We start from the raw sequence: 55,543 nt of genomic DNA, 5'->3' as shown, positions 1-55,543 counted from the left end.
TTCAACTATGCATCACTTTTTCTAGCAGTCTTAATTTTTTTTCATCACCCGTTACGTGTGCCCTATTTTTGTGTAGCTGCTGCTATTTTGTCAACATTATTCGAAAGGTTTTTAGCAAATACGTTTTAACTATTTATTTATATATGTAACTAAAATTTCAGCAGCTGTGAGTACCCTTCTCTTGGCTACATCAAATTGCGTTTGGAAATGTACAACTGTAGGTATACATATATGGATGGATAGCTGTTGTCGGTTTTTCCACGAATTCCGCTTCCCAAGGGAAAGGCGATTAGTCGCTGCTACTACGCGATAACCTTTCGAGTATTCTCAGTCTCTTCACCGTATCGGTTATTACTCCACTTGAACGAAGCGGGGTGTAGTTCATTCTAAAGTTCAATAGTCACCCCGCCTCAGTGGTCGTGTTTGAATCGGTCCGTGTCCGCTTAATATCTCGATTAGGTTAGGTTAGCCTGGTTGGCAACAAGCCACGCATAGACCTTTTGGTCCCTAGCGATACCAGATGGAGACCGACCTCTATGAATACCTCAAGTAGACATCATGTAGGATGTCAGCGCTTTTGGCGAATCTAAGCAACGCTGGGAGATCCGCTTTTGAGACGTCTTCCAGACTCTCAAACAATGGGGCTCCTAGGCGTTTTAAACGCGTTTTTGATAATGCCGGACAAATGCACAGAAGGTGTTCTAAAGTTTTCTCAACATGCTTTCTGCATTTGTCCGTGGTAACAATCCCTATCTTGTACGCATGTGCAGCCAATAGATTATGACCTGTTAGCATACCTATGATAGTTCTGCAGTCCTTTCGCGAGACCGTAAGTACGATTGAGTTAGTTTTTTGACTTATGCTGTTTTGCACGTGGTCAGATTAGTCCACCTAGCTTCTACTCGCCTTTTCATGTAGTCGTCCATTTCATTGTATATTGTATTTAGCGGTTTTGTTATGTCGTTCTCTTGTTCAAAAGGTAGTCTAACAGCACTTTTTGCTATCTCATCTACTATTTCGTTCCCCAGAATGCCTTTGTGACCAGGCACCCAATAGATATGCAGCCTACTGCTTGCGGCTAGCCCTTCTATGGCCTCCCTCTGCTCCGTCGAACATTTTTGGACTTAATATGAGCTTATTGCTTTTATTGCTGCTTGACTGTCCACGTATATATTAATTGTTGAGTTCTTCCTTGTTCTAGTGTAGGCTAGCTCCGCGGCTTTCCCCACAGCAAAAACTTCCGCTTGGAAAATACTGCTGTGGTCTGACAGCTTGATAGGCTGCCTTATCACTAGTTTTGAGCAGTAAATACCCGCTCCCACTCCATCTGAAGTTTTAGAGCCGTCTGTATAGATGTGAAAAGTTCTATGGCCAGGTTTCATGCCTTTGTGCCATCCCTCCTCTTCAATTGTAGTGCGAAACCTTCTCTCCCAACTAAAGTAAGGAGTCATGTAGTCTGTGCAACCTGAGCTCCACTTTATTATTGGGCTGTGACCGAAGGTTCTGCAGGTGAATACTCCAGCAGCCACCAACCTCCTCGCGGATTTCACTGCCAGGTTTTCCGCCATAAGGTCAATAGGTGGCATGCTGAGAATCATTTCCAGCGCCGCCGTTGGAGTGGTTTTCATCGCTCCTGTTATGCACAGAGCAGCGAGTCGTTGAATCCTTTCTACTGGCATTAAGTATGTCTGTTTTCTTGTCGCAGTTCACCACACTAAGGCCCCATAGAGCAATATCGGTCTAACTACTGCCGTGTAGCACCAATGCATCAGAGACGGTTATAGACCCCAAGTAACGCCCAGCATTCTTTTACATGCGTACAACGCGTTACTAGCCTTTTTCACCCTTTCCTCAACATTGCGCTTCCCCTATCTCGATTATATAAAGGATATTTCAAGAGACGCACCTAGATGTTTTTTTTTAAATGAAACATGTAAAATTTAGGTTCTTTCAGGTTTCACTATTTCACCTGATTCACCTGTCATGAATACCTAATTGGTGAGAAGGTCGAAATATCGATGTTGAAGGCTGCTCAGCAAGAGTTTGCGCTACAACAGCAATATTCTCAACAGAACGTCAAGTTTTTGATTTACCAGTCATTTTTCTATTCTCGATAGAATCAGTTTCTTGAAGTTTTTTCACCAACTTTTGAATTTTCGACTCATTCGGACGATTATTTCCACTAACAAAATCACAATTTTGCGATATATTGTTCTTAAAGATCGACCATTTTCATAATAAGTTTCAATAATTTTAACGCATGGTTCTATAGTGTAAAATTGGGCATCTGTCTACTTCACAAATGTTAAAGAGGATTTAAAAAAAAAGTTACCGTCTAGGAATTATTCACTACTGACACCTAGGCGTCACTTTTGAAAAACCCTATAGAAGCAACTTCGGCGTGTGTTTTGATAAGCCAGCATATCAAGTCCGGTGCATCCAACAGTCGTTTGTCAAATTGACCCACCATTGCTGCCAGGCTTGCATGCTGGTTTATCTTGCCTCGAAGCGTTCGACTTTAATCTCAAAAAGCTATGCTGCCTTCTACTGCTCCTCTACCAATATATCGATGGGGTACATTCCGGCGACCTCTAATGCTGCATCGTCCAATACTGGTTTGAACGAGCTACATACTCTAAGACCACATCGGTGATACGTTGACTTAATGCAGCGAATTTACCACGAGTGGTGCCTGGCTTTATACCAAACAGGTGCCCCATATAGCATTTCCTTTTTAACAACGCCTGCTAGCAGTTAGCGCCTTCGTTGACTATCATCCTTATATGCATGCATGTGTGGACGGGTGGGTGCATTTTGCAGTCACAACTTGATGACATCTTCGCTTTGTGAGCTTAAATGGTATGACTTTGATAGTCCATACAGTTCTCCTTTTCAATCAAATTGTAAGCTTAAATCAATATGTCATTCAATCAAGCGATAAGCACACAAGTCAATCAAACCACCAACTGAAGGCGCTAGCGAATTCTCAGCATAGGCTCCTTGCCTACCACTTCAGGCTATGCCTTCTAATCAAGTCAACTTGAATTACTTTTGCTGCTCACTCATCAACTTTAGCCACACAAAAAACAATCGAACGGACCAGCAGAATTGCAGAGCAGAAGAAGTAGTTGTGACTCGTTAGTATATACAAATGTCTATAAGTAATATGTACAAGTTGAAGTGAAAATTTTGTCTAATCCATGCGTGTTACATAAAGTGACTAGAACAACTGAGTAACTCGCCGCAGGACACGGATGGAACTTCTTAACGCAACACATGTTCAAATGTGCGATACCGATTCCCAAGTACCGTTTAGTCGCATACACGGCAGCATGCGTTAACAACTCGTAGCGGCAGTTATACACTTTCATAGATAAGTGTGTGCATATGTATATGTAGCCAGCCAGTCAATCCCCACCCACCAGCCGTCACCCACTAGACACCAACAACTAGGCAGCCAGGCAGCACTCAAATCGCTTTGCAAAACTTTACGCACACTAATCACAAACATCCGCAGTTTGCGAAAAGTTTTGCACAAAGTGCGCTTGTAAGTTTATTCATAAAATATTGCATGGCAGTGGCATTCAGTAACCTCCAGCAGTTACATGCCACATGCAAGTAAATACCAGTAGTATGTTCAGCAAGAAGAGGTATGTAATTGGAGGTATGTAAGTGCGATAGCTCACATCTAGCACGTGAATGAGGCGGCGGCCTCTGAAACACCTTTCTGAGTTGAAAAAGTGGTTTGCCACCAAAAGGTGCTAGCTGCCACTCATATGTGCAGGGAATACTTATGTTTTTTAGCCGATTTTTCTATTATTCTTGCGTGACTTGGTGGGTGCGCTGCCAGACTCGGGTTTCTTCATGTTTTTAGTACTTCAAAGAAGTTTTTAAATTAAGACAAATTAGTGAGAAATTGCATGGGTATTAGTTTCTGAAATTAAAAATGCTCACATTCTCAACCGTTCGGCGTCGTTAATTAGATTTTTTAATGCCGATTCAGTACAGTTTCAGTCTGTGCCGCAATTCTTCTTCTGCTGCTCAATCCCTCGTAAGGCATAGGGCATCAACCACGCCAGCGCACCATCTGGCGCGATTCTTGACAATGTGCTTTAATTCGCTCCAGCTCTTCCAGATGCCTCCAACTTCCCCTTCGACTGTGCATCGACTGTTCGCCTCCAAGTTTCCTTCGGTTCACTGGGCTTGCGACCAGCATTTGCAAGAGGATTCCACCCCACTGCCTTTCGAGCAATGCATTTTTCGCCTTTGTGTAGAGTTTGACCAACCCATCTCCATTTTTAGCGTTTTCAGAGCACTTCGACTGGCTCTATTTGCACCTTTTTAAGCAAATCATAATTCAGCAAAATGTTGGTAAAAAAATATACGGGAAATCTCCTCAGACAGTTATTTAAGAAAACCTGGAATCTCGAAGTGATGGATTCGGTCACTTCCTATGTGCAGCAACCGTAAAGAAAAACTGATACCACGTTAGATTTGAAAATTCTCAACCTTCGTGGGAGCGGTAAGGCGGCGCTTGCTAATGCGTGATTTGACATCTTCATTCGTGCCACCACTGAAAATAATTACGCTGCAATAATGCACCAAAATAGTAACGCTTTACGCTAAGGCATTCACAATCAACTGCAAGTAGTCTGGAATTATGGTGCAGGCAAATTTCCATGATGGAGTAACAACAAAATATACAAGCTAGAGCAAAATTAATTGCCCTATAGGTAGATTTATAATTTTTGCAAATGGCGTTGTACGTCAATCATATTTGACACTTCTGAACTAGACAGCTGCAGTATACAGTAGTAACAAACAAGCAGTGGGGCTTGTAAAGGTCAAAACGGAGATTGTCATAACTCAAAATCATTTTAGTTTAGGGTAAGACTCCGTCAGAAAATATGAGATTTGCAAGTGGTCTTTCGATTTCTTTGAAACTTTGGGAAATATTAGTTATAGGTAAGATACATTCGAGCCGAAAAGGATTTTGAAAAATTTTCCAAATTGAGTCATCTACGCCATGTTGAAAATCGGGACCGTGTTTTTTTCAAAAATCAATATTTCTTGAACCGTTGGATGGATTTCAATGCAATTTACAGACAATATAGAAACAAATAAGTAGTTTAAATTAGTATTATGTTAAAAAAAAAATTTCGAAATTTTGACCAAAAAAAAGTAAAAAAAATTGTTTGAATCAATTTTTAGTTGATTTGGCCAGTTTTTTAGATTTTCTGTTATACACGTAACGATTCCTTATGATTTAACCTTTATTTTGAAAAAAAAAATTTTATGGTGTCTATAATAGTTCTCGAGATATTGCGATTTTAGTGGAAGCGCGCACGCACGGTTCGCGTACGCACGCACGGTTCGCGCTGCGTTATGTGTTCCTGTATGAAGTGACTGGAGCAGACTGCTGCAGGTCTGTGCGCGTTTTTCTACTCCCGCGCTGCGTAACCGCGAACTTCACGGTGCGCGCTTCCACTAAAATCGCAATATCTCGAGAACTATTATAGACACCATAAATTTTTTTTTTTTTTCAAAACAAAGGTTAAATCATAAGGAATCGTTACGTGTATAACAGAAAATCTAAAAAACTGGCCAAATCAACTAAAAATTGATTCAAAAAATTTTTTTTACTTTTTTTTGGTCAAAATTTCGAAATTTTTTTTTTAACATAATACTAATTTAAACTACTTATTTGTTTCTATATTGTCTGTAAATTGCATTGAAATCCATCCAACGGTTCAAGAAATATTGATTTTTGAAAAAAACACGGTCCCGATTTTCAACATGGCGTAGATGACTCAATTTTGAAAATTTTTCAAAATCCTTTTAGGCTCGAATGTATCTTACCTATAACTAATATTTCCCAAAGTTTCAAAGAAATCGAAAGACCACTTGCAAATCTCATATTTTCTGACGGAGTCTTACCCTTTAGTAAAAAAGTTATTCAATACAAAATTGGATTGGATGGGAAGATTTGCAAATGTTATGATCTCAAAATGACAGGCCAGCGGTGGAGTGTTGCTATTACAAGTCCAGTGGCACAAGTACAAGAAGGATTTTAAAGCAAGATCTTCATATATGTTCATAAAAGGTGCAGTAGACGCAAAAATTATTGGAAATAGAAAAGTTAATAAATTGGGTTAGCTAAAATAGCATCATCAGAATTGAAGAAGTTGAGATATATCTTTTGATGGACGCTCAAATAACCCCGTGACACGATGATCGGCGGTTTTAATACTTGAGCAGCCGCGCCCAAGATATTTAACTCCACTTAACAACATCGCTCTTGGAAAGGCAAAAGATACAACAAAGAGGGTCCATATATCACCTATTAGTCCATAGATGCCGCTAGGAGTATTTTTAAACCTTCCCAAATGTCTTGTTTTTTCCGTCTGTCATCTGTAAACAATATTCAATTCATTGTTACGTTTCATACAACAATGCATTTTTGTCGCTCTTAGCTCAATACTTGCCTTAAGGGCCAGAATCGTTGATAGGTTGCTCGCATTATATCGGTTCTTCACGGAAAACATCGATTGTGGTATGTTCTGTTTGGCATGGTGCGCCATCCTGCAGAAACCAAAGATCGTCCAAGTCCGTGACCTCAAATTCCGTCCACTGTTAAGCGAAATGGCGTTTCCAGCATTATTTTCAAAGAAAAATGGGACAATGATGCCACCATTCGATCCCTAGAATCAGCAGTTTTCCTTGTTAACATAGCCGTCGAGATGAAAATGAGCTTCGTAAGACTGTACTCATTGTTTGTTCCTCACAATATAGGCTTTGGAAATATGTTTGCAATACTTTTCAACATAATTTCATTTTCTTCGCTGGCGGGAGAGTTGGTACTATCAAAATAACGTATATGATTACATTAAAAACAATATTTAAACCACCCTGTATATTATGGTAATATAAAGGGATTATCGGATTTTAAATTGAAATAAAACAACGAAAATTCGATTTGATTGGGCAAACTTTATTATTTTTGAGCCATTCATGACATTTATTTTTTAAAGATAATCCCTTTCAAATGTTGGCCGCAACTGCGCCGTAATTAGGCCATCCGTAAACATCAATTTTGATTGACTCTTTGGAGGTCTTCGGTCGGTATCTCGAGAAAACCTTCATTAATTTTGGCTTCCAATGCCTTAATCGAAACTGGTTTATGCACAAAGCATTTAGACCTAACATACACTCACAAATAAAAGTTCAAAGATGTGATATCACACGATCTTGGTGGCCACTCCACTGATCCAAGACGAAAGATAAATTGGTCACCAAGACGACGACGCAGTCTTGTTGGAACCAAATATCTCCACAATATTTTCACGACCTTCAATTTTAGGCATCAAAAAGTTGTTTCATCAATTCGTGATAGCGTTCGCCATTCACTGTTACATTAGCTTCGTCTTTGGAGAAATATTGGGCAATGATTTCTCTAGCCCATAGATCACACCAAACTGTGGTTTTCAATGAATGTAATGGCTGATCTTGAATAGCTTTGAGCTGCTTTTCAGCCCATATATGAAAATTTTGCTTTTCGCCATAAATGGGACTCATCGCTGAACAAATTTGTCTGAGCGCGCGATGAACACTTTTCACCGAGCGTAGATTTTCGTAATATAATACAATTCTACGATTCATAAACGTTGTTGAGACGTAAGACTTTGAATGGTGAAATGTCAATGAATACTGAAAAAAAATATGTATTTAGTTTGACGGTAGTCGCGCGTGATATGTCAAAAAAAAATATATATAATTGGCGAGTACACCCTTTCTGGGTGTTTGGCAGAACTCCTCCTCCTATTTGTGGCGTGCGTCTTGATGTTGTTCCACACCTGGTGAGACCTACAGTTTCAAGCCGACTCCGAACGCTAGATATTTCATTTTTTATTTTTATGAGGAGCTTCTTCATGGCTGAAATTCATTCGGCGGTTTGGCATTGCCTGTCGAGGGGTGACCGCTATTAAATAAAACTTTTTCTTAATTTTGGTGTTTTACCGAGATTCGAACCTACGTTCTCTCTGAATTCCGAATGGTAGTCACGCACCAACACATTCAGCTGCGGCGGCGCCCAATGAAAAAAGGTACCCTCAATCTGTTCAATCTTTACGCGAAATGTATGTTTGGAAAGACAATCAAGTCATTTTACTGTATTTTCATCAAGGGGCGCAAAATATAACAGGCTAGAATTTTGTTTTCTCGGTATGCAACGAAAAAGTCAAGTATCTTACAACAAATCTATTAAAGTCTGACCTAATCAATATTAGCACAATATGAATATGCCAAAATGAAGCTTAGGTCTCTAAAATATATTCATTTAATTATTATGCAAATTTCGCATCCGAATGTATGAACTTACTCCACATTTAGATTCAAGGAATAGAAAATTTAAATTATCCGACACAATATTTGAAATGTACAAATGCTCGTAAATATATTATCTTTGTCTTCCCAAATATCCAAACAACCCACATACTATCATATGCGCATTGCCACAACAAACGAACGAAAAACCATTATGACCACAAATGAAGACCAGTAGTAAAGCAGTCCACCAGCCAACCAACCAACCGACCACATTCCAAATTATACACCCCGCGCACAGGTCAGCCCAAAGCAATGCCATGTGTGTCGTGTGACCGGCGTTCTGAGTCATGTGCATGTCACTTTTGCCATGTGCCAGCGCACGCACACCCATACATATGTAGATATGTGCATATTTATTTACATATATTCTTTAAGTTTGTGTGTTAATCTAGACGTGTCATGTGCAAACGTACGACTGTCGCCTGTTCAACACTTAACTATTCTAATTACGAAATTCCGATGTTTTGCATTTAGCCAAGTGGTGTCGTTGGAGTAGGAACTACAAGGAAACAGCAGGCACGGAAAGGAGCCAACGAGACTGCCACAGGACGACCATGTATATATGTGTATATATAAAAGTGGCGACCTGTACAAAGTTTTCACTCAACGAATGTGTTTGCAATAATAATATTTTTTGCAGCTTCATTTTTATCAACTAATGCAAAGCGTATGGAAATGTGTTGGCCGACAGTCAACTACCGGCCGGAGTCGTAGGGTATCGTTGAATACGTAGTACACCTACACTTTACGCAACTTTCAAGCATTGCAGAGAATGGAGCTCTACGAATATATCTCCCTGTGTTTTTTTTTTCGTTTTTTTTTTCGTACAAACTGTGTCCCTTGTGTATATGTATGTGTGTATATGCAGGCAATTAAACTTTGACCGCAATTTTAATGGTAGAAAATGGGAAAAACTTTGCTATGCTTGCTTGGCTATGTATTCATAATTTCTTCCACTCAAATTAGTACTTTTGTTTCATTTGTTGGCTTAAATAGATTTCCACAAAATTTACGACAAGCCAAACTCATAGGAGGGAGCGAATGGTACTTGCCAGTAGCGGAAACTTCGATTGTACGAATACTTAAGAAAACTACAAGTTTAAGTAGAATATTTCTGTAAATATGTATGTATTTGCACAAATCAGTTGGCGAAGTTGAACACGGAAAATTCTATTACATATATAGCTAAAATTGCTCTGCAACATTTATGGCAAACGTATTGCAAGTTCTTTCAACTGTGAAGCTTTAATTAAGCGTTGAAAATGTCATATAGATATCATTAAATATTTATAACAAGGCTTTTGTTTGAAGTTTTTGATTAAAAATAATTGTTATTGGTTTTTACACATTTAAGATATTATAAAGGGTAGGTCACAGAGTGGTTTCTTTTAAACTCTCATTTAATTTTCAGCTATATGGCGGAAAAAATGCAATAAAGGACCTCGACCTTTTTCGAAGTATTTTTTATATATGACTCAACCAAATCAAACCTTTATTCTACCTGCCAGCTGCACATCAATATAGTTTCCGTAGAGTACCACCACAGCACTCACTGCCACAAATACGCAGATTAATTGTCGGCTTAACCAAACTCGCCTCTACGAGGAAACTGTCAAAGAATTTGATACAGTCAGCCAGGCCACGCTACTAGATTATATCCAGAATTCGACCCTTCCGCCGGGACTGAAGAGGCAATCTCCTATCTTCTTTGGAAACCACAACTCAGAACAGAAGAGGATAAGGCAAGGAGCTTCCCCAGTACTAGCAAGCGATTGCTGCTAGGGTGTTACCCCAGGCATCATCCCTGTAGATACTTGCTAGACCCTGAGTCATCTCTCAGGTGAGACAGAAGGCATCCCTTCGACTACGTCGGCAAGATCCAGCACCTAACCCAACTGCAGCTACTGAATCGGATAATACATATACAGACATTCAACGACATTCATCGGGAGACTCGTACCACCTTCCCAAACTCCCGACCCCCGAATACCATTATCGGAATCCAACCGCCACCCATTGCAGACGAAGAGCTTCAGCTGCTTCGTGAAACCCGCATAATTTTGGCTCAATTAAGTTTTAGGTCTTTTAGCAAGTCAAACCCTACTTATCCATAATCGCCCACGACATACTCAATATATGTTCTGTAATCGCCTATTCACATGCCCTCTCAAGCCGGCTTACCTAACACCCCTCTCCCTCTGGACCTAACCCGCCGAAAGAGCACATTTCTTGGATGAGTTAAACGCTGCCGATCGGTGACTACACCGCACTGGCAGTAACTAAACAATACAATGTCAATTTTGCATTTATAGCTGTGGGTACAATGCGATTCAAACCAAATTTTTCATCGCAAATACAATTTGTTAAGAAAGTGTTGTAACAAGTCAAAAAATTGTTTTATAAGTTGTGTTGAAGCTGAACACGAAAATTAGTTTCAGTTATTTTCCCAAAGAAATGTGTCCAAGATATTGGTTGAAAATCAGTTTTCCAGAAAAGTGAGTGAAATTTACTTTTATGGATATCACAATGGCCATCCAGGTCTAAGTGGACCTTCTCTACACCCTAACCACCGTAACCTATATAAGGCATATTCCGATTTGTTGCGTTAATATATATTTTTTGCAACCGGAGAAACGATAAAAAATTAACAAGTATTTGGCACAGTTTCAGCTGAAAGTATGGGTGTGAGAAAAATTTAGGTTGGCCGCTTTTATTTAGATTATCATAAGTTTTACATTTGCCATAGACTTCAAATTGTCTTTCATTTTAGAATTTTTAATTATTTTTCTTGCACAGTCTATAAACTAAAAATTATGCGAAAAAATTTCAGCGATTCAAAACGACTTGAAAATGAAATTTCTTCAATTTAAGCCTCTAAGTTAGCGCCAAAAAGTACTATTCCCAGCGACACAAAAACTATACGAAAGCAAAGAGGCAGAATATATTCTATATATATATTTTTGAATTCATACAATTTTAGTTTCGCTGTTCTGCAGTTTTTGTACTGCATGAAGACCTAGAAACCAAATTTTTCGCCCACATATCGAAAACGCTTCTTTGCAAAAAAAAAACGAAACTCATTTTCGTGTTCAGCGACCGTAAATTTGTCTACAAAACACTTTTTTATCGAAGTACTTTTGTTGTGTCAACTTGTGTAATTGGGGCAGTGTTATTTTTTACGAGATATCATACGATACGAAAATTCCAGTATAATCACACGTTGGTAATTTGTTACTAATCAATAGCAAAACAAAAGCAATACAAAAAATTGCACTGCGCAATTGAGATGGAGAACGAAATATAAATGAGATTAGTAATAAATACTATTTTAAGCATGAGTTTAATTTGAGAAAACCATCAATTCCAATGGGCAAACTATTGGACAAAATCTAAATTGGTATTCTAGACCAGCATTGGGCACATTTTTGAAGCGCAAAGACACGATAACCTGATTGATGCCGGTTGACCAACGGTGGAACTGCCGTCTAGACCAATCACATTAGATTGATCACACTGAGGATGGACTCGACCAATACACAATCATATTGGCGAAGGTAAAGCTAGGTATTGTTCCATTCATAGGCGGGTAATTTCACAAATAAAATAAGCACTTTTTTCGCTGGAAAAAACTCTTCTTGCTTTAGAAACGTGAACAGCTGCGTTGTCAAGCTGGACACTTTTCAACGTTGACACTACTCATTTTTGTGTATGTGCTTAATTTCAGCTGGGAGATTTTATTTATTTATAGCTAATATTACGGCTGATTTTCAGAACATCTGTAGCACTAATTTTGGTTTTCCATAACTTCTCTTGTTAATTACATCCGTACTTTTATTTCAAATGGAAGTAATGCAAAACCAGTTTTCCTTCTTTTTGCATTTTGAAGCGATCTCTCGCATTAGAAGGCCTCTTTCTCTCATAGCTAAAATTTGTCCCTGCAAATTCAGACAAAGCTTTTCCGCGCGGCAATTTTTTGTTTTAAAACCAAAACATAATTTTATCGTGCGGTGTATCACTTGCAAAAAAATTATGCAAAAACGTGCTGCTAGTTTCGGTGTAATGTGTAGGGGTTGAAGTGTTTACTGGAAAAAACCTAAATTTTGCATTGTTAGTGAAAATTTGTTTGCAGTAAGCAAATCACTGTTGAAAACTCCTGTTATAACAATGTCGGCTAAAATTTTCAATAAATACGGTAAAGTTATCATAAGCAATGCGCTTGTCAGGTTTATAAACACATCCGGAGTACTTTTGTATGATTAGACACGAGTTCAACAAAGAGGTATTCAAATGAACTGTAAGGCTCTGACGGACATTTGATTCTACGGGACAAACCAGATTTAACAAGCACGGCTACACCACCACCATGCCCTACTCTATCTAAAGGAAAAGGTTTATATCCGTCAACACAAAACAAATTGTCTCTACGCCACGCAGAGAAGCGAGACCCGGAAACACATGCCACATCAATGTCAGACGATTCAAAAATATTTCTGAACTCATCTATTTTCGATGGTAAGCTTTGGGCGTTAAGGTTATATATTTTGGTAATATACTTCTATTTTTAACCCGTTTCTTTGTCTAACTAGTTTAAACGTGCTGTCATCGTCTTTGGGACGAAAGCGGCTATTTAGATTCAAAACAACAAAAATAAAAATATCGAACACATTGCCCTTTGATGTCAAATAAAAAGGCTCATAAAATGCCAAACAAATTGCAGCACTGCAAAAAAAAAAAGAGAAAGAGAGCGAAAGAAGATAGCAAATGGAAAGTTAGAAATGAAGAGCAGTGTGAGAAACGCTGGAATAGAAACATAAATATAATAATTCAAAACTAAATACTATTTAAAAGAAAAGAAGAAAATTGTTGATAAAAACAAGCGAGTGTTCAGTTTGTGAGTGTATTAAATTATTTTTTTGTTATGCTTTTAAGTATCACGTCAAATTTTTGAGAAAAACAATCTCGGCCTTTCCTCAGCTTTTTTATTAGTAAATTAAAAATATAGTTCAAGCCGTAACATAATAATATGCCGTTGACATAATAAAATGATATACGCATCAAACGAAAGAAGGAAGTCGCGGCAACTAGAGAAAAGCTCTATGTACATTCACAATTTTCTCAGTAAAAATATACAGAAAATTACAGACGAGCCTCAGCTGTATGCTAGTTGACTAAATGACAGTCCAGAGTATTACAGAGAAGCGCCGAGATTAAACGCGAGAAAAGAAAATCAGTAATAGACTCCAACGTAATAGTGTGATTGCATTATATTTGGCTGGAAAATCACAACCAGTGATTGTTCGTGAGCTCGAGCACCTTAAAGCAAAAAAAGTTTTTGTTTATCGCAACATTACTCGTTACAATGATGCCGGTAAAATCGCGAAACATCATGCAAGTGGTCATCAAAAGACTGCAACGTCACGTGAAATGGTTCAAAAAGTGAAGAAGCGACTTGAGCGAAATCCCCGACACCCGACGAAGTGCCTATCAAATGGCGAAAGCACTGAAAATATCTGATCGTAGCATCCGCCACATACTGAAAAATGATCTCAAAGTCAAGCCTTACAAGATTCAAAAGGCGCGAGATCTCACAGCAAAGCAACAACAAGTCAGACTTGAGAGAGCGGAGGAGTTGGTTCGCTTGGCCGAAAGCGATTAATTTCCGAACATTGTGTTTTCTGACCAGCAAATTTTTCAAAATGAGCAATTCATAAACTACCAAAACGATAGGGTTTATCTCGCCGACCGTTCATACGAGAATTTGAGTCATCGTTTGGCCACCAAGAGGCAGCACCCGCCACAGGTAATGGTTTGGGCCGCTGTAACCGCAGATGGACACTCTCCAATCGTTTTCATCGAGCCTGGTGTCAAGGTAAATGCGAAATATTATCTGGAAAGTTTTCTGGAGGTTGCTTAGAAGCCGTGGGCAGGCAAACATTTCGGTGGCAGACCATTCACGCTTCAACAGGACTCGGCACCGTCTCACAAAGCTCGAGTGAACCAAGAATGGCTAAAACACAACGTTCCGAACTTCATAACGGCCACACAATGTCTCTAAATTCACCAGACGCAAATCCGATGGATTTTTCTCTTTGGGCCATTTTGGGGAGCAAGGTCCGATCTAAAAGTATCGAGGCGCTGAAAAAAAGCCATTGTCCGCGAGTGGGCCAAAATGCCTGCAAGTCACATTTGGGCAGTTTGCGATTCGTTTCTGGACCGTCTCAAGTCCATAGTTAAGGCAAAAGGTGGCCATATCGCGCAAAAGTAAAATGATTCTTAATTAATTAAAAATCTACCCAAAGTCGGCTTAACCGTCAAACACCAACAGATCTTGCAAAATCCATGTAATCAATTGTCAACTAATCGTATATGTCATTGTCATTGTTTGTTAACCACTTGTTTTTAAATAATATGTATATTTTTTCTATATGAGCTTGGGGGCATTGGCCCTTCAATATCACTCCCATTCCATCTTTTTGTAAATCAAATTACTTATTGTCTAACGACAAGTGTAATATTTTATGGAAGAAATAAAAAAAAAAACATAAATAAATTTTTTACTTTGACTTGAAGAAAAGTAATTTTTCAAACCAAATTTATGGCCGTTTTAATTGGTACGGAATTTTACATTTTAAAATTTATTCTTGAATATCCTTCAAGAATAACCAAACATTAATATAATATCATAAAAAAATCAGGACGAAAATATTACAGAAAAATTAATTTACAAATTTATCCATAAGTATTCTTGAAAAATAATAGAGACATCTCAAGAAAATTACAGAACATAAAATTTTAAAATTTATTCTTGAGTATCCTAGAAGAATAACCAAATATTTCCGTCAACAAAATATAACGGGTGATTTCTTAGCTATTATCTTTTTAAACAGTTGGTTTAAACAGCTGACGCACGTTTCGAGTTTTGTTTCACTGTCAAACATCTTCAGCTTCGTTTATAATTTAACCATCTTACAAACGAACAACGCTTACGAATCGTGGAATTTTATTATAAAAATGCTTTGCTAAAGGATTTAGGTGTGAAGCCGTTCAAAATACAGCTGGTGCAAGAATTGAAGCCGAACGACCTACCGCAACGCAGAATTTTTGGTAAATGGGCTCTTGGAAAGTTGGCCGAAGATCCAGTTTTTTATCGAAAAATTGTATTCCGCGATGAAGCTCATTTCTGGATCAATGGGTACGTAAATAAGCAGAATGGTCAATTTTGGAGTGAAGATCAGCCAGAAGAATTGCAAGAGCTTCCAATGTATCCAGAAAAGGTCACAGTTTGGTGCGGTTTATGGGCTGGAGGTATCATTGGACCGTACTTCTTCAAAGATGCTGCGAATCGTAACGTAACTCTGAATGGTGAGCGCTACCGTAAAATGATATCCAACTTTTTTTGCCCAAAATGGAAGAACTTGACTTGCATGACATGTGGTTGCAGCAAGACGGTGCCACATGCCACACAGCATGCGTACACATGGGCTTGTTGAGAAGCGAGTTCGGTGAACATTTTATTTCACGTTCGGGACCTGTTAATTGGCCACCCAGATCGTGCGATATAACGTGTTTAGATTATTTTTTGTGGGGCTATGTTAAAGCTCATGTCTATTCAGACAAGCCGGCTTCAATTAACGCATTGGAAGACAACATTAAAGCATTTATATGTGAGATATCGGCCGAAACATTGGAAAGAGTATGACAAAATTGGACTAAGCGGATGGACCATTTGAAGCGCAGTCGCGGTCAACATTTGCATGAAATAATCTTCAAACATTAAATTATATGGACTGTACTACCGATTTAAATAAAAATTGCATGCATTTTTCTGAATTTTGCGTGTGGTTTTTTGAAAAACTTTCCTATAGCTCTTGAAAAATCACCCTTTACATTTTAATAGCTGCCATTTTTTCTATTTAACGTAAACATTTAACATTTTTCCGTGACTTTTTTCACAAATATTTATAATGTTTTGTATGTTCTTTTTTTAATATTGTTCATGCTTTCACCAAAACCATATAAATCAAGCTTTCCCACATTATACATACACGTATAACCAAAACTTCAAAAAATTTGAATCTTAATTTGGAACTGTTTAATCTGAACCTTTAGAAAATATGTGGGCATGCTTATGAGATTTTAGTATAATAAAATAAGTGCAAAACTAAAACGTCCAAAAAATGGTGTTAAATTTTAATTTTTTTTTTTTTTTGCTGACGCTGTTTTTGTTTGGACCTTTACTCCATATAAAAATTAATTTCTTGGTGAAAAAAAAAATTAAAATGTCAACGCCAGTTTTTATAAATTACGTTTTTGATATGAAAAAAAAACAGTAGTAAAAGTGAGTAGGAATGCACGTTATTGTAGAATCATATGAGAAAAAAATTGTATTATACAATCGTACACTAAAAACAAAACGTGCTTATTTTTTAATGAAGGTAATTTGTATTTTAGTACATATGTACGTATTTATTATTGTGTGGGCATATGGTGCAAAAACTGTACAAATAACATGCTTGTTACTCACTGTTTAGCCACACATGCACATGCCCTCATTCTCTTTTGACTATGTATTAGTAAAGTAAACCGAAAAACAAAAAATACGAAAACTGGCACACTTTACTTCTCTTTCATGTTGGTTTTTGGTGCACCCCTCATCAAGCACTGAAACGAGCCAAGTTGGCTGGTAAGTGCAAACTACTCGTGCGAGCCCTGCGCCCGTCACTGCTCTGGATCATACCCCTATCAATGAGTAACTTCGAAGAAAAGTGCTGAATATGGTTTCCGTCTTAAAATTCTTTTTCCCTATTTGCCACTACTTTTCTTAATTATCTCAGCAGTTCTTAAATAGATCAAAATGTAAACACTTCGCTTTAAATCTTTTCAATATTACTTTATGTGCACATTAATTTTTGCAATATTGCAGCAGATTATCAGCTGAGCATCAGCAAACAGAGTAGCAAGCACGCAAGAGAGTTGCAATCTTGTGATAATTATTTTAGTTTGGCGGAAAAAAGAAATCCATTATTTTGCGCAAATGGTTTAAAACTGTTGAATGGTCGATCAAATGATTTAAATGCTGGTCAACTTCCATTACTTCTGTGATGTCAGGGACATTTTCGACATCGACATTTTCTTTAACATCAAAATGTTTGAACGGAATCGACGAGGCCAAAATTGCACATAATTAGCTGTTAGAGTATAGGCGCCATAAACACCATTCACACTTTCAGCTGCCTTGCTTGCATTTTTGCCTTTATCACAGAAAAACTGTAAAATATATCGAATTTTCTCTTTGTTGAAAATGCATTGTTAACACCCTGTAAAGAAAAAATATCTTTGGATTAGTGCAGAGGTGTGTTATATTTTAAAAACATTTTGTTTCATAATAGGAAAGCAGTGCAAACCATTTATGCTCTATTATCGTCATTCAAGTACAAAATTATATACTATACTATACTACAATATATACTATATTTTTATTTAAAAAAAAAGAAGTTGTGTCAAAAATTTCGCAGGTTGGTTTCTTTTAATCGAATACCTGTGGACTTCTACCGAATTCGAGAAATGATGTATTTGGACTTATGGAAGGCTGGAATTGCTTTCTTTTCCTACTGGTTGCCTTTAAAACTTCAGCTCATATTCTTTAACTTTATCGTGGGCATCATCTAGAGTGTATGACTCAAGATTCCGAAAGAAATTTTAAGTTTTCGGAAGCTAAACGTCTCATTTTTATTTCGATGGGCACTAAAGCGGGAATAAAATTACCAAAGAACATATCTTGTTCTCTTAGAAGGAAGTTGATAACTTCCGCGATAGGTTGCATTACTCTTGCATATTTTTCCAAATATTCAATTTCTTCCTCATTAAATGTGAAAATTCCCAGCTTGTGCCATAGTTCAGCTAACCTGTTTTTCCTTCTAGAATTTGGAGAGTGACAAATCAGTGAGTCTGTTGTCACCAAGAAGTCGTGTTTTATTTTTCTAGATTGGCTTCATGACAACGTTTAATTACACCATCTGCACCAAGAAGCATTTATATCAACAAACTAGTTGATAATTAATATCAGGCATAAAATATAAATTCATATGTATTTAGTTGAAGATCATGTTTCACTTTCGTGATAGTGAAAAAAAAAATTAACTATCACTAAAAGTTTACAGATTATGCAATTTCTTTCACTATCACTAAATTTCCAGTAATAATGGATTTTGAACTTTAACTAAGCCAAGGCCAAGCCAACCTCCTACTATTAGACCCACGATACGCTTTCAATGGTTATCTTTGTAGGTATATTAGGTTATGGAAATGAAAATAAAAAAAATATTTTAATAAAGAAATAGCATGTAAAATGTGAGTTCTTCTCTTTAACAGGGTCGCCTTTGCAACGCTACGAGTGATGATCTGTAATTCGATATTTTTATCGAAAAGTTGTGTATAGTATGCCTACATATAATATAATAAAATTTGCTTTTTGAATCGGCTATAAAAAACAAACTAATCAATATTTTTTCAAACTTTTTTTTTATTTTGAAGATTGAACATTGTCATTTATGAATGAAAAATAATATCGTTCAAATGACTGCCACGACTGGCTTAACGGTAGGCCATTCGATCAACCCAATTTTTAAGCCCAAACACTCCAATTTCATGAATGGCAACTTCGATTTCGTGTTTTAAAGCATCAATCGTCTCTGGATGGTTCGCATAGCATTTGTTTTTAACGGCTCCACACAAAAAATAGTCCAACGGGCTTAAATCACAGCTCCGAGGCGGCCAATTGATATCGGAATTCATAAACGGTAGCCAAAAGTTCGAGTGTAACTTTGGCAGTGTGACAAGTTGCACCGTCCTGTTGAAACCAAATATCGTCCATGTCATCCTCTTAAATTTTTGGAAACAAATACTCGTTGAGCATGTCACGGTAACGCTCGCCATTTACTGTAACCGCGGAAGAAGAAGACTAACCACTTTGGAAATAGGTTTTCAATATTTCGCAATTTTGTTCAAGCGTATAGCGTCCCATTTCGTAAATGTCAAACCTTTAAGTAAATTATGAACACATTTGACATGTCATTTGTGTTACCATTCTAAAAAAAATAGGTGGCCCACCCGTTACAAGTAGAACGCTTTCATTTACGAGACATGTTTGTTCTTTTTCAATGAGTTAAAAAATGTATCTCAAAATTAATTCATGGTTCAAAGCAGTTGGTGATATCGTAACAGGCGAAGAATGTTGGGTCTGTGCATATGAGCCGTAGACAAAACAGCAATTGACCGTGAGGGTGCTCCACCACGACCTGAATCCAACAAAAGTGGTTTGCGGAAGAAGTACCTCAAAGCAAATGGTCGCCTATTTATTCGGGAAATCTGGTCAAGTCGCAACTGCACCATTAGAGAAACGTCTGTCAATTCTGCGAGCTACACAATCATTTAAGGAAACCCAACCACCGAAGATTAATCATTCTTCACCAACACAATGCTGTCACGTATCGGTTCACACAACAAAATGTTTGATTTTGCATTTAAAAAATTCCTTTTTTTCCCGAACATCAAAGCGAACATCAAAAATAAAATGCAAAGCCAACGTTTTTCAGAAGAAGCTGTTGAAAGTCTTTAAACACCTCGTTTTGGAGGTATACACTTTTGAGTGCCAAAAGTGCAATTGATTCAAGCGAATGCCGAAGTGTATACAGTTCAAAGGAGAATATTTTGATTATTACTTCACTGCGTTTTCATTACTGGGCGCACAATGTTAAAGGCAACTTTCTTACCATTCTGTCACTTGCTGTAACAGTCGGATTTTGAAAACTCGGTAAGTATTAATCTTAACGCATAGTGCCTTTGAAATGAAGTCGGCCGACTCTCTTCGCGCAAAATAATGAGAGTAAGTTCCGCTCTTTCAACAGCGAAACTTCTTTTGAAATATGTCAAGATTTCCGTTATTACCAGAGCAACGATCCGAAACATAAGTCGGCGATCGTGCAGAGATGACTAATATGGAGCCAATGTATATATGCATACATATGTATATCTACCCCGATTACTTTATATAATAACCCACTCTTATACACTTCAATGTGTACACATTTTCATAAAAGCCAAACGTTTAGAACGCCTGACCTGGGTCAATTTACGAAATGTTAAAGAAATTTCTTGCTACCAAAAAAGTTTAAATAAACCAAATTGTCTTGACAAAACTCTCAACAAGAAATTGACCGCCCACTGTAAATGCGACAAGTTTCTAAAGAAAATTCTCAACTACTTACTTTTTATTTTGTCTGCAACTCATTTATATTTTATCAGCTTCAACGCAACGCATGTGACTAAAATCACGTTTACGCCTCTTGTTGTTATTGTTGCATATGTAGTTTGTGTCAGTTGTTGACAAACAATTCCCAGCCCAAAAACTTAATTAATTGAAATGCCAAATAGACTGGAACCAGTGTCAGCAGCACGTACACGTAATAGGTCCAACTTTCGGTAATATTTTCCATCATCTCTGTAAGGAAGCAGAGAAAAATTAAGTATAAAACTGTAGGTGCATATGTATGGAGGTGTACATATTTGAAGTTACTATTTATTTTGGAGCTACGTATTTAAAAATAAATGTATGTATGTGTGCATGCATACAATGGAGTGTGAGTTCGTATGAAATATTATGTAATTTGTTGCTGACTGAAAAATAAGAAAAACAGTTGGCGAAAAGGATAAAAATTGTGCTAAAGTACTTTTAATTAAATGTAAATGTGTGAGTTTGTGTTTGTGTTTATGTTTGTGTGTATCTGTACCAACGAATGTTTGCAGGGGGAATTGGCGCCTGAAAAGCTCAAAGGCTAAAATGCATGACGAGCCGGAAGCAGGAAAACAAGAAGAAGAAACATAACGGCGTAATGAAAGCGTTTCGCGCACAGCACGAAGAGATAAGATTAAAACATAAATAAAAAGGATAAAAAGGGAAACAACGAATATGCTACACACATACATATATACGTGCATACATGCATAAATACTCTTACAGAGGCCGCCACACAACAGCGGTGGATTTGTGAGGGGATGTTAGTATGCCTGTGTATGCTTGTGTGTGTGCACGATTGGGCGGTATATACAAATTCATTTAATGATGCGCGTGCAAAACATAAAAAGGGAATGCGACAGGTGCAACGCCTAGCGACGAAATTTTTTATATTTTATTCACGGCAATTTTCCACGACATTGCTGGTATAGTGGGTGTAACCGCTTTAAAACGAGTATGCGTGTATTTAACGGTGTATATTAACGGCAGCAAATTATAATAGGAGTATCAACAGACATAAAGTGTGCAATAAACGGTGCAAAAAGTGGTGTTTTTATGTATTTACTTAACAAACAAATGCTACTGATATATCTTTTTTTTTTGTGTTTGCTATTTTTACATCCGACCAACTCGACAGAGAATGGTCAGCCTGCAAACGCCCACCAAAGCGAACAGATCACCAGGGGACACTAAGCGTGAAAGTCTTATGCGGTCCACTCACACACACTTGTACATACAGCTGTGGATATGAAAATAGCAGTATCAATTTTTTGTTTGATTATGACACTCTTGCTCACTTGCTGCGATATGTATCTCTGAAAAACTAAGCTGAATAGTAAAAGGTTGGGACTATGATATGGCCCTAAAATTTTAAACAAACGGCAATACTTGCTAGTCTAGGTATTGTTTAAAAGAACGCCTCATATGTATTATTATTTTTATTAAACAAAGTATAAAATACAACACTTAATGTTTATAATAGAGTAAACGCAGCGTATGGCACCGACTCTAAAAAATGCCGTCTTACTTATAGTTTAATAGTTTCGCTGTACCAGCTAGACGCTGACGAGTATTGTCTTAGAAATGAAAAAACAACCCAATAACTGTTATAAGGCCTTTCATTGAAATAATCTTCAAATTGTTATTTTCTAACTTTTTACCAAAACATAAAAAAAAATATTAATTATTTTTTAACTCATACAATTGAATGCGATCCAATGTATTATGTTATAAGTTTTATTTTTAGAACTAGACGCAAAAGTTTTTTAAGACAGATATTTGTTCAGTCCTAAAATAAAACTAAATAAATGGCAAGTAAGTTATTAGATTCGATTAGATTCCTTATGAAGTTCGCACTTCGACCTCATGGCCCTTTGTACCTTCCGCTCAGCACAGTACCCCATCCAGACCCAGTTCCCTTATTAAACTCTGGATGAAGCTGGGTTGGATCGAGCGTATGTGTCTTTACTCTGATTGCAGTTGGCCAAGATGTCCTCCTCGCTATGGCGCTGCATTCCAGGAGAAGGTGCATTGGAGTCTCCTGGGACTTATTGCAAAAACGGAAAAAGTCCGTAGACCAAATTCTGATCATGTGCAGATGACTTCCCAGTCTGCAGCCAAGATGTCTCAACCTTCTCCGCGCTATGGCGCTGCATTCCAGGAGAAGGTGCATTGGAGTCTCCTGGGATTGGTCGCAAAAACGAAGTTCAATTTAATTAAATTCATTTAATTTACTTAAACATAAATTTACTGTTTAATGTTTAAGTCCAAAATATGTCAAAATTAATTAATTAATTAAAATTAAAGCGAATTTGAATAAAGTTCAAAATATTATTAATTTATTTATACTATTTCGCTAAATTATTAAAAAATTAAAAAATAATAAAAATTTACCTAAATTTTGGTAATTTAACAATATTTTTCAAGTACGTATATACAGTCAACGTCAAAAGAAAGTGTACACCATATATTGGCAAGTTTCCACAAAAGGGTTTTCCAATAACAGGTGTTATTGGTGAATGGATTGCGCTATCGAGAGCTGATTAACGATTTTATATGGCCGGAATTGGATGGTATTGAATTGAGCAAAGTTTATTTTCAACAAGACGGGGCTACGTGCCATACAAGCAACGAAACCATTGATCTTTTACGGTAAAAGTTTCCGGACCGTGTTATCTCCCGAAGAGGTGATCAGAATTGGCCACCGAGATCTTGTGATTTAACACCTTGTAACTTTTTTCTTTGGGGCGACGTGAAAGAGAAGGTCTACGCCAACAGCCCAGGGTTGATTCAAGACCTAAAAGATGGAAGTCGTGAGGCTATCGAGGACATTGGGCAGCCACTTTGCAATTCGGTTATGGAAAATTTCATGAAAAGGATATTGTCCTGTAAGCGTGGTCGTGGTGGTCATTTATTTTCCACTATTAACGGCATACCATTCTCTTTATAATGAAATAAACATCCGATCATTTATATTAAAAAATAGCATTTTTCTTTGAATATCAAAATAACACTCCTGTTTGGAAAATATATTTTTTTTTTTTTTTTTAATTCAATTCTTAAGAATTTCTGTTAAATTTCAGGTATGCAATTTCATAACTCATTAAATTTAAATATAGTGAAGTTCAAGTTTCAAGTAGGCCAACAATTACACGGACAGCAAAAAACTTGTCAAAAATCAACGCGATTTTTGAACTACTTGAAAATTTCACATTATTCAATGATCTATAAAACTACATACTCAAAAAGTTTCTTAAAATTCTAAGTAAAGAGTTTAAAATTCTTATGAAAATTTACGGAATTTTTAGAAATTTTATACAAAGTTCAAAACTTTACTTTAATATAGTTCTTGTTGTAGTACGAACTATACTTTTATAAAAAATTATTGAAACTACAAAAAACAAAAAATAGTCAAAGCTGATCAATTGTTGGGGTTATACTTTCGTTTGGCGCTGACAGTAGGTGCTACAGCTTTCTCATAATGATTTTTTAGTTTAAAATTTTTTAAATAACAGATATTTTCGTTCTTTGAAAAAAGGGAACTTCGTGTGTTCATTTCACACTATAATACAAACTAAACAAAAGCTTTAAAACTATTACAAGGATTCTTCACCAATGAATGGAACTATTCACCTCACAGTTCAATTCAATTCAAATTCAGTTCAATTTCTATGCGGTCGTACCAATAAAAATGAGGCTGAGCGATATAGTATCCCATTTGAGGAAACCAAAAATTATCGATAAAATCCGCGGTCTAATATTGGACGATCAGAAGATGACGCCGTTTCACATCACAACACGCCAAAGACCAAGGAACAGAAAAGTTGAAACAATCGACTTTTTGCTGTGAAAAGAAGCCAAAGAAAGCCAAAGACATAAAATAAATAGCATTGCGAACAAGTGAATGACAACGTGCGAAACTGTCGGATAACGAACAGCTTGGGAAAGTGATCCAACAAGAATGAAATTACAAAGTCAAGGATTATAAAACACAAGATTCGGCCATCTAAAGTAAAATTGTGAGTAACTTCAGCTGTTACTGCGTTGATTTTTTCATACATCACCAACACACTCTCAGTTTTTGCCGCCCTCTTTCGTAACCAAACCTCTGTTACGTTAGCAAATCAGCTGATTCCTCCAATTCGCCCAGAGACGCTTTGATATTGGCCATACCTTTTCATTCAATACATCGTGGATAATGACATTGAAAAAATATTGAGTATTCGTTATATGGAGGAAAACACCCAATACTGTCAGCAGGAAAAATGGTCAGAAAGTCAAAAGTCAATGCAATTTTTAAACCACTTCATTGCACAAAAAAGTCAATGGTCTTCAAAACTGCATGCTTAAAATTTTTCCAGAAATTCTGATTCAAAAGCTTGATATTGCCGAATTTTTATAAGTTTTGTACAAAGCTGAAAACTTTGCGTTATGTGTTTTTTTCGTAGTAGAACTATATTAAAAACAAATAATGGAAATTAAAAAATAAATAGTTAAAACTTGTCAATATGTGGTGTACACTTTCCTTTGACGCTGACTGTATGTAAATAAAGATAAAATTGTGTTAAAAAAACTTATATTAAAAAAAATTATTTTATAAATAATATTAAAAAATATTAAAATAGCGGTAAAAAAAATCTTAAGATAATATTTAAATGCTAAAAACGAATTAAGAATTGATACATTAATTAAAGCGAAAAAACCGTCGCTTTTACAAACAGTCGCTAAAACAGCTAAACTATAATTTTAAAAATATTTTACTCAATTTAAACTAAAAGAAATATGTAATGTTTCTGCTACTACTTCACTGTTATTTTAATAATAGAAGAGTTAACTATTGGTAAATATTGTTTGAATTTAATAATTTTTTTTTGTTTATTTTTTGTTTTTCGTGCAGTTTATCTTAAATGAAAATCTAAACTTTTGAAGACTTGTGTATTTTAAAAAGTAAGTGTGTTTTAAAGAAACTATAAGGCTACTGCTATTTTCTTGTTCGCAACTGTACATACAAACTCGTAACCAAATGTGAGCGCGTATTTTGTAAAGGTAGAAAGAAGGCAGTTAATGACTCCCAACCCAATTGTGTGCGCGCGGGCGCGTTAAACAGATGTTGCATGCAGCTAACAATGTGCAGCTGTTGTTAGATGCGTTGGCTTTTATGTAAATAGCGCTTTGTGCTAGTATGTATCTGCAAGTTAGAGCCCTTTTTACAAAATATGTTAAAGCGAACGAGCGAGTATGCAATGTGGATACAGACAGACATTAAGTACACACTTGTGTACATAGTTCGTTTGTATAGTTGGTTTTAATCGACATAAATACAGAGTAAACGTGCAACATTACTGCTGTAGAGTATTAAACTGCAGCAGCAGCAATTTCATCATAAAGAACATTTTATTTTTCCACTCAGTGGTATACTTATACGTGTATTATACAAATTTACTTTACTAAATACGTATTAGTTTCTGATGTGTGAGTAACAATTTCTAACGGTCGATTGTCATTCAATCAACACATGGTATGAAATTATGTATGTATTGAATGCACAAAAAGTTGATTCGTCAAAAGAAGTTGGTATACTTTTAGGCGTTGCAAAGTAAGATCAATTAACTGTTTAGGCAATCCTACAGACTAAAACGTTTCGACGGCAAGTGATCCACGTTTTTGAGACAATGTCGTAAATTCGTCTGAAAATTGGAGTATTTAAGGGCTTGCGTATGGTAAAACTTAAACTGAAAAAATTAAAAAAAGAGAATTTTGAGGCATTTTATTCAGTGTTGAAGATTTATTCATTCTGAAATATAATTAATTTTTGATATTTTTTTTCAATTTTTGGGACAAAAACAATCTTTAAACATTTTTTTTTAATTTTTGTATTTCTTTTACTATTATTATTATTTTCTTATTTATTATATTTTTGAGGAACAAATTTTTCTACAATATAATTTTTGAAAAACATCCTTCCTCAGATTTTTTTTTTTAATTCTTCATTAATATATGAGAGCCTGCTTAGTAATCCCTGCAAGTTTCATAGAGAGATTCCCATAACTTTACGAGTTATACCCAAAAACGTAGAGCGAAAATCAGTACAAAATCGAGTCATCACATGCACGAACGGACAACTCGTCAATGAAGAATTCATATTTCGTATTATGATATACGTGAACGTACTGCATTTTTCTGGTTTGGAGGAACATTTATAAAAAATATATTTATTTCTTAAAAAATGTCAAAAAAACCAAAGATATTTCAATTTAGAAAACTATAAAAATTAGAAATTTTGTTGTTTTTTTTTGCGCAAAATATTTTGAGCTATATGCCAACCAATAAACAAATTTTCAGAAAAAATTTCACTATACAAAATATTTGGATAACACAAGGAATCGCTCCGTTATTAACGGATAAACAAAATTTTCGGATGTGTCACAACAAAATTATTTTAAGAAACTCCACGTCGCGTTGGTCCCTCGCTCTCTATACCTGACTACAGCTAATTCTGTGGCATTGGAAATCGCAAGTTTATAAAAAGAAACCATCACATCACATTTTAATAATTTTAAATAAACGACTAGATAAATAAGTGAAGCGGTACATAAAATTGTATTTTATTTTAAATTAAGTAGGAAACTTACATGCATTTCCAACCAAGCCAAGTAAATTTCTTAATAAAGCATAATTCAGAGCAGTACACAAAGCAGTGGGAACCAACGCTTGTTTTTTAATAGTGAGCGTTGCGAATTAATTATCTCTATGACCTTGAACCTGAAGTAGCCCTAATTTAATAACCAGAAAAAATAGAAAAAAATTAAAGACGCTGATAAACGTTGAAGTTGAATTTAATCACAATAACACGCACAGTTTATTAAAAGAAAAAGTTAACTTGGCAGCGAAAATTTAGAGCTAAAGCTATAACAAATTCATAACTCGCAGCATTACTAATTAGTTGACTGAAGTTGAACAAAATGAATTTCTAATAAAAAAATATGTTATTAGGTGCCATGAATTTCTAATAAAAAAATATTTTATAAGATGCCAATGCCATTAGAGGACTGATTTTGAACTTTCATTGAACATTGAGACCAATATTTCAGCAAAAGCACTTTCCTTTTTGAGTACTTCAATTTTTCAAACTTGGCACACAATTTTTCATCAAAATTTTCAACTTTTTACATAGAATTTTTAGAATTTGCTGGGTATACCTAGATGTGGTTTTTAATATAATTTATATATATTACGTATGATTTTTTCTTTTTTGTTGTGTTGACGGCGATAGGCTTTTTTACCATAAAAAGTACAAGTTTGAATTATTTGACGATTTTTTTTTTGCGACGGGGTGTATATAGCAAGAAAACGTAGTGGTACAAACTAATAATGGAAATATTTCTTTTTTACATGATTCAAAATATAGGAAATTAAACATTTATGGAAATTTGAAAAAAAAAAAAATTATTTAATTTATTTCCTCGCCTAATTCGAAAAAAATAACTTAAAATTAGTTTAAAGGCATTTTGAGAAAAAGAATCGAATAAGCTACAATACATTTTTTCTTATTCATATGTTTTTTTTTATTAATTGCGCCAAGTTTCAGTCCAAAAACTTATCAACACATTTTTTTTTAATCCTTGAATAGGTTTTTTAGGTTTATTGTACGGCAATCGACGGCGGCAGTCGAATGGGTTGGTGTGTGACTACCATTCGGAATTCAAACAGAACGTAGGTTCGAATCTCAGTGAAACACCAAAATTAAGAAAAATATTTCTCTAATAGCGATCGCCCCTCGGCGGAGAATGGCAAACCTTCGAGTGTATTTCTACCATGAAAAAGTTCCTCGTAAAAAATAGCTGGAGGAGGATCTCGGTCAAACACCCAAAAAGAGTGCACGCGCCAATTATATATTATCTTCTTTGTTTGAATCAACTTGACTTAAGCATTTACCACAACAACGTATTTTGAAAAAAAAGTTTGAATCTACTACGTGAACTCACATTAAACTGAAGAATGCTCTTTTCAAAGCCTAAAAGCAAATAAAATTTTTAACATACTTTCGAATAAGCATTTATGCAATAAAAATGACTGAAATCGATTTTTTTAACCATCGAAATCTCGACAATATATTTGCTATACTCGCTATCTTATACAGCACTTAAACAAACATGAGATAATTTTCACATATTTTATTCGACTTGAAATCTCAATTTATGGTATATCCTCTTTCCGTTCGTTCGCAACATCATCATCATTGTTACGAAGATAATTATTTTATTGCTTCATTGACATCAGCATTACAACAATCTGCACTCTCAGCTGGATAGTTGATTTAAAAAACGCATTTGTAACTGTGATAGTAAATCTAACAGCCAATACTGACTGACCGGCATGAGCGCCAACCCCAGTGCCAGTAACGACAGTTTGAGCGGTTTCCGGTAGCTACAGAAACAACTAAAGCTCATTGCTTCATCGTTTTCATGCTGACATTTTTAAGACCATTAAAGCTAGCTTGGTCAGCGCACAAACGCTGCTGACCGAGGAGCAGAGACGCATTGAAGCAATCAGCGTTAGCAGCGCTTTAGTTTTACGTCCATATGTTACAAATGTAATACACACACACACACACACACACACATAAAAGCGTTCATACTCAGAATTCTACAAAGGCATGGACAAACGAACACAGCTGCACTTACAAAATCCACTTGGCATCACATACAGCTAACCCACATATATTCTCGCATAGCAACATGTCCTTCACTAACACACACATACATAAATGAGTTCGCTCAACCACTCTTATCCACAGAACCCTAGCGAATGCACATGCACATTTCACTTTCACGCCTACTCACAAAGCCACACACATACACATGCATCAACATTGAAAACGAATAATGGCTGACAGATTTTAAGGTTCACTGCAGGAAACCAAAAAGGAAAATTCAATTATTTCACGTTAAATTGCAACTTAAAAGCGAAATGAGTTAATTGCACAAAAGTGTTTACTGTGTTGGCTTGGCTTCGTTTGGCTCGGCTGGCTGTCTGTCCGGTTGGTTTGTCGGTTTGTTGGTTCGTTGGTTGGCTGATTGCTTTAAAGGATTTAAATACGTATGCATATACACATGAATGGGCTCATCTCTTACATGTTTTTGTTTATGTTTTTTATTTTTATTATCTTTTTGTTTGTTTTCTTATCATTTTCATAGGGAATGTTATTCTATTCCTGCAACTGCATTTCCGTTTTCTCTGGCTTGTGGCTTTTGTTTCCGGTATTTTTTTTATTTCTTTTGCAATTTCTCGCACTATTTTTATTGCTGACAAAATGTAAAAGTTCTTAACAAAATTTAATTTTTTGAAATAAACTATAGGGTGGGCCATGTAAAATTTGCTTTTTGAATCGGCTATAAAAAAAAAACAAAATAATCAATATTTTTTCAAACTTTTATTTTTATTTTGAAGATTGAACATTGTCAGCGGATAGCGTCCCATTTCGTAAATGTGAAACCTTTAAGTAAATTATGAACACATTTGACATGTCATTTGTGTTACCATTCTCAAAAAAATAGGTGGTTCAAAAAGCAAACGCTACATGGCCCACCCTGTATAGTGTTTATTACTGAATTAACTAGTTTCTTGCGAGACTTCATTACTGGAATGCTGTAAGTGCACTGTTGAGAATGAGTAACTATAGTGACAACTATAGTGACAAGTACAGTGACAGTGACGGGCGCAGTCATAGTCGTATTTCCTAACTAACTTTTTAATATTTATAATTCCTATTGCTGATTATAATATATGATATGATGGTCTTACCATGAGGAACCTTTGCTAAAATTTTTATTTTTCTGTAAATTATTTATAAAGCAATAATTGCACACAGATTTGTTCTCGTTGGATGGCGCATAATTTGGCATAGGTGTTCCAGCATCAGCTTAAGCCAAAAAAAGTTGTTCGCGGAAGAAACACCACAAAGCAAATGATCGCCAGCTTCGAAAGTGTCGAAAAATCAGATTATGTCGCAACTGTGCTACTAGAGAAACTTAAAAGTCAATTCTGAGTGGTAAACAAACATTTAAGGCAAACTTACCGCCGAAGACTAATCATCCTTCACCAAGACAATGCGAGCTATCACATGCATATCGGCTCACAGGTAAGAGTTTTTGATAACTCAAAGGTCATCCCCTTTACGAACATCAAAAACGGAATACAAGGTCAACGTTTTTCAACGCCTAATGAAGCAATTAAGCAGCTGGTTTTGGAGGTATCCACTGGCAAAAGGGGCAAAAGTGCTTTGAAAATTCGTTCAAGCGAATGCAGAAATATATTACCTCCCAACGAGAATATATTTAGAAAAACATTAACGCCATTTTTATTATTATTTTGTTTTCATTGTTGCGCGCAAAATTTAAAAGGCAACCCTCGTGCAAGGTTTGGTCATTCGAAGCAAAATTGTAAGTGCGGTCACGTGAAAGAGGATTTGTCAGCGAGAGGGAGATGAAAGAAATGAAAACAAAATGCGTAAAGCGAAATTAGTTGAATCAGAATACAATCAATTTTGCAATCAATCGTTATTCAGACCACAGATGACTAAATGCGAAACTCTGTTTTTCAAAATATGCATTTTTAATAGCATTCGCTAGTAATGCCACACCGGAAAAAACATTATTTGGTTATTTTTTAAACAAAAATTGGAAATTTTCAGTTTCCCCATCACCATAGAGATTAGTATGGAGCGCTCCTAGCAATTAAACTCGCGATACAGTTGAAAGATAAAAACTAGAGAAATCGCCATACGCCTTGTGAAAACCTAAATTGAAGTGATCGTGATACCCGAACGAGGTGTCTCGTGTGAGATGAGAACCCGTTAAAAACTCTTCACTTGAAACTAAAAAATGTCTCAGAGAATCACGACCCTAAACCGCTCTTCCAAATCCCTACGATATCTATACAATCAGGGACTAAGCCAATCACAAACGTGAACTAAGTTGCAACAAATTGATTAGCAATCACTTAAATGAAATATTTCAGAATGGTATTATAAGAAGAGAAGACCAAATAAAATCGTACCTCATCTTCAACCCTCATTGAATTACCAACAAAATAAATAAGAAAGGAAGAGAGAAGAATAATTCACTCCTCGTTGTCAGATGAACAAACAAATTTTGAACGACAGTAAAAAATCCACTAAGCAATTTTTTATAGGAGGCTGAGAAAAATGTTGCATTTTAGTACCTTGCAACTTTACCGAGCGTTTATTACATTTTTATACCCGCGCATACTTGTGCACAAGGGTATAGAACTTTTGTTCACCCAACGGTTGTATATAACAGGTAAAAAGGAATCGAGTTAGATATGCCTAGATGTATGCATACTAAAATGTTCAAAATAAAACGAGCAGTTGATTTAGACATGCCTGTCCGTCCGCCCCTACATCCGCCCGATACTTCGAGCAAAAAGTAATATATCCACGGTACACTATTCAAAATGGACGAAATCGGTTAATAATCACGTCCACTTCCCATACGACTGTAATTTTCAAAAAGTAAAAAACGTGAAATCTCTGTTACAAATGACACAAAATTACTCGAATTTGGCTCAAATGGTGAGCCCAGAAAAAAGAATACAATGCAAATCAAAATTTTTTTAAATTGACGATGACACGTCCACTTTCGGGTAAATGCGTCGACTTTGGACCGGACAAATATTTGCTTTTGAAAAAACTTGATAATGCTTTCAACCGCATTTAGACCGACGTAAATATTCTTGAGATTCGACAAAAACCACATCCACCTTTTATATAGTAAAATTAAATTTTCTTCCGTCCCTACGATGTTACAAACTATAACTCTTATTGTCTACGGGTTTGTTTGGGTCCAAATTAAATTTTATTAAAATGTGCGCAGGTATATAAAGTACGGAACTTTTTAACTCGTTCATTATCAACTTTACATCCTACTGAAAAAGTACGAGGAGCATAAAACGGGAAAGCATGATGATGAATTTTGAAGCATATGCAAACAGGCTATAAAAGCGTTGACGAAAATTATTTGACTTGACAAACTTTCCGCCGCCAAGTAAAGGCAAAAAAACTCAAGAAAAGATTGATGGAGAAAGAAAGAAAATGTGTAACTTGGAAAGAAGCGAGGAGGCAGGCAAAAAGCCAATTAATAAAAATGGCGACTCATTAAGATTTCATGGCAAAGCTAAGATTAAATATTTGAGCAACATCAAATTGAAAAATGGACAAAGAATATAAGAAAATATCTCAAAAGATAAAGAGAAGTCAAAGTCAACGTAATTGTGACTAAAAAGCATTAAATGGTTGACGGAGAAAACAAAAGAAACACATAAAATTTAAGGACGACATAGATCAAGCAAGATTGTTGGCGGAGAATAATTTTAAGATAAGCTAAATTTTAAAAAATATATAAAAGCTTGAAAAATTTATGTGTGGATACAATTAATGTGTAAGTTTATTATCGAATAATTTTACTTTTAACTGTTTTCTTATAATATATATAAACAAATATGGCCATTAAAATAGGTACACTGCCTTTGTCTATCGATTTTCTTGTGCTACTCGGAATAATTTAACGTTGTTATTGAAATTTCGCTTTTTTACAAATGGCATCAGAGCTTCGTTGTAAATTTAAAATACCCGTTACATTATGTTGCCTTATTGGTTGCACAGATTCGGTTATTTGCAAAATGTGTTATTTTGCTTGCCACTTTGAGGATAACTCTTGTATTGTAACTACTTAAATGAAAAATATTGAATGTAACGTAAGTAGCGAATTAAGTAATTTCTATCTTCAATCCTTTTCAATCTTCGAATTTTACGCTCAAAGCGGAGAAGGTAGTTATTTATGTTAGATGTCAGTACCCATGCTTCGCAGCCATATTTTCCTACTGGCCTTATTAGCGTCCTGCAGATTTGTAGCTTACACGACCTCCATAGTAATTTATTTTAATTTATTTAATTTTTTTTTTCAACATGAACCTACGGCAAAATAGCTCAAAAAGATCTTCTGTTGATATAATCAAATTTAAGGAGTTTTGCTCAAGAGCACAAATCGTGGTGTGAACCAGAGGGTGTGAAAAAAAGGTATAACATACTTTGGAGCGATTAAACAAAAATAAATTTATTTGGAAATGATGTTGAGCGACATTTCAGACGTCTTAAAGCACAAGTCTTCTCAACGCGGACAATAAAAACAATCAAGCACGGTGGCGGCAACATAATGATTTGGATGTTTCTCTTGATATGGGTTAGGACCTATCCACATCATAACCAATAAAATGGAAAAATTTATTTACAAGCACATACTTCAAGAAGTGAAGAAGTGCTCCTATTTGCTTAGGGTAATATAAAGGGTTTTTCAATAAGGGCGGGTATGCATGCAGAATGTCAATCGTGGCGTTTGCTGTGTGGCACGTAGTGCCGTCCTGCTGGAACCACATGTCGTCTAGGTCCATATGGTTCAATATGGGCCATAAGAAATTGGAAGGACCACCACGTCTACCGAAAAATGGGCGCAATGCGCGCAACGTTTGCGTTAATGAACACTCATTTTGATAATACAGTTTTATCACTTCACAGTAAAAATTTTAGTTTAATATTAATACCAATTTGGTGTTTATATATAACAATTCCAGAAAGTATAAAATTAAAACCATTCCGGTTTCAGAAAAGAGAGAGAGAGAAGTTAATTAAAATATTCTCTTTAAAAAACCAAGAATGAGACTGAATTATATACTTTAAGGGTTTAAAAATAACAAAATAACTTTTAGGCCAGCGCCGGCAGCACAGCGCGATAGCCTAGCGGCTAGCAATGTGGGCTTCCGATCCAAAATCCTTGGTTCGAATCACAAAAAAAAAATTTTTTTATACATTTATTTTATTTTGTTTTATGATATGTTTATGAGGAGATTTTTTTCATGGCAGAAATACACTCGGTGTTTTGCCGTTGCCTGCCGAGGGGCGACCGCTATTAGAAAAATGTTTTTATTAATTTTGCTTTCACCGAGATTCGAACCAACGACCTCTCTGTGAATTCCGATTGGTAATCACGCACCAACCCATTCGGCTACGGCGGCCGAATACATAAGTGAAGTAATAATAATAATACAAATACTTTCTTGGTTTTACTTTAAAGCAAATAATACTAAAGTTCAGAGTACATTAAAATTAATTGAGAGTGAGAAAATTTTTTAATACTTTTTTGGTTTTACTTTTAAACCAATAAATTTTAAATTGAATATAATTGAAACTTAAACTGAAACCAAAATAGCTTGAAACATTAAAGAGAGCATTTTAATGTTTTTTTGGTCTTACGTTAAATCTAATAGGTATTAAATTTCAAAAACGCAACGCTCAGCACCAATTAAAGTTTTGTTTTAAACCCATTTTGGAATTAAAATAATTGTAAGAATATTTCATCGTCTTAAAATAAAACTTTTTAGAATTAAAAATCAAATTTAATTCCAAAATTGTATAAATTCAATAGCAACTGGTATTAAATATAAACCCTCATTTTTTACTGTGTTGAACGTGCTGTTCAATCGTGTAACTTGCCATGATGATTTGGCATAAACAACTGAAGAATAAACAAAAACAAAACACTCCTCAATGTTAGTGCGTGAATGGTTTTTAAAAAATAATGCTGAAGTGATGGATTTGCTAAGCCAGTCACCCAAACTAAACTCCATTGCGGTCCTTTGGGCAGATTTAAAGCGAAGAGCGAATCGGGAAGAAAACATTCAAAAATAGTAAGGATTTATGGCAAAAAATCAAAGGACTGTGTTATTCCACTCTCACAGAAACCTGACGTAGGATTATCAATACTATGCCAAATCGAATACGAAAAGTCAATGACTTTCAATGACAATCAGGATGGATACTAAGTTCTTTTTGTGTCGTATATATTTCTATTTCGTACCTATTTTAATGACCACATGAATATTTCCTTTTTTTGCTCTTGTCAATAGTTTTAGTTTTAAAAGATCCTTGAATTATTATTTAAATTTGCCATATTAATCTGTGTAATCAAAACCATATACAATTGAATATTTTTTATTATTAATTTAAAAAACTTGACTTTTCCGTACGAATGTGGGGGTACTTATTTTAATGGATACTTGTGTTCGTACTTTTTTCGTTTTTTTTTTGGGGTTCAGTAGATTTTGTTTTTAAAGGTACAGCTCATTAACTAAGGAAATCCGTATACTTCAAATTCCAACCTTAATACCAATGCTACAAAAATTTCACAAACTTTTTATCTTAGTTGCACGTTTTTTTCAATAGAATTTCTAGAAAATTTTGAGTAAGCAGTTTTATAGCCTGGCTAGAAGCCAATCTTTTTCTTTCGTTTTTTCAATTCATGACATCAAATTCCAAATTTAATACCAAAGCTAAAAAACTTTCACAAACTTTTTATCTTAGAAGATAGAATCCAACCTCCTCCAAGCAGGGAATTTCGAGGTTATCCGAATTTCTGGTTTCGTTAAAACTCATTTTCATTTGCATTTTCGTACTAGATTTAATTTATTTTTATGTATGCGGCTCTGAAGAGGCTTCGTTGAACTAATTTTAGTAAACGTTAGATTGCCATATTACTTAATATCTGCCATTGAAGCGACAGCTGTCAAAACAAAATACTGCTAAAAACCAACTCGAACTTGAAAGACCCTGTTTATGCAGATATGTTCCATTAATAAATATAGCATGAAAATAAGCGATTCTTTTTAATTACCACAATTCTAACGGCATAACAAATCCAAAAATTTGTTATGATTATAAAAAAAAAAATTCTTTATCTTTTCATCTCTCGCATAATGTATAGATAAAAAAAAAACAAAAACAAAAGAGTAAAAACCTGCGACTAATTCTCGCATTTATTCTGCTTCTTTCAATTCATTTCACCATTAAATTGTAACAAACAAGCTACAATACCAAGGCTAAATGGTAAAAGATACGCTTGGCTAAGCCTTAAACAAGTTCTTGCACAATTTCAAAAGATGATAGCGGTCATTGTTGCTGGTTGAGGTACCACACTTTTTTGCATGAATTTTAAATTGTGTTGCTGGCATAGTAAGGGTCACAAAATAAGATTTGAAAAAGACCCACATCATCATAAAAAAAATCAAGACTTGTAAAAAATTGCGAATATATTTTTACCGAAACGGTATTCGTATGATTTACATACTCGTATTGGGTACTTTGAACTCGAAAAATTTAATTAATGGGCGGTCAAAACTACTTATGTGTTTGTTTATAATCGGCGATAGTGGATAATTTATTTAACATACCATTTTCTAATTATTATTCGACTTATAGGTGAAAAGAAACTAGAAGTTCATAACTGTTAAAATATGCTCAGCTGAACAAAAAAAATAGTTGGGGGAAAAAAAATTTGCAAGCGAGCAAGCAAGTTGATCAAAATTCAAATACAGGGTATATTAATATATATCTTGTAGTATATAAAAACTTAACGTGTGTTTCTATGTACAGGGTGGGCCATATTTTGTGTTTTTAACCATATATTATTTAAGCAGTGATAGCTCTTTCCCACTGAAAATCTTGTCCGAATACAGGATAGATAGATTTGAGATTTGCACTTCGACCGCATGATCTTTTGTGCCCTCTACACCTCACAGTACCTCATTCAAACACAGTTTCCATATTAAACTGAAGATAGAGCTGGGTTGAGGTGTATATCCCTTTCTTCTGGCTTCAATTAGCTGAGATGCCTCAACCTTCTCCGCGCGATGGTGCCACATTCAAGGAGAAGGGGTATTGGAGGCTCCGAGGATTCGTCGCAGAAATGACAAGACTCAGTGAACCATATCTCAATCCTGTGCAGATGACTGCGCAATCTGCAATGGCCAGTTTATCCTTAAGGAGGTTTATGATTTTCCTAAACCTCCCCGTTTACCCCGCCTGCATTGTTCACTGCAGGTGAACTCTAGTTTATTTTATCGTTTAGTTAACTTCTGAACTGATCTTGTCAGAAAGTCAGTGTCATATCTCTGTTGTGTCTATCTGTGTCAAAATGAATATGATATATCCCAAAGAGTGCATTTATTGAAAATAAGTCAAAATCGGTTATGCTAATAAGAAAAGCTGTCGTTTCTGGGCATCGGAAACCCCGCATGTTCTCGTCGCGAAACCAAAAAATCCTCAGAGAGTGACACAAGAATCACATCGTATTCGATAAATAATAGGAATGTTTGCTCTTTCGGATATACCTGCAGGTAGCTCAGATTTAGGCACTCAAAATTCTGCACATTATTCCAGGAAACTTAAGAATTTTAGAATAATTCTGACAAGTTTCCAAAACGAAAGGAATATGGCTGTAAGTTGAACCAAAGGCCCACTGTCATTTTTACTGATGACGATTGGGTGGTTTATGAATTTGCTTAAAGACAACTCACTGAGCTTGAGCCTACGTCTATCTAACCACCGCAGCGTCTATCAGGCTGAATGGGCAGGAAAAGGGAGGCCACTCTATAGCTCAAAGAACCAAGTTGATGTTAGATCTCTACAGTCTAATACTATTTAGTTGCTTAAAAGTAGCAATTGAATGTAGAAAGGCCTGAGCGAACTCGCTAAGATATATGCCGATCTAGCAAGAAAAAGGAAGAAACTGCTTTTGAGGAATTTCGCCCAAAATGCGGGCATTACATATTCATTTCCCAAGTACCATCTTAGGCTGTCAATAGCAGACCCCATTTGAAAGGTAACCAGAGATCTTAAGCCAAAACTCTGATAACGATTTGAAGTCGTAAGTCGCTTAGTGGTGCGAACTGTTGGTGGTCCAATCACCTCAAGAAATGGATACGTCAATCGGCCGCCTAGACCTTTTTAATCTTGGGCACCACTTTTTGCGGATGTACGTAAATTTAATGGTACGAGGGGTGCCTTTTATACTTCGGGATTTGGCAACCCTGGTGTTGCAATCTGGCAACTGACAGCTGTAACGCAAAGTTTGACATTTTTTGGCTTTTCCGTACTCAGAACGTTTTGAAATACCAGCGCTATTTGTATTGTTTACAGGAACTTAAAAGATTCATCTCGGTCCAGAAATGGAATTAAATCGTGAACATTTTCGTGCGATTATTTTTTACAACTTTCGACGTGGATTAACTCAGCAACATTGCATGGATGAACTTAATTCATTTTTTGGCGATGTAGCTCCATCAAGGACCAGTGTTTATCGATGGTATGGTGAATTGAATCGTGGACGTAGTTCACTCCAAGGCGAATTTCGTGAAGGTCGTCCAAAATTAGTTGTTGTTCCGAAAACCATTGATGCTGTGCGCGAACTGATATTGCAAGATCGTCATGTGACCTATCGTGAGATTGAGACAATCTTAGGCATTAGTGGGACCAGCATACATTCAATATTGCATAAACATTTGACTGCCAAAAAAATTTGTTCGCGTTGGATCCCACACAGTTTGTCAATCGCTCTAAAAAAGGCTCGTGTCGATTGGTCGAAGGAAATGCTCAAAAAATACGATCGCGGGGCTTCGAAACACGTCTATGACATCGTGACAGGTGATGAATCATGGATTTACGCGTATGAGCCCGAAAGTAAACAGCAGTCGACTGTATGGGTGTTTCAAGATGAGCCAAATCCAACAAAAGTTGTTCGCGCACGAAGCACTTCCAAGCAAATGGTCGCTTGTTTTTTCGGAAAAACTGGACATGTCGCAACCGTACCACTAGAACAACGCAGAACAGTAAATTCTGAGTGGTACACAACCAATTATTTGCCAGTTGTCTTCCAAGAAATTAGGAAAACCAATCGCCAAAGACGGATCACTCTTCACCAGGACAATGCGAGCTCTCACACATCGGCTCAAACAACTGCATTTTTGAGCACCCAAAACATGGAATTAATGGGTCATCCGCCGTATAGTCCTGACTTGGCACCGAATGACTTCTTTTTATTCCCGTACGTAAAAAACAAACTGAGAGGTCAACATTTTTCGACACCTGAAGAAGCGGTTGCGGCATTCAGAATACATGTTTTGGAGGTACCTCATTCAGAGTGGCAAAAGTGCTTCGACAATTGGTTCAAACGCATGCAAAAGTGTATAGATCTTCATGGAGAATATTTTGAAAAACAATAAAGTGATTTTCGATGATTAAAATTTGTTTTTGTTCTCTAATCCCGACATATAAAGGCACCCCTCGTAATACTAAACCAGCTCAGATTTGCAGCTTTGAGGACAACATTAGGGGCATTACTAGCAAGATGAAGTCATGAGGGTGGTAAGATGGAGAAAAATGGTAAACAATTTTGCCGATCAGATAATCTTTATAAGTCGAATTCGAGGTAAGCATACACATACCGGAAATGATTTATAAATTGAAATGGCATACAATATTATTTATTTTTTATGTTCTCTTAGAAAAAAGTCGTGATTTACTTCTAAAAATGAAACATATTTGTTATGGATGATAGACACTCTCAAATATACAGTGACGGATATACAAATATTAACAAGCAGTCTAACCGCAAGTGAAGTGTCAAACAAATATTAGACTGGCTTATGCTACCTAATAGAGGTATTGCGGCTCGAATAAAATCAATTGCTTTTAGATTGCACGATCGGCAAACTTAGCAGCAGAATCGAATTTGTAGACCTACAAGAAGTAAAATTTTAAATTCTTATAAGGCTACTGAAACCGTAGAGCAAAACATTTGGAAGGGTACGAAAACCCCCTGCTCGTGAAGCTCGTAAAAGAAATGCTTGCAAATGAAGATGAAGCAGAATTAAGCACATCTAGGCTGAGGATCTATTTGAGTGAGGACCTGCCAAAAAATCAGTTGCAGTTGATGGCGAGTACTTTGAGGTGATAAATAATATCACTTTGGAGAAATCAACTTGTATTTTGAATTTTCTGAATATATTCCGGGAAATTTTCGATCAAAGTGGTATATGGAATTAAAGGTGAAAAACCTTAATTCTTTCTTATAATCGATATTATCTAAAAAAATCCCAATGACTTCTTCTGATTGTCTTCAACAACAACTACATATACATATTTTCACTGATATCCATAGCAAAAATTTTTTCGTTTGATAAATAACAAGAAAATGTGATTTTTCAGGTGCTAACATTTTTATGCCCACCACTGTATACAAACGTGCTGGCCGATGATAAGCTATGACTAATAATAGTTTTAATGAGATTAGACTAAAGGAATATATTGATGTTTCAATAAGCTTGAAAAATTATAAGAGTAAGTAAAAATAAAATAGAAGCAATAAAATATATAAAAAATAAAAATTTAAAACAAAACACGTAAATAAGTAAGTTCTTTATTGAAATAATAGTTACGCACTCCATGTTACCAATTTACATATATTATCGCATAAATGGAAACGATTTCTAAACTTATACTACTATATTTAGATCATTTAATGGGAAAAATATTTTTTGTTCAAAACGACTGCTCTGGCTTAAGTTTTTTATATTATTTAATAAAAACAAGGTTATGTTATTTAATAAAAACATGGTCAATTTTAGAAAAATTTAATTTGAACTGGCTCTTAAAGCACGTAGCATCAGCCGAACGGACGGATATTTAGTCGTAGCATATAAAATGTCGGATCTAAAAGAGGTGGGGAGCAATGCATTTACCAAGGATGTGCAAGTTTTATTAAGTCGTTACCGTTATATACGCATTTGCACGTGTTGTAGTGCGCACGGTCGGACAGACATGCCTAAATCGATTCCTACCATCATTCGGCCTGCATACACATGTCTATCTATGCCTATCTCGATTCTTCCATAGTATTACATACATATAACCGTTAAATGAACATAATTATGTGAACTTGTGTACGAGTGTGCGCGGGTATAGAATTTTTTTTCTGGTTGGCAAACACATTTAAATATTTGCGAAAGTTTTCAAATATCGTCGGTTTTAATTAAAATAGGAATCGTGCTTTACCTAGGGGCTAAGAAATCACGATTGCAATTTTTCTTATCACTACGAGGTAATAAAAACTCGCAGAATGAGGAGGTTGGAGAAGGGTGTGGACACGTATGAATTTCAGGCATACAGATACACACACTTTTAAGATATGACCACAGCAACAAATAAATCGGGGAAGAAGCTTCAATATGGCAAAAATTTACTTCCACGTCTTGATGAATGTTTTCAATAAACGAAAAAAAGTTCCCAAGGTCTAAGCATATCATTTTAAAAGAGCTGCCAGTTATTTCCTAGGACTCTTATTCAGGAAAACCAACGATTTGTCAAGCGCAAGTTAGAGAAACGATTGAAAATTATCAGCGCTAAGAACGACTAGCTGATTCGACGACAGTCGCTCCTATGTTACGGAACGAACGCCAGGACTGTCTTTCCAGTAACATAACACATGTGGCGAAAAGTCCCGGGCCTAACAAAGAAGACACGTTTTATTGTAGAACAATTTATCTTTTGCTTCAAAATTGTCCTCAGTCTCAGTGATAACCTCTTCATTTGAGCAAAATTTCTTACCGACGAGCATTGTTTTTTGGTATCAACAGCCAGTAATCCCTAAGAGCCAAATGGCGAATACGGTGGATGTGGGAGCAATTCGATGTTCAATTCATGTAGTTGTGCCCACATCAAGAATCATCAACACGTTCTTGGTTTAGGCCAACAGTGAGCAAACGCAACACCCCCTTTGAACAGAGCTTTCTTATAGTGAAATGCTAATGCAATATAATCCTACACCTTCTTTTGACATCTTTACGATGTCAGCCAACTCACGCATGTTGTGGAATGCTTATGCTGATACAACAATAACAACCAGCTGATTTCACGTTCCCACGACAATTGTTTCTACATTAACGGAACGACCCGTATTTACAATCCCGACCGGGATTGCCTCTAGAGCAACATTCCCTATACATGTACGGGGAAGCTGATTGGACATTATCAGGCATGGCTGAAAAAGTCGAAAAACTCATTCTGAAATATATGCGTAAAGTCACTCAAACATCCTCCATGATCATTGTGGTATGCTTAAGGCCGGCGCCCAGAATTATCACTCTATTTTACGTAGAAGCAATAGCGCATGAAGCTTTCATGAATTTGTGAAGCGAAAGAACACTAATAGTTTATGAACTGAATTTTTAATGGAGACGAAACTTGATTGGTTGATTGCTATGAATCTAAGCAAAAGCAGTAATGGATGCAGTTCTGTAAAATATCTAGCAACGCCCACGAAGGTCAAGACATCGCGATCGGTTGAAGAGATTCAGAAGGCAGCTTATTGGTTGGTTATAAAGAAACCAGTGCCAATATTACGAGAGAATACTACAGAGCATTAAAAGTACACACTTAAAGATTCTATTGAGGAACAAATTAGCAGAAAATAGGTTTGATGTGTTCTTCTTTTACAGGAAATAGCGACCATTCACACGACTTATGTTGCGATGACTACTATGCATAATTGTATGCATTTTCGGATCTAGTGCAGATTTAGACTCTTCGAATTATTTATTTCCAAAAATGAAAATATAGCACTAAGAAAAAAATAATTTTTCTTTCCTAAATTTTATATCACCAAATTTATATGAAAAGTGTGCGAAGAGTATTCGGCTTAAAAAGAATTTGATATTTAATTTATTTCTTTATTTCCCTAACTTTTTGAAATTCTTTCACATTTTCTTCAAACATTTATACTTATATATAATTGGCGCTTCAAATATTTCCTCTTGCACGTAATTAGCTGTTACGGCACCATAAACACCATTCACAATTTCAGCTGTAAAATATACCGAATTTTTTCTTTGTTGAATTCCATTGTTAACACCCTGTAACTCACAACTGAATGGAACAAACAAAAAATAGCAAAGGAATTTGTTTAGTGTGAAATGTCACCTTGACAACGAGCATAAACTTCAAACTGTTTGATCAATACTTTACGAGATATCGACCACTACAGCCATCTACCGAGAAAAAAATGGATTTCTTTTTTTCCGAACCAATATTTTTTCTCCATTGAAATTTGTCATACCATATGAAAGAATGAATTAAATTTTCAGGAGTATAATATAGTATTTCTCAACTTTTTCAAAATTTCTGACATGTGAAGGTTAGAAACTGAAAGTGAGAAACTCACATTTATTACATTTCCTTCCACATTATATTAACAGATTTATGAAATTTCGTATATACATATATCACGCCGCAAACTTTCAAGCTTTAACAGAGCCAATGAGTTCAAATAAATAAATCAATAAACGAGCACATCCCAAGTCTCATATTAATTGGCAGCATATGCCTATAGAAAGGGTAGCTCTCTCTGAAATCTGAAACAATGGTTCACTAAGCATCCCTGAAAACCATCGACTCCAATATCTATGAGATTTGGAAAGGTAGGGCTCCTCTAAGTTAGCTAGATTTCAGGCTCCTGTAGTTAGCCCTCGTTCGAGAAACATGAGGAGTCGAGTATATTACCAATTAGGTAAGTACTATTGCCATTGCAGTATTGACGGATGAGGGCATTGGGATGACGAGAAAGTGATATGTTGTCGTTGTTAATCCTTGCGGAATACTGTATGAATGCCAGTAAATCCGAGTCTTCCTGATAACATATACCTAATTGCCTTATACGGGCCACATACGGCAAACAAATCCAAACAATCGGTTGAAACTCATTTTGCCACACACGTGTGGATTTGTTGGCAATTTTAGTTTCACGCTTATAGTCTGTGAGTAAACATGGAACGCGAAAAAAAATGTTTATAATGCATGGTATTTATTTGTGCATGAAAAGAAGAGGAAAATAAGGCCACCAATTTGGGTGCAGGACTGCTTAATGTTGCCATTTACTTCAAGCTTCAAAATTTCAAAAGAAATCAGAAAGTTGACAAAAAATTTTGTCAATTTTCAATCGGGTTGCCGACTGCCCCACACACGCATCAATCTATTGAAACTTCAACCGATTGTTTGGATTTGTTTTCCGTCTGTGCTCAGCTTTAGGAACGCCAATGAGATTTTTAATTGTTAACGGCTAAAGTAAGCCGATTGAAAGAGGTTTCACGTGTATTCTATACTTGCCAACCACCGCTTTTCTCGGTGTCCAGCCGAGTGATTGATTTGATAAATATGGTATTATAATATCTTTATCAAGCGATAACGATTAGTGACATACTTACTAATTGAGTAGAACAAATGCTATATAAACAATGCACAGGCAATGTAATTTTAATAAGAATTCCTTACACACATATTTACTTTATCATTATGAATATCATAGAAAGTATGTATGTACATATATATATGAAGAGTCAATAAACGTACGTTAAACACAAACTGATAAGTGTAATTAAAGTTTTTGATAAAACGAATAATCGTTTAGTAATCTTCTGGAATGAAGTGAGTTTCATAACTAAAGCATAGGGACTTATTAACAAGATTTGAATATTTATTTGTATCTTAATTAATTTTAATAATTTTTTTATAAAAATAGAATTCATTCTACTGCAAGAGGCATGTAATTGAAAAAATGTAAAAAGAAATTTGCATAAAAATTAAAAAATATAAAAAATAGTTGAAATTATTTCTTAATAAAGCAATAGGGTATATTTTTTTTGGACATTAAAAGGGAAGATTAAAGGCTGTTAAGGTACAAGCTGGTTTTATCCATGTACCATGGCGGTATAATTTAGAGTTAGAATTCCACCACATACATGGTGACACCAAATGAATCACTCTGTCGGAAGATTTATAACTTTTGCAAATTCTATAAATTTAGAAAGATGAATTCGTTTCAAAATGATTTAGTGCCATTAACTTGAGCATGTCACTTCAAGCAAGGTGAAAAGATTTCAGAAGGTGTGGGCAAGATCAGACCGTTAACCGGCTCTCAGCACATGTGAAGGAATTAGCTAATTTGCTTACGTCATGGAGGTCGTGATGTCAGTTTATTTACGACAAAACTGAGACTGTGCTGTAGATATACGACAAAAATCGGCACAACCTTCACTCATGTTGCTTCACTGCCGTCCGAACAACGACTGATTGGACGAGTGTGTGAATACGTGTGAAATTAGCGGGCAAAATTCTGCTGCCGAGTCCCCGATGACTTGGCCGCCGAAGTTGCTCGCACAATTTTTTTTTTCACCATAGCGGATTGGCCAAACCTGGTGACCTATCACACTTGAGCATCCATGACCATACTCGTAAAATAAATTAAGGGGCAGCATAAAGAAAAAAATATGAATTATACATAGGTATGCAGTATGTATATAAATGGTCCAAATAATGTGTAGATATGCGATATTTTGACAATTTTTAACTAATTTTCTTTTATTTACTTTTTTTATAATTTTTCGTTTTTTATCTATCTTCTATATATATAAATGTGAAAATCTGTCCCTATATTCGCTTAAAACTCGCGAACGGGCTCACCTATCCAAACCAAATTTTTAGGCTTTGTTTGGACTATTCAGTAGATGGTTTGTGTTTTAAAATTTTAAGAATCGGATGCCAGGGTCTCGCGAAATAGGCCAAAACGTGAACCCGGGTAACCCTAGGATGTGTTTGTACAATATGGGTAGCAAATGGAAGCTGTTGATGATTCTATAGTATAGAGTATTTTTGATGCCGCTCCGTCGCTAGGGTCTCGAGATATCGCCCAAAATGTGGACCCCGATAACTTAAGGATGTGTTCGTACAATATGGGTAGCAAATGGAAGCTGTTGATGATTTCTATAGTATAGAGTATTTTTCATACCGTTCCGTGACTAGGGTCTCGAGATATAATCCAAAACGTGGACCCGGGTAACCCTAGGATGTGTTTGTACAATATGGGTAGCAAATGGAAGCTGCTGATGATTCTATAGTATAGAGTATTTTTAATGCCCCTCCGTAACTAGGGTCTCGAGATATAGACCAAAACGTGGACCTGGATAACCCTAGGATGTGTTTGAACCGGTACCTTACCTGTATATAGGTGACCACCACAATCAAATTTTAAAAAAGTACAGAAAAGGCTATTGTGACATCTTTAGAAAGTATGTTGAATGAAAAAAATCAACTAATTCAACTGTTTAAACATTTTACGAGTTCTATAAAGAAAACTTAATATGAAAAATTTCTTGCGATATAAAACAAACATTTTATGTATGGTGGTGCGAAGCCCACTGGGTGATGCTAGTAAAAAATATAGTTGATTCAACAACAAATATAATCTAAATAAAAGTTTCAAACTTTGTACAAGGTTTTCAAAAAATCGACAAATGAACATCAGAATTTAGAACTTTTCAATCAAAATTAAAAAACCAAAATGGGTACGCAATTCTGTAGCCCCTTAAGTTTTAGTATAATAAAGTGGAACTTTTGAGTGGCTCAACACTCAAAAAATGATTTTTCATCATTTTTTCAAGGTGGTGTTAGGCATTTCCTCTATATAATGAACGGAAGACATGTTCTTACATGGAAAAACATGCGCAGCACCTCAGCGAAAAAAAATGTCTGGATGGTGCAGCAGACTCCATTTCTTGACATTACACAGTATTGTTTACAAGCGCGCGGAAGAATTTCGCCAAGAGTAAACGCGAAAAAAGAAATTCAGTAATGGATTTCAAACGTAATAGTGTGATTGAATTATATTTGGCTGGAAAATCACAACCAGCGATAGTTCGTGAGCTCGAGCACCTTCAAGTAAATAAGGTTTTTGTTTATCGCACCATTACTCGTTGCAATGATGCCGGTAAAATCGCGAAACATCATGCAGGTGGTCATCAAAAGAATGCAGCCTTACGTGAAGTGGTTGAAAAAGTGAAGAAGCGACTTGAGCGAAATCCCCGACACTCGACGAAGTGCCTATCAAATGGCGAAAGAAATGAAAATATCTAACCGTAGCATCCGCCGCATACTGAAAAATGGTCTCAATGTCAAGCCTTACAAGATCTAAAAGACGCGCGATCTTACACCAAAGCAGCAACAATTCAGACTTGAGAGAGCGGAGGAGTTGCTTCGCTTGGCCGAAAGCGGTCAATTTCCAAACATTGTGTTTTCTGACGAGCAACTTTTCCAAATTGAACAATTCATAAACTGCCAAAACGATAGGGTTTATTTGACTGACTGTTCGTACGTAATTTGAATCATCGATTGGCCACCAGGAGGCAGCACCCGCCACAAGTAATGGTTTGGGCCGCGGTAACCGCGCTCTCCAATCGTTTTCATCGAGCCTGGTGTTAAGGTAAATGCGAAATATTATCGAGAAAGTTTTCTGGAGGTTGCTTAGAAGCCGTGGGCAGACAAACATTTCGGTTGCAGACCATGCACGCATCAACAGGACTAGGCACCATCTCACAAAGCTCGAGTGAACCAAGAATGGTTAAAAAACAACGTCCCTTCATAACGTCCACACAATGGCTCTCAAACTCACCAGACGCGAATCCGATGGATTATTTTCTATGAGCCATTTTGCAGAGAAAGGTCCGAACTAAAAGACACCAGTCTCGAGGCGCTGAAAAAAGCCATTGCGTGTGAATGGGCCAAAATACCTGCAAGTCACATTCGGGCAGTTTCCGATTCGTTTTTGGACCGTCTCAAGGCCATAGGCAAGGTAATAGGTGGTTATATCGAGTAAAAGTAAATTGATTCTTAATTTTGTATTATTTTCACATAGTTTTTACTTTGAATTGAATAAAAGTAGTTTTCCAAACTAAATTTATGGCCTTTTTAATTGGTTACACTTCGAGTGCCGGACCCTGTATGTACGTATGCAATCAATAAAGAAATAATGTTTAAAAGAAATTTATTATGCAAACTGATGGGCAATGCTAAACTCCGTTAGAAGCTGTGTGAACTAAACTTGTTAATTTTTGTTGCACGAATTTACTATCTACATACACAGTGGCTTTGAATTACTACACATACTTACATAAATAAGCTAAACAAAGTTATAGTACACAGCATTGCTTTTAACCATTCTTGCCTGCCCATAGAATCGCTATAAGATTTTTGTGAAAATTTATAGAGCAGCATATACAAATGTATATGTATTAGAAATTGCCTTACGAAATTTCAGCTTTTGCCGTACTTAATATGCGATAGGTACTTAAATACTTAATAGGCAGTAATGACTTAGAGGCAAATGAAAGGAATTTGGTAAATTTGTATTTCATAAAGACAAAATTATTTTATTTACAGGTAAGAATGCAGCCTTTTAGTGCTAGAAAATAATAACAAATACAATAACAATAGCAAAATACGTATCCAAACTAATTCATTTGAAGGCAATAAAACTTATTTAATGGCTTGTAAGGATATCTATTGCGCATCGCTCTGCTATGGCATAGATTTTACCCAGCATTGTTTTTGAGGTTATGCTATGCTGTCTAATCAACACTTCAATAAATTACACACGGGCTCGTTGAGAATAAAATTTCGTGATTGTACAGGTGTACCTATACTTGCCTAACTACTGTTAATGCGCATTCCTAAAATTTATTTTCATACGAGCATACACCACGTAGCAAATTTATAAGCGCAGGCCTATTTTTTATAAAAACTATATTTTACAACATACTACAACATTTCATCAAAACAAAATTTTTTTTAATTTTATGTGCATTGATATGCAATTTTATAGCCCAATGAATTGTATAAACATCAAAGTGAAAGATTCAAATAAGCGCAAAATACTGTACTCGCGTGATGTCACGCTTTGCCGAATTTTTTTATATGTAAAACTCACCGAGAAAAAATTGGTAAAAATTAAGGCGGCCGCCGTAGCCGAATGGGCTGGTGCGTGACTATTATTCGGTAGTCTCTTGGCGATAAAATGATAAATAAAGTTTTTTTTTGCCCCGCGACTGTCGGTTCTTCGTTATCGGAACTACCGGATTTATATCCGGCCAAGTATTGTCATTGCAGTAGTATTCCCCATATATTTTTCTAAATCTGTAATGAAGAAGTGAGCGAAATGCTTCATATTTTTCGAAACGAAGCGGATCTACATAACCGGCCAAGGACTGCAACCTCAGCAGCATTCTTCAACCTTTTATGAAGAATGTTTATGATGCTAGAATAACAGCATTTGGAAATCGACAAGGATGATAGTTGTATTCTCTCCATCATGGGAAATCGATTCCCAGTTTTACTCCCAAATGGTGCTTCGTTAAATGGTCCAACAGCCCTTAAATATGGTCTGGCATACTTTTAGTTTCAGCAGTGTGATAGTATCACTGACAAACGGACTGGGAAACCATCGATGCAGTGAAAGAAGTGTTTAAAATTACTTCTAAATTTGGAACTGGCTTTGCCTCCAAAAGATCTCCACGCTTCCCACAACAGTAGCATCTACATTAGCGGAACGATCCGCATTTGTATCCTTACACTCCAGCAGCATTCGCTAAAATTTATTAGACGTTCCACCCAACAGTAGGTTCCATGTTACCCAGATTGGCCTATATTCCGCCAAGAACTATTACTTCAGCCTTACTACAGCAGCATTTTCCGAAAAAGTGTGGGGAATGCTTTTACTTTTACAATAACGAAAATTGTGGGAATATTGCATGCTATTAAAATACAATTTTTATGTCGGCGAACGAGGAGATACATTTTTTGTGTCTTATAAAATTAACAAAACAATGATTCAATTCTAAGAGGTTAGGTAAGTAAGCAGCTTTCTCGCTCCCTTTTGACAAATCGGCTCCTTTATTTGAATACATGTTGCTTCTTTATAAATACTTATAAGTACATGTTTTATAAAAAAAAAAACGTTTCAATTGTAGTAAAAATTAAACTTTTGGTGCAAATTGCACGGTCGGCAACACTGTTTCCAATTTGACTAATTGCCTTGTAATTATTCGTTCAAAATCAATTTTCTGCTTGTAAACGTTCTAGTAAGTTTTGTAACTAAAACTAATTATTTGGAAATGAAAGACTTTTTTCACTATTTACATCGTTCATATCTTACAGGGTCCGGCACTCAAAGTGTAACCAACTTCAGATCGCTCATGCAGTTGATGCAGGGGCATCAGCTGTCTGTTAGTTGACTAAATGACAGTCCAGAAGCGCGCGGAAGCATTGTGCCGAGAGTAAACGCGAAAAAAGAAAATCAGTAATGGATTTCGAACGTAATAGAGTGATTGAATTATATTTGGCTGGAAAATCACAACCAGCGATTGTTCGTGAGCTCGAGCACCTTCAAGTAAAAAAAAGCTTTTTGTTTATCGCACCATTACTCATTACAATGGTACTGGTAGCATCGCGAAACGTCATGCAGATGGTCATCAAAAGAGTGCAGCGTTACGTGGAATGGTTGAAAAAGTGAAGTAGCGACTTGAGCGAAATCCCCGACACCCGACGAAGTGCCTATCAAATGGCGAAAGAACTGAAAATATCTAACCGTAGCATCCGCCGCATACTGAAAAATGGTCTAAAAGCCAAGCCTTACAAGATCCAAAAGGCGCGTGATCTCACAGTAAAGCAGCAACAATTTAGACTTGAGAGAGCGGAGAAGTTGCGCTTGGCCGAAAGCGATTAATATCCGAACATCTGACGAGCAATTCGTAAATTACCAAAACGATAGAGTTTATTTGACTGACTGTTCGTACGTAATTTGAATTATCGTTGGCCATCAGGAGGCAGCACCCGCCACAGGTAATGGTTTGGGCCGCTGTAACCGCAGATAGGCGCTCTCCAATCATTTTCATCGAGCCTGGTGTTAAGGTAAATGCGAAATATTATCGGGAAAGTTTTCTGGAGGTTGCTTAGAAGCCGTGGACAGAAAAAACATTTCTGTGGCAGACCACGCACGCTATAACAGGACTAGGCACCATCTCACAAAGCTCGAGTGATCCAAGAATGAATAAAAACAACGTTCCGAGTTTCATAACATCCACACAATGGCTCTCAAACTCACCAGACGCGAATCCGATGGATTATTTTCAATGAGCCATTTTGGAGAGAAAGGACCGAACTAAAAGACACCAGTCTCGAAGCGCTGAAAAAAGCCATTGCGGGTGAGTGGGCCAAAATACCTGCAAGTCACATTCGGCAGTTACCGAATCGTTTCTAGACCGTCCCAAGGCCATAGTCAAGGCAAAGGGTGGTCATATCGAGCAAAAGTAATTGATTATTAATTTTGTATTATTTTTACACATTTTTTACTTTGATAGAATAAAAGTCATTTTCCAAACTAAATTTATGGTATTTTTAATTGGTTACACTTCGAGTGCCGGACCCAGTATATATGTAAGTGATAGTGGTCATTTGGGGCCGGTTTTCGGCTGCCCTTGTCACTACTAGCCTAACCTTATATAATTGAATCATGGAACAAAACTATATTTACAAAACATCAACAAGAAACAATTAGAGAAGAGAATAAATTGTATTATTGGCTAAAATTACTAATATTAATTGCTTTCCGATGCTAATTCAATAATCCTAGTTTGCATATATGTACATATGTATGTCCAATACTAATGCTAGCTTACAGAAGCCATCGCTAACAGGTCGCAATTCATCGATTTTTGAACTTTGGTTGTTCAGAGACAACGTCAGAATCGGCAGTCAGCAAAATCGCAGCGCCGACATAGGCCCTTAGGGCATATCAACTCTTTGTTTGTTTGTGGAGTCCCAAGCGCATAGTTTGCAATCATTAGCGTACAAAATACTTAAAAAAAAGAACAGTAAACAATGCGCTCAATCATGATTTCAGCGCCTGCGGTCTGCGAATAGGAATAAAGAACATTTATTTGAAGCTTGCGACTGGGAATGAGGGAACACGCGATTGGGGCAGTGAACCTTAATAGAATCACAACCGCGCGCGAAGTTTGCCAACCACAAATTTTTTTATTATAAATTCAATACTTTCTTGCCTTTCTTCTGCAGCATCGACGAATATGCTAATGAATCAAATAATGGAGGAAGAAGACGATGACGACGACCCAATCAACACAACGGGGTAACTGACATACATAGCTAATGTATATAGAATGAAGTGAGAAGTATGGAGTCACATACTCGTACATACATATGCATATTCACTGGTAAAAATAAGAAACAAAACAGGTAAAGAGGCAACTGACGTGTCACATTTGGTTTGTAGGGAATGAAGAGCAACAGCGATAGCAGATACAGCAGCACATTTGAACGTCGCGACGCATAAAGGAGTGCCCACCAGCAGTACACCAGGCCCGTACACATTTTGTTTTTGTTTTGAAATATGTAGTCCATGGCTAAAATGCAGAATAGTATATTGCGCTGAATGTGGCTAAAAACCACTAAATTAAATCCGCCACAATAGCCTTACAAAGCGCCGACCACAACAGAAAGGGTTGCCTAACAACGTAAACTTACTTGGCGCTCCCCAAATTTTCACATTCTTTCTGCTCTACTTTGCATTTTGGAAATCGGAGGCCACAACAAAGGTTAACATACTTGTAAGCGGATTGCATCTGCCAGCGCTTACTGTTGCACTGTACCTCTGCTTGGTGCTGCACCTCTGCTTGGAGCTGCACTGGTTGCCACAGCTGACAAATGCTTCCGCATGTTTCATTTCCGTTGTTTCGGGCACGAATCACAATTGAGGTTGCTTTCCCTGCTTTTGGACGCCACCGTGCATTGCCACATGATTGTGTGCATCTGTTTATTCACTGTGTATGACTAGCTTTGTGTCTTCTTTTTATTTAACCCATGAGCCGCTCTTTCGTTTGCTCTTCTTTCTTCACAATAATGGTTTTTCAATATATCGAAATGCATTTCGAGCGCTTTAATTTCAATAGTTCTGCGTTTTTTCAATTATTTCAGCTTACCTTATACAATTTGCATATCGCATACTTCAATCGAAATTTTTTCCAGCTGTCAGCCACTACGCCTCCAAAAACATTTGGCATTCGATGCAATCGCTACTGTTGCGCCGGTGCCCAAAACACGCAACCTTCTGCACGCCTACTCCTGCTAAAATTACCTATCATATGCGGTTACCCTCTTCCACCTGCAGAGGGGATTGTTTTGGTTTCAATTTCCAATTGGCCGACACAACAATTCAGCACGATACCACAAACACTACACTCACAAATGTGCACTTGACAATAAAAAACACAAATTAGCACTTAAATTTTTTGTTTGCTAAATATTTTCTATGCACTTAAGATTCGTTGCACAAAACACGTCGTTCACTTCCTTTTACATCGCCTCATGCAATGCCTATTGCACTTCTCTTACGTGCTTTTCATCTTAATTAAATTTCTATCCGCGATTTTCTTCTTCAACGAAGTGCTACGATCTTTTGCCACACGCTGCGATTTGGTGGAAATTCTATTTACGACTGTACAACGGGATTCAGCGACCGAAAAATTAACAACCAATGAACCACACATTTGACAGAAGACTGTCCATTGCGGAACATTTCAAACATTTGTTTTTCCAATTCCAATTGGTAGATTTCGCAAATTCCTATCAGAAAACTAATGGCGTTGCCAGTGTAAAAATGTTTACATGCACATTAGGAAATTAAGCAGTTGCTAATGTTTCAAATCAGTTGCATGGAAACCGTATTGGATATAAGTCAAAATTCTTTTAACTAAATTAAAGTTACGCTTTATAAGATCTAGACCTTTTACATTTTATTAACGAAATTCTCCGTAGAACTGTTTGAATTATTTGATTGTCACAGGGTGCTGAAATTTTTTTTTGTTGTATTGCTGAAGTACAGAGTGTCTTCATTTATTTTCAGCCCGCTAGGTGGATTTCATGTACACCAACGGTCAAACAAGCATAATTGCGGTAATAATACGTTCACATATGCAATAAATCCACCCAATTAATCTACCCGTTCACATATGGCAGATTACCTGCAAAATCCACAATCAGCTGTCAATACTGCTTTGAGAGGTTTTTCTTCATAGAAATTATTTTGATGGAATACTTCAGTGTTTTTGGTTTCTTTAATTATTATTAATGATATGAAGAAAATACAGGGAGAAGGAATAGCTAATTTAATTGCGCAATTAGCTGCTAATAATAAACAGTTGAAAGAAGTCCGTATGCGACTTTTACTGAGGTTGCAAAAAATTATGGCAGCCATGCGCATGGAATATTCTATATTACATTTTATGATAAGTAAAAGGAGAACAAAACGTTTAAGGGGGGACCCTCATTTAGACGGTCGAAAAATGCATCATTTTTGGGAATTTTTTTCTCAGGTAAAATAACTTCAAACGTTTTGTAATTCATAAAGTACTTTAATAAATGTCTTGACTGTCTACAAAAATTTTCGGAGAAGAAAAAAAACATTTTAAGTATGGAAATATACACCTCGTCCATGGCACCTCATTCTATCTGTGTACATTCTAGCGCTCTGAATTTTTTTCTGAAATAAAAAAACCAAATCTTTTTTAAAACTTTAGGATAATACCTTCGATGTGACATTTTGATTTAAAAAAAAAAATGTCGAAATTGATATTTTTTACCCAGTTTTATGTTAAAAGTGATTTTTCATGCATAAAAATTGACTTTAAAATTACAAAAAATTATGAAAATCTTTTTTTTTTAAAAAACACTTAATGTCACATTGAAAACAATTTAATTATCTTTAAAATGAGCTATTGTAAAGCCTGATTGGTTCAATACAGCGTTCTCAATTGTGTACACAAAATCGAAAAATGATGTTTCGAGAAAAACGCGTTTAAAGTTTTGGATACAGGCGATCAGGCCACCCGTCGCGTCCTGTTAAAAATTTTTTCACTCCTTCAAAAATACAGATATCGACTTGAAATTTTGAAAGTATATTCTTAAATAGTTTTAGAATAGATTAAAATTATTTCCAAAAAATCGATTTTTTTTATCCGATAAATGAGGGTCCCCCCTTAAGGGCACACGCTTTTTTCTGTATAATG

The 55,543-nt window shown here is 36.1% G+C and overlaps 1 protein-coding gene across 1 annotated transcript; it reads right to left on the bottom strand.

Moving 5' to 3' along the window:
• Positions 1–20,759: 20,759 nt before the first annotated feature.
• On the bottom strand, positions 20,760–53,576 carry LOC129236857 (uncharacterized). The gene is made up of 2 exons (XM_054871129.1): positions 53,459–53,576; positions 20,760–20,884 (listed from the first exon to the last, which is right to left on the bottom strand). The coding sequence occupies exon 2, from the start codon at positions 20,880–20,882 to the stop codon at positions 20,760–20,762; it is 123 nt and encodes a 40-aa protein (XP_054727104.1). The 5' UTR covers positions 20,883–20,884; positions 53,459–53,576.
• Between the last annotated feature and the right edge of the window lie 1,967 nt (positions 53,577–55,543).

Source organism: Anastrepha obliqua, chromosome 2 (genome assembly GCF_027943255.1).
Source record: "Anastrepha obliqua isolate idAnaObli1 chromosome 2, idAnaObli1_1.0, whole genome shotgun sequence".
NCBI classification, from domain to species: domain Eukaryota; kingdom Metazoa; phylum Arthropoda; class Insecta; order Diptera; family Tephritidae; genus Anastrepha; species Anastrepha obliqua.
This window is presented reverse-complemented; position numbering and strand designations above follow the sequence as displayed.

What these genes read in the sequence shown, in the direction of transcription:
- LOC129236857 (XM_054871129.1), bottom strand. Translation starts at nt 20,882, where the DNA reads ATGATGGAAAATATTACCGAAAGTTGGACCTATTACGTGTACGTGCTG.